The sequence below is a fragment of the Lynx rufus genome, unplaced genomic scaffold (genome assembly GCF_022079265.1).
Source record: "Lynx rufus isolate CCGP_SWC_20201006 ecotype Redwood Valley unplaced genomic scaffold, mLynRuf1.p SCAF_12, whole genome shotgun sequence".
Taxonomy (NCBI): Eukaryota; Metazoa; Chordata; class Mammalia; order Carnivora; family Felidae; genus Lynx; species Lynx rufus.
This window is the reverse complement of record NW_025814826.1, coordinates 17,433,823-17,505,911: the sequence shown is the minus strand read 5'-3', so window position 1 is coordinate 17,505,911 and position 72,089 is coordinate 17,433,823.

Genomic DNA, 72,089 nt, shown 5'->3' with positions numbered 1-72,089 from the left:
AAAGTCTTGCCTTTTAGAACTACTCTTGGTTCCTGGAAATTCCAGGGTCCCTCTTCTATCATCTCTAGAAGCCAAATTATGTAAAATGTGATAATCAGCATTAATGATAGCCATTGTGTTACTCAACTTATCTCCAGAACTTGCCCAAAGCCTTGTCAAAATTGGAGGACAATTTGGGTCATAGCTGTGCAATCCTTCTTCTCCAGAAATGGCTGGATTCTGAGGCTGGAGTAGGGTGAGCCTACCTAAAACTACGAAGGACATTAGTACCAAAGAAGTGAACGAGAAAAAATTGGGCAGAGATGTTAAGGTCCAAGAAATCAGAAGTGGTGCCCACACATTATGAAAGTCAAGTCGTTAGTAGTAAGTCAGGTCACTGAAGTTAGCAATATGGGTCCCCAAAGGGTTCACTTCCTAGGATTCACAGTTATACATTCCTTTATGATTCCACCATGGTATAGCCTGTGGGTGGGTTGGCCTTCAATAAAGGGCCAGCAACACATAGTCAATGATGCCCTACAATGTTTCACTTGTAGCCACACAGCCAGATCTCTTACTATGCACTGAGAAAGAGCACAGAAACACTGGCTCTCCCTAGGCTTGAGGAGAGCCCCTACAGTCAGGAGGGATGCTCCCTGTTCCTTATTCCTCCTGTAACCTCTTTGGACTGGTGACCTCTCCAACATATCTGGGGATATTATAATAAAGATAAAAGCCCCTCTTTATTCTTTTCTATATATTATCCATAAAGCGCATGTTCACACTAGTTCCCTGAACAATCTTAGGTACCTTAAACTCAGTGTATATATACTGAATTCTTCTCCTCTTTCCCAATTTTCTGAAGGAAAGAAGAGTCTATTTTTAATGAGATTTTGAGGCATGCTCACTGTTGGGATACCATTGTATTTTCACTCCCATGTACTGGACAGATAGCAAAGAAGAATAGAGAGATAACCTAGGGACTTATTTGTGTGAATTTGCCAAATAAATCACAAATTATAGATAAAAGTTCAGACTTGAATTTGTTGTGTACTGAAAAGATAGGATCAGATTTTACATCACAATTCCTGCTATTATAGCCATTCACCTCAGATTTCCTCTTCTTCTGCTTAGGCTGCTATTCTGAGATCAGGTGGAAGTTCATTATAGGAACTGTTAACTTGTCCTTTGGATTAAAGATAAAGAAACACGAAACAAAAAAATCATTAGTCACACTTTCTAAAGTGTGCTTTTCCAAAAGTGGCCAATAGACAGTCATGGGATTTATTTTTTTGGTTCCCAAACCAAGTCTCTAATTTCTAAGTTCACTGGTTAGAAGAAGAGATCTTCACTGAATGTTAAGAGTAACCTGCCATGGCAAAGAAGATCATGACAATTCAAAGTGTTCTTTATAGAAATAATGGCAATGCTTCTCTGCCAGCATAGTGACTGAGGTACAACACAAGTCCACACACATATGGGGGCTAACTCACAGTGTGTCTTTTGTGAGAGAGTCTGAGGCCATGAGGTTTTTGCATGGGTGCCTCAAACCCCAGAGCCCCAAGTGATCTTATAACCTCTTCCTTCATGTTTGTTTCCTGTAGCAGCTCAGAAAAGCAGAGAATAGATAAACAAATAATTCTGCTGACTTCCCCTTCCATAACCAGTGTGCTCTTTGCTTTCATTTCAAATATTTTTTGAAAAGAACGCTATTCTGCACCAATCAATTCGAGGTAAAATTTTATTTTAAATGTAGAACTTACCATTTATCAAAACAGTCCTTAAGTCATTCTGGCCTCATGTCAATCAGGGGTATAAGACAATGTAAAATACTGCACAGTTTCAATACTGCAGAGCATATAAACAAAGGACAGACTTTGGCATTAGTATTGAGATGCTTCTTTCTTGTTCAGTTTCTATAAAATCCTTATTTCCAAAAATCATCTGGATTTTCTTCTTATGACTCCTTTCTATACCCCAAATTTCAATAGGGACTCTGTCACTATTAAAATAAATCAGTTAAAAATACATTTCTACCTCAAAAATTCATTCTTTTTACTATGTTTCTATCAATACTTTTGAGAAGAAGTCAGTAAGCATAATGACATAGACCCCATTGTATAGTAATTTGAGCCCTGAGAACTTGAGAGATAAATGAGGCAGGTGAAAGCACATGAGTATATGTGACCTACACTTGGCCACACGCCTAAATTTCTTCTAGAGGACCTTTATTATTATTTCAATTTTTTAAAATGTTTATTTATAAGAGAGAGAGAGAGTGAGCAGGGAAGAGGCAGAGAGAAAGGGAGACACAGAATCTGAAGCAGGCTCCAGGCTCTGAGCTGTCAGTACAGAGCCTGACAAAGGTCTTGAATTCATGAACCGTGAGATCATGACCTGATATGAAGTCAGACGCTTAATGGACCGAGCCACCCAGGTGTTCCTCTAGAGGACTTTTATTTGGTTAGATGTGAGGGACTAGATCCTGATTATAATGCAAACACCTTAACTTATTCTCTTAGCTCAATCTCTACCCTATAGTGTAACTAAATACCTAAAAAACCCCTGAACTCAGCTTTTGGGAGAAGACCAAAAGTAAAGTATGTTGGGTTCAGTTGAGAAAGAATGAGTAGACTGTGCCAGGAGGAGAAGTGGTAGGAACTGTGAGGCCAGAGATATGTGACTTCACATTCATCACAATTTTGACTATAACTGGCCTGAAATAAGGAATTTCCCAGGAAACTGCCAGTTCAGGGAAGGCTCAGAGCTCTCTTAGCAATTACACAGGGCTCTCTGGGGTGAGTAAAGCCCAGGATGGTCCTTCAGGACATTCATAGCTACATTGAGTCTCCTTATGCAGACAAAGCAGCATTATTTACTAAGGTTCTGATTTCTCTTCCCATTGCCAAAGAAGATGTTGGGAGTAGGTCATTGTCATTTCTTCCCTTTAAGCCATGAAAAAAAGTGAACTGTCTTGACTGCCTGAGACAGGTTTTTGGAGAAAGGGATACTTAAAGAGAGAAGTTTGAGGTATAGAAATTCAGAATATTCAGGCTGCCTTGGGTGTGGATTCTTGTCACTACAGTCCTATCACTGCCATGGCAATAGGAATAAAATCATTTTCCAATACACAGGGGGCTTTCTACTTTCACTAGATATAAAGTAATTTTTATTACATTATTATCATTTTAATAGGTACTAATCAGCTGGTAAACATACGGGCAAAGCTTATACCAACACCTGTTCTCTGCTGGTATGGAGATCTCTTTTCAGTGTTCCACATAAATAGGCTTAGTTCATTAAATACTAAATACTGTATTAATAATTGACTTCCTTGGAAACAAATTGGCCCCAATGCTGTGTATTCTGTTTTAATTTTCCTTGTAGACACACAAAAAACATAGAAAGCTTCTTGTACAGGGTATTTTAACCAAGTAATCACAATTATTACTGAAAACAACAGTTCTAACGCTTTTTTGCTGGTTTCCAGGGACTTGTGAAAAATTCCCTTTTTTTTCCCTTTTGCAAGACTATTCATTTCATTTAGCTTTTAAAGGGTTTTTCTATACTGTCTCAATTGTAGGATCTCGCTTTCTGAAGCCAAAACACAACCTGCTTAAAAAAAAAAAAAAGCAAATAAGAAGAAATCAGAACTACTTAGCTCAATTTACTAAATTGATGTCTGCAATTTGGATTCAACATAATTTTAAAAATAACTTTTAGCTTTTCATATCATATATATTTAATCTGTGAAAAATAAGGATAAAACAAGGAAACCAAAACAGAGAAATAAGGTCAAATGAGGCATGTAAAATAGGGTAACCTTACTTTTTAGTTAGCAAGTCACTGTGAATATGTTCTACCTGTGCTCCCATTGGGAGGCCTAATATAATATTAATAATGCCAATTATAATGATCACTTATTTAGTGACTTCTACATGATACACACTATGCCAACTACATTGTTTAAATGAAAAAAAAACCCTGTAAGGTAGCTATTATTATCTCCATTTTTAATATAAGTACACCAACGTTCAGTGGACTTAAATTCTTTAAACTACTGAGTGCTGAGGTCAGAATTTAACCTAGGGCTTAATTACAATTTTTTCCCTACTCTTCCATGTTGTTTTTGCAAAACAAGATTTCAAATCCAGACACATAACACCAAAATTGGGGTTCTTTCCATCTGGCATCACCATCTTATCAAGGAGTAATGGTGTATTGACAGGAAAGAACACATTTGTTAAGACTGACATTGAAGTTCATTGCCAATGATAGATTAAGGTATTAAGAAATAAACACTGTATCTATAAGATACCTGATTTTCACAGGTCTAGTAAATTAATCAAAAAAGCTTTGCAGGTTTTGGATAGGTCAAAATGTACCCAACATCTTAAAACTACATGAAATGTGTAAATCCTATATGTCATTTTTTCTAGCAGCACTGTTGATCTTAGTGGCTGGTTCACTATCTAGTTGGATATGGATAATTTACTTAACATCACAAAATGAGTAGAGAAGTTCAACTCAAAAACTAGGGTTCTTGATTCTTAAGACCAAGTGGTACTACACTACCACTAATCTTCTCTATCAACTAGTTGGTCTTTCATATCTTAAGAACAAATGACATATAATTAATGCTCTAGAGATACAAAAACCAATCTCTACCTTTTAGGATACATGGGGTTTTTTTATGTTTATTTTTTAGAGAGAGAGGGAGAGAGAGAGAGAGAGAGAGAGAGAGAGAAAGAGACCATGAGCAGGGGAGGGTCAGAGAGAGAGGAAGACACAGAATCGGAAACAGGTTCCAGTCTACAAGCTGTCAGCACAGAACCCAACACGGGGCTCGAATTCATGAACTGTGAGATCATGACCAGAGCTGAAATTGGACACTTAACTGACTGAGCCACCCAGGTGCCCCTAGGGTACATGTTTTAAAGGATGTATGTATCATAGGATTATGTTTTTGAACACTGAAGATACTAAATAATAATGATATGTTTCTGTTTTCTCATTTTACTCACATAGGAACACTGGTGGTGCTGTGGGAGGGTGAGGAGGCCAGTGAGTTACATAGAAAGTTAGATCTTTCTTATTAGATAGGTAGCATTCTAGCCACATGACCTACATTACGTCAGTCCCTACCTCATTTCCCAAGCCTCTGCCTCCAATGAGAATGTGCAGCTCTGTCCATGTCAAGAGGCAGTCATGATGTACAGAGAATCATATTCAAATAACCTGAGTTCTCCACAGTAGGGTAGAGAGAAGCCACCAAATCACGGTATCCCAGTGCTGACCAGTCATCTTTTCACTGCCTTTTTAGTCCATTTACCGCCACCCACAGAAACCCAATAGTGAGGCTTTCAGCTTTGGTTTCACTTGTGTTTGAACATCTCAGGCCTTGTCCTTGTGCATTCATTGAGTATGCTACTCTATGGATGAATACAGATGGCGACTGCTCCCTCATGATTCTTATCCATAGGCCACACTTCCTTTTTGTGACCTTGCTACCAATTCTACAAACTACAATGCTACTTGGTGCCTGCATTACTACTAAACTTGTCTTATCCTTGGATGCTTTCTTTTGCCACTTAGTAGACCCTCCATAGTCATCTACCAAACCTGTTCAATTCCAGGGAGCTTCATTCACTGTCTATATCTGTCCAAGCATGCCTCAACGGCACATCATGTCTCAGGCTCAAGAAAGAAAAGTAATGCTATCCTTCTCACTCTATGATCCTTAAGCATCTATGCCACCGGTATGAGCCACCATTGCAGTTATTATTTTTTTAAATACAATTTTTTTCTTTTCTATTAGTTTCAGTTTTCCCTGATATATTTGTCAAAATGAAATGACCCAGTTAAAATATCTGAAGAGAAACTCTACATTTTCAGCCTGATACAACAGCTCAGTTCTCTAGTTACACTTCCTTGGAAGAAACTTGCATCCAAGCACTGAATGTGAAATAGTACCCGCCCAAGAGAATCATAATGGGTTGAGGCTGCCAATTCATAGCTACTGATAAGAAGATGTGAGCAAGATATTGCCCCTCTAGGCTAGAGCTCAATGAGCAAAATAATTTTCTTCTATGTCTTCAAAGAACTTGTGTGGCTGGCAATATTCTATTCATTTAATTAACTTTTCAGTTATTTCTCAGGGGTAGTAGAGATGAAGATCTTGAGTTTTCTTGTAAGATTTGAGTAAGTCCTGACAAATACATTTAAACAGTTAAGAAGAAAAAGAACATAACTTCACTATTTCATAACTTTAATTCTCAGCTCACTATTTGTCTCATCAAATCAAATTCACAGCTGTTTGATGACCACCCACTATGTACAAAGCATTGTGTTAAATGCTGAGAACAACCTGAGGAGCAAAGTGATGCCAACTGCAATACAGTGTACCAAAAAGAAAGCCAACTTCAAACCAGAATCATGATACAACTTAATATGATATGCTTGTGTTTTCTCAATTGGAATGCAAACTCTTGAGGGAAGAACTTCTATCTTCTATTTTTGAAACCTTGCTATCTCAAGTGCCAAGCATGATACTGTATATACACTAGAGAATGTTAGTGAAATGAAATAGCGGCTCCATTGAGAATCAGCTGAAGACTTCACTGTTTTGCACTGGAGCACAGTGTGCACACCTAAGATACCTGCTGGAAATGCCAATCTGTCCGTGGCTTGGAATTTTGACACTAAATTGAGTTCTGATATTTGTTGAAGCCTTTTAACAATTAGTTTACTTAGTTTTCTTAGGAACAAGGACCCTTGGGACTTCTTGCTCTTGTTTTTATTATGTGATCAGAGTCATACTATTTCCTAAGAAATTTTTTTTCTAGTTTTCTAACATTTGCTCCTGTGGTATGCTTGTTTAGTGTTTTGGGTGTTGTTTATCTATAAGACAATAATCTGTAGGAGAAGATTAGCAGATACCCGAAAAGTCTGTTCTTGAGTCATCCTTAGGGCCTGAGGATTTCAGAAGTTTTCCTCAGATCAGAGACCACTGGGCAAACTTTGCTGTGGGTCATCATCTCAAAACCCCTTTGAGCTTTTCCCTCAGTCTTATCTTTGTGTCCCTGAGAACTGCTTTTATAGTTTCATGTGACTAGACAGGTTTTGTCCAGCCCCTGATCAGTGATGACAGGACTCTGGTCAAATCTGGAGGTAGAGTTTCCATTACATGATCTTTTGAACCATTACATTTCTGATGGGTCCTCTCAATCTAAAACTCTGCTTTCAGATCAAACACCTGCTAGCTCCATATTTTCTCACAGTGATGCTAACTGGTAGGCTTCTATCTCTAAGGGACACTATAGCACTGGGGATAATTTTGAATTTCAGGGGCCATTTGGGGGGGGTTGACAGAAGAAAGATTATTAAATTGAAATTTGCTTAGAACAAAAAGCAAAGACACCTTAATGAGGAAGTTGTTTTATTTGTCTGAAAGATTACTTTGTTTAACAGAGGAGACATACCCTTCTCAGTATTTTTTTTTTTATTTCTGGGAAAAATAAATGCTGACTTTTGAATTGTAAGTGTTGATAAAATTGTCAAAAGTCCAAACTATGTCTAAATCAGCTATATGACACTCTCTTTTGTGTGTTTGTATGTCAGGTTGTTTTCGACATTTAAACTTTCTTCCTTCTTCTTACAGAGAAAGCATACTTACTTTTGTATATTAATCATCTATCTTGCAACTTTGCTATAATTGCTGGTGAGTTCCAGGAGTTTTTGCTGTTGTTAATTCTTTTGGGTTTTTTTTCTACATAGATAATCATGTCATATAAGTATTTTTACAGCAATAATTTCATATTTTTATGAAGCTGACCCCCTCTTACTTATTTTCTATGCCTCTTCCCCTTTTTTGTCTTCTCTCAGGAAACATTAAAGATGAACTTATTTTGAAAAATCATTTAGGTGTCCACCCAATATTTAGTCCAGATAAATATTCTAAAATGTCCAAAGGAAAGTAAAAATTATTTTTAGGCTGTGTTTCTCTTTGTGTTATGTTTTGTGTTTCCCTTTATGTGTATTCATATAGTAGCCTTTGTAACTATAGATATAAGATAAGAAGGGAGGGGCGCCTGGGTGGCGCAGTCGGTTAAGCGTCCGACTTCAGCCAGGTCACGATCTCACGGTCCGTGAGTTCGAGCCCCGCGTCGGGCTCTGGGCTGACAGCTCAGAGCCTGGAGCCCGTTTCCGATTCTGTGTCTCCCTCTCTCTCTGCCCCTCCCCCGTTCATGCTCTGTCTCTCTCTGTCCCAAAAATAAATAAACGTTGAAAAAAAAAAAAGATAAGAAGGGAAAGCTTTAGTTTTAAGATAAAATATGTCTTTTAGCATAATTCAAAGACTTAAAAAAACTAGTTTACTGTAGAGGCATGATGTCATTACAGTAAATTTCTCATGATTTAACCTTTTTAAATATCCTACATTAGTTTGGTGAATTAAGTAGAGTGTCACTGTTTCCATAACTTGTTCAACATTTAAAATTATATGTATAAAATTATATTTAACTAGATAGAAAGATAATGATGGATAAATTTCTATTGAAGTTAAGTCAATGTACAGTGTTATATTAGTTTTAGGTGTACAATATAATGATTCAGTGATTCTATACATTACTTGGTGCTTATTATAATAAGTGTATTTTTTTTAAGTTAACTTATTTATTTTGAGAGAGAGAGAGAGAGAGAGAGAGAGAGACAGCATAAGCAGGGCAGGAGCAGAGGGAGAGAGAGAATCCCAAACAGGCACGGGACTCGATCCCATGGACCATGATCATGACCCGAACCAAAATCAAGAATCAGATGCTTAACCGACTGAGCCACCCAGGCACTCCATCATCACAATAAATGTATTTTTAATCCCCTTTAACTATTCCACCCATTCTGTCACCTTCCTCCTCTCTGGCAACCACAAGTTTGTTCTCTGTATTTAAGAGTCTCAGATTTTTGCTTGTTTGACCATCTTTTTTTTCCTTCATTTGTTTGTTTTGTTTCTTAAATTCCACAATGAGTAAAATTATATTGCATGTGTCTTTCTCTATCTGACTTATTTCACTTAACATTATACCTCTAGGTTCATCCATGTTGTTGCAAATGGCAAAATATAATTATTTTTTATGGCTAAATAACATTCCAGTGTGTGTGTGTATACACATACATATATACACATGTATATATCTTCCTTATCCATTCATCTATTGATGGACACTAGGTTGCTTTTTAAAGATTCAATTTTATGAAATTCTTGCATCCTACAAACTATTATTTAATGTGTTAACTGAAATCAGTAATTTCTAGATACTTAACTGAATTTAAGAGCTTAGTCAAATGATTAAATTAATTAATAAATAATCTTTGGAAGCTTGCACAACTTCTAAATAAGCAACAGATACAAACACTGGTTAGCTGAACCTAAATTTAATTTACTCTTACTTCTTAAAATGGCAATAGATTAATAAAATATACAAATGATTTTGAATGACATTATATATGTTTAGTTTTTCCTCCTTAAATAAGTATTCATGTGAAAAAATAACAAAGAAAATTCAAGATTTTCCTGTTCTCTGATTTTCTCTTGTGTCTAGAGAGAAAAAAAATGATTACTTTTTTTAACTAAATGGTTGCTTTGATTAAAGATAAAAATCTATATACATGGTTACTTGAAGTGGGTATAATAGTTATAGAAGTATAGAAATATGTACATAAAGTTATGGATTTTGTTTTTTTACTTTCAAATGTTACATGATACATTTGTTTATATTATACTACAGATTACATTGAATAATATACTAAACTTCCAAGGCCCAGAGTCCTGTCATTAGCTTTGATGGTACTAAGATCAAGCCTCTCTAGGAACCACAAGTTATCTTTTAGGCTAATAACAGGTTATCTTATTATTTTAAGAATTATTTGCAATTGTAGATTCTACCCTACTTCAGGCTGATATGACTAATAAATGCAATAGACTTATATAATACCTAAGGTACTGTCACCAAAGGTATTAGATACATTTCTAAAACATCCACCTAAGTAGTCTCTGCATAATCTGAAATCTACAGATTTCATCTTTTGAAAAAGTCACCAGAGAAGAACTGTCCTTGAACCTAAACGAAAAAGAAATTAGCATGTACTGTTAACAACTCATGCAACAGTGAAACTCCAATGTGTTGGTCATCAGGGTAATGTTTACCAACTTAAAGAAACATTACTTCTTTCTTACTATTGGACATCCATTCCATAAGGGGATCTTAAACAGAGAATTCTCTATAATGACAACTACATAAGTAGACAACTTTTACCAAAACTTTGGAACGAGGTAGTGATTGCAAATGTAGATAGCTTCCATGCAAAATAATGAAATAAAATTAATTCTCTGATTCTTCAGCACTGTTTTTCCTCTATCACTAGTGTTGCCTATTAGTATACTTTGACATCATTTATTAACTAACTGAGAAATTTCTCAAAAATATCTTCCTTATCTTTGTCCCACTACTTTTAATTTCCTATGTTCTTTTGCCACTTAAATCATAACCAAACTCTCTGGCATGTTTTTCTAAATTAATAGCTACTGTTCATTTGACAAAATACAGCATTCTTTCTTGATAAAAACCCTCAAGAGAGTAGGGATAGAAAGATCATACCTCAAGATCATAAAGACCATATATGAAAGACCCACCGCTAATATCATCCTCAATGGGGAAAACTGAGAGTTTTCCTCCTAAGATCAGGAACACGACAAGGATGTCCACTCTCACTACTGTTATTCAACATAATGTTGGGAAGTCCTAGCCTCAGCAATCAGACAACACAAATAAAAATCAGCGAATTCAGCAAAGAGGAAGTCAAACTTTCACTCTTCTCAGACAACATGATACTTGATGTGGAAGACCCAGAAGACTCCACCAAAAAACTTCTAGAACTAATACATGAATTCATCAAAATCTCAGGATATAAAATCAGTGTACAGAAAGCGGTTGCATTTCTATACACTAATAATGAAACAGCAGAAAGAGAAATCAAGGAATTTATCCCATTTACAATTGCACCAAAAACCCATGAAATACCTGGGAATAAATCTAGCCAAAGAGGTGAAAAATCTATACAATGAGAACTATAGAAAGCTTATGAAAGGAATTGAAGAAGACACAAAGAAATGGAAAAACATTCCATGCTCATGACTTGGAAGAACAAATATTGTTAAAATATTGATACTACCTAAAGCAATCGACATATTCAATGCAATCCCTATCAAAATAGGATATCAAAATGTTTGTTCTAGCATCCTTCACAGAGCTAGAACAAAGAACCCTAAAATTTTTATGGAACCAGAAAATATCATGAATAGCCAAAGCAATCCTGAAAAAGTAAACCAAGCTGGAGGCGTCATAATTCTGGACTTCAAGCTATATTACAAAGCTGTAATCATCAAGATGGTATGGTACTGGGAGAAGCACAGACACATAGATCAATGGAACAGAATAGAGAATGCAGAAATGGACTCACAAACATATGGCCAACTAATCTTTGACAAAGCAGGAAAGAATATCCAATGGAAAAACACAGTCTCTTCAGCAAATGGTCCAGTTGGGGAAACTGGACAGCAACATGCAGAAGAATGAACCTGGACCACTTTCTTACACCATCCAAAAAAATAAACTCAAAAGACCTAAACATAAGACAGGAAACCATCAAAATCCTAGAGGAGAAAACAGGTACCCACCTCTTTCACTTCAGCTGCGGAAGCTTCTTACTTGACATGTCTTCAGAGGCAAGGGAAACAAAAGCAAAAATGAACTACTGGGACCTCATCAAAATACAAAGCTTCTGCACAGTGAAGAAAACAATCAGCAAAACTAAAAAGCAACCAAAAAAATGGGAGAAGATATTTGCAAATGACATATCAGATAAAGAGTTAGTATTCAAAATCTCTAAAGAACTTGTCAAACTCAACACCCAAAAAACAAATAATCCAGTGAAGAAATGGGCAAAAGACATGAATAAACACTTTTCCAAAGAAGACATCCAGGTGGCTAATAGATACATGAAAAAGTGCTCAACATCACTCATCATTAGGGAAATACAAATCAAAACCACAATGAGATACCACCTCACACCTGTCAGAATGGCTAAAGTTAACAAATCAGGCAACAACAGATGTTGATGAGGTTGTAAATAGGAACGCTTTTGCACTGCTGGTGGAAATGCAAACTGGTTCAGTCACTCTGGAAAACAGTATGGAGGTTCCTCAAAAAATTAAAAATAGAACTACCCTACGACCCAGCAATTACACTACTAGGTATTTATCCAAAGGATACAGGTGTGCTGATTCGAAGGGGCACATGTACCCCAATGTTTATAGCAGCACTATCAGCAATGGCCAATTATGGAAAAAGCCCAAATGTCCATCAACTGATGAATGCATAAAGAAGATGTGTTATATATATATATATACATATATGTATATACGTATATATGTATATATACGTATATATATGTATATATGTATGTATATATACATATACATACATATATACATACATATATGTATATACATACATGTGTACATACATACATACATGTATGTATATACATAAATATACATATATATACATATATATATGGTGTATATATATATATGGTGTGTGTGTATATATATATATATGTATATATATGGAATATTACATGGCAATCAAAAAGAATGAAATCTTGCCATTTGCCACAACATGGGTGGAACTAGAGTATATTCTGCTAAGCAAAATAAGTCAGTCAGAGAAAGACAAATATCATATGATTTCACTCTTTTGTGGAATTTAAAGTACTAAACAGATGAATATAAGGGAAGGGAAGCCCAAATAAGATAAAAACAGAGAGGGAGACAAACCATAAGAGACTCTTAAATACAGAGGACAAACTGAGGGTTGCTGGCGGGGTGTTGGGTGAGGGGAAGGACTAAAGGTATGAGGGGTAATAAGGAGGACACTTGTTGGGATGAGCACTGGGTGTTATATGTAAGTGATTAATCATTAAATTGTATTCCTGAAATTTTATTACACTATATGTTAAATAACCTGGATTTAAATTTAAAAAATAAATAGGGGAACCTGGGGGGCTCAGTCAGTTGAGCATTCAATCTCAGGTTATGATCTCAGGCTCAGGTTATGATCAGGTTATGATCTCACAGCTCATGAATTTGTCAGCTGTGCTGACAGCTCAGAGCCTGGAGCCTGCTTTGGATTCTGTGTCTCCCTCTTGCTCTGCCCCTAACCCACTCACATTCTGTCTCCATCTCTCTAAAAAAATAAATAAACATTAAAAAAAATTTTTTTTAATAATAAAAGGAATGAAAAAATAGCTACTGTTCTAATTTGGCTTATTGTCAACAAAATTAATAATTATTAGTTGGGGCGCCTGGGTGGCGCAGTCAGTTAAGCGTCCGACTTCAGCCAGGTCACGATCTTGCGGTCCGTGAGTTCGAGCCCCGCGTCGGGCTCTGGGCTGATGGCTCAGAGCCTGGAGCCTGTTTCCGATTCTGTGTCTCCCTCTCTCTCTGCCCCTCCCCCGTTCATGCTCTGTCTCTCTCTGTCCCAAAAATAAATAAACGTTGAGGGGCGCCTGGGTGGCGCAGTCGGTTAAGCGTCCGACTTCAGCCAGGTCACGATCTTGCGGTCCGTGAGTTCGAGCCCCGCGTCGGGCTCTGGGCTGATGGCTCAGAGCCTGGAGCCTGTTTCCGATTCTGTGTCTCCCTCTCTCTCTGCCCCTCCCCCGTTCATGCTCTGTCTCTCTCTGTCCCAAAAATAAATAAATGTTGAAAAAAAAAAATTTTAAAAAAAATAAATAAATAAATAAACGTTGAAAAAAAAACTTTAAAAAAAATAAATAAATAAAAAATAAAAAAAATAATTATTAGTTAATTATTAAACAGTTTAGAAAATAGATTCTCTTTTACCACCCCCTCCCAATACTTAAGTGTACCTCACATCATTTAATTCTAACCTTTTAGTGTTATAAATATTGAACCTTAACCTTATGTCAACTAAAGGCTCCTATTGAAGTTATTTTTTTTTTTAATGTTTACTTATTTATTTTGAGAGGGAGAGAGATGGAATGTGAGCAGGGGAAGGGCAGAGAGAGAGGGAGACAGAGACTCCCAAGCAGGCTCTGTGCTGACAGTGCAGACGTGAGGCTCAAACTCACAAATGGTGAGATCATGACTTAAGCCAAAATCAAGAGTTCAACAGACTGAGCCACCCGGGCATCCTGAAGTTATTAAAATCCTATCAGCAAAATCTAGCCCATCAGAAATGAAGATTAATATTAGGACTATCCTTAGTATAATAGTTTACCTGTTCTCTTCAGAGACACTCCAGCCTGCTTTAAAGGTATATTTAACTCCACTTGAGAAAGCTTACATGCTTGAGAAAAACAAATGGCTCATTGCTGTTATCCTAAACATTATCCTTACTTTCAATAGTAAGGATAGTACTATTCAATATAGTCCATGCCCCAGTAGGACATTACTTCTGATATGAATATCAAACTTATGCATTTGCTATACACTGACTTATTCTATGCACTCATTCTAATTATTAGCTACCTTGTGAATTATAATTATCCCACAGAAAGAAAATAATATGACTGTAATATATAGTCTAAAACTTGTCTCTGATTTTGGCAAACATCTTAAATGACATTAATCTGCCCTGGAAACTCAACTGTTTTAAATTTATTACCCAGCATTGTCACAGACAACTCACAGCCATTGGTTTTATTTTAGCTAGCTAAGGAAAAGGAATCCTAATGTAAATACATCTTTGCTGAACTTTATGTTACAAGGCAAGTAAAACAACTATGACTAAGAAAAAAACAACACACACAGTTGGATTCTGGTACATGTTTTCTTAGGTTTTACAATTTTTATACTCCTGGCTTCAAGACTTGTTAGAAGGACTAGTAATCATTTTCCTGTGGTAACTGTTACAGTGAGCTGATGGATCTTATTCAGAATCTTAAGTGCTACAGCATAGCTATTTTTAAATAGGTTGACTCGGGGCGCCTGGGTGGCGCAGTCGGTTAAGCGTCCGACTTCAGCCAGGTCACGATCTCGCGGTCCGTGAGTTCGAGCCCCGCGTCGGGCTCTGGGCTGATGGCTCGGAGCCTGGAGCCTGTTTCTGATTCTGTGTCTCCCTCTCTCTCTGACCCTCCCCCGTTCATGCTCTGTCTCTCTCTGTCCCAAAAATAAATAAAACGTTGAAAAAAAAATTTAAAAAAAAAAAAATAAAAAAATAAATAGGTTGACTCAATAACTCATCCTTCAAGAAAAGGAAAAGAATGGATTAACCCTTGTACAACAATTGACTCTGTTCTCTGGATACCCTTCTGATCTTGATCAGCAAAATCCTGGCAATGAAGAAAATGTGAATATCATGGATTAATATCCCATGGTCTGTCTTTGTCTTCTCTTGGTCAAATAGAAGGACTGAAGAAGAAAATCAGGACCTGCCAGCTAAAAACTGTCCTGGCATTATCAGGCTGTGGTGTTGCTAGGGGCTGTCCTGGTGTTCACAGCCAGGTATTACTGTTCTCCAGCTAAACATAAAAATGTTTGCAGAACACCAATATCAAATAATGTCACTTATCTGACCGCGACCAAGATCGAGACAAAAGCAAGAGCACACCATAATCCTATCCAAACACAAACAAAACATGAACATTATTAAGCCACAACAATTATGAAGCACCCCTATCATGGCTAATATATGTGACTACTGATTCTTTGGCAATTACAGGTTTAACTCCTATATTTTCTTATTTCTAGTTTAGACTTTTTGAGACTGCCAATCCTTCCACTTAAGTCAGCATCAAATCCAAAAACAAAACTTTGCTTCCCTAAATACTCCCTAAAAGCACCCAATATGAACTCAGATACTATATATAATCAGACCTTTCTAACATTGTAACATGCCCCATGGTTAATATTCTTCCTCTTTGGAACCCAACTTCAACAATAAGTGTGTTCTTTATGATCTTTGGTTGGAGGCCATTGACGGTCGATCAATAAAATAAAATTCCTGATTTAAGAAGAGTATAATCCCATGTGGAAACAGGTAACTATTTGTCAGTATTATTTTGTGAAGTGGTAGGTAATTAATATGTTAAAAAGTAGTGTCATTACAGAGAAGAAAGCATATCTTGTTTCATTGCTGGAGTAGGTGCTGTAAGAGTTACATAAAGAAGAAAGCATTTGAGGTGAACTTTGAAGGATGAAGAGAATGAAAGCAACAGAATGAAAGATAATGCTTGTAAAAAGGGAGAAACATATTGATAGATGGGAATGGCATGAGCAGTGATATTACAGTGTGAAACTTATTTTTTTCAGTGACAGCAAATAGGTGCAATGAAGTGGAACCTGGAACAGGAAACAATGGAATTCAGACTCTAGCATGTATATTGTGGAAGAAACTAAAGGAACTAAGCAAAACAGTACGCTTTAAGGAAACAATCACACTACACTTTAAGGAAACAACTCTGGTGAGAGAGTGAGAGAATAGAGTTGCCTAGGGTAGAGACTGATGACAGTTATAAAACCATTGCAAGTGTCCTAAACTCAAGCAGACAGTAGGAAGAGAGCTGAGGGGACAGATTCAAGATGAAATATTTTGAACTGCAGTACCGCTGCATTCAGTGACCAATAAGATATGTGGATTGAAGATCCAGAGAGAACCTAAAGATGATTCTAGCATGAAGTAGAGGAAAGATATAAATCCTATTTGGACTTGTTAAGATTGCTGCACATTGGAACATTCCTATGGGAATAGAAAAAGCCTTTGGGAAACATAAATTTGGAATTCAGAAAAGAAGTCTAGTCTAGAGAAAGATACGACAGTCAGAAATGAAAACGTGTCTTCTCATGAAGACGGAGTAAAATGAGTAGAAGGTTGAGGACTGAAATCTAGAATTCTGGAAATTCCCATTAGTTCAGGGGGAGTTGGGATGAGATATAATGTACAGAGAAACCAGGTGAGAGCAAGGAGATAAAAGGATACTTAAAATATCAAATGAATAAGCACACAGTAAATTTTCTGAATTAATAATGGGTTATAATTTACAATTGTAATTTTCCTCTCAAAATATCCCTTATTTCTCTACTTTTGGTATATTTTGGTATATAGAGGTAAAATTTTCCTCTACCGTGATTTTTCTGCTACAAATGGTTAATCTAAAAATCTTGCCATGATTGATGTCAGACTCAGACTTCCCTCTCTGAGAAACACTGGAAAAGCAAATATATTCAATCCTATTTATATTTCTTAAATTACTTTGCCTGCATTGTACTGCCTGAGTAGTCAAGAGGCCTCAGAATATGTGATATACATAAACAAAGAAACAGGAAATAGTTAATGGCTGCTTCTGCAGCAGCTCAGTAAATTAGAATAATCAAATGCATCTTGGAGTAAACTCATGTGCACATAGCTGTAAACAGTAATCTCCATTCTTTTAAAAGCACAAATCATTTATTACAACAATTCATAATCATTCTCATTTCAAGGTCTAGATGAGAATAAGTCATAATGAGAGAAATTTGTATTTTCTAATTAAAGTTGATTCTTTAAAGCAGAGAAATGAAATAGCGAATTACTACAAAGGGGAGAAAGTCTATAGTCAATTAATTGAAGAAAAAGAAAGAGAACTTAAATCATGTCCAAATCAAATAGAGATAAAAAGTTTCAGTCATCCACAAAGCATATACCCTTTTTCCCAGAATCCCACATAATTTTGTATAATAGAGGTAAGACAGTACCGTGAGTTGCTGTGGAAAAAGAATTCGGTGGGTTGGCCATGCTTTGAAAAGGCCTCCATTTTGGGTGTGTGCCAGGTTTCCCTGAGCACCCAGTGCACACAATTACTGCATTTGCATGTGTAAATTGGGTAATGGCGTGCCTAACTATCAGATTTGTATGTGAAAATGCCATCAGCATATGCAGCATTGGTTGTGTGCCCACTAAAAAAAGAACTTTTAATGGGGTTGCATTAGTTGGGGTGTAGAATTTTCTAAGAACTTGAGACAAGGTTCTACATCCCTGGATCCACGATAGATGCCCCTATAGATAACTGGTACCCTGAGAATTACTTTGTTGTTGTATGTCCTTTCAAATTCTCTCTTCCCTTTTTGGGGAGGAAATTCATCAGAGGACCATTTGACCAACTCTAATTAGCACAGAGCAAAATTGTACCCAAGTTACTCTTGGCAGTGCCTATCTGAGCCAAATGAACAGACTGTGGCACAACCAATCCATTCATCTTGGCCATCTATGCAAAATTGACTAGGTTTTCTTTTTCCTCCCCAAGACGCAATATTCCTCAATCAACCTTTTTTGTCACATCGTTTTGCTTTTCTGAAGACTTCAGTGTTCTCAATTGCATCATAGAAGGAATAGACGAAACTATTTTCCATCCATTTCTGAAAATGGTAAGATTCGGAATGATAATGATAATTCTTTCACCCTGCCTCAGTGGATTTCTTCCTTTTAGAGGTTTCCATGCTTATTTATTAGTACTCTAGATTGTAAACCTAAGTCTGTCTGAGAATTTGCCCAAGAAACATAGTGATCATATTTCCTGAATCAGAAATTGGTACACATAGTATGGGGATAATGCAACTGAATATTTCAAACTGGAATTTGCTAAAAAAAATATCTGAGAGGTTTGGCTGTTATAGCTAAAAGTTGCCTAATTCTGGGTAGTTCTCTTCTCTGATACCCTTTACTTTGTCTTCCCTCCTGCCTCCAGCAAAAAAAACAAAACAAAACAAAACAAAACAAAACAACAACAAAAAAAACACCTCAATCTAAAACAACTGTTACTAGAATTCTGCTTTCTGCTGTCTAAAGTGACAGTTTGTGCAGAAATTGCTCATCCCAACTCAGGGTTTAATCTCTTGATATGATCTTTCGTCAAATTGCTAAAACAAACAGATTTCGAATTACTCCGTCTTCTTTTTGCCTATTCATCTTGCCAGCAGTTTACTCAAAGTTTCTTCTGAGAAACAATTTAATAAGGAATACCTGGAAAACTAGTGAGAAATGCAGATCCCATACGTCATTCCAGACCTATGAAATGGAATTTGGAGGAGTAGGGCCTGGGAACCTATAATTTAGCAAGTTCCTCCAGTGATTTTGCAGACTCAAGTGTGCATGTTGTACAGTTTACAGTTCTTGGTTTTGTTATTTGCTTTCTTCCATTTAGTTGTGAAGGTTCTCAGTATTGAGTTGCACTCTATCAAAGGCATGCATGGCATACCCCCCCTCCCTCTTTAATTCAGATAGGATCATTATACTGGTTTGTAGCTATGAGAATGAAATCTTAGCAAGAAAATATAACATGAATATTCAAAATAAATGTCATAACATAAAACTTGCTTCTGTCCAGGGAGATCACTGCCTTATTCAATCTGTCTGCTTTGCCTACAGATATTTTCGAGACATGGCAACCTGAAAGACTCAAGATCATCTCTACTTAAGGTTTGCCATATAATGGGCATCTCTCAAGTAGTTATCCCTGCCCCAAGAATGTATGCAGTAGGTGATAAGAACAGACTGATTTATGATCACTCAATATCGGAAAGGTGTAGCATTCCATTTCACAAATAGTATTCTGCTAGATTAGAAAATATCATAAACACGTTGGAGAGCCCTCAGCCCAGAAACCATAAACCACTGTATTTTTCCCCCCACATTTTAATTTAGCTATCTGTTTTGGATTACATAAATAAAAATGAGCCTGTATTTTCTTTATAAAATAAATCAGTCTCTCTACATGGGAATCACTAGTTAGACTGAACATTAGGGCACACATAAAATTGTGTCCTTAAAAGACACAAAAACATTTCTCAATGAGAAAGAAGCTGCTCACGGTGACCTTCATGTTGAACAGTGGGGGGTCAGCACTGGCACTAAATCATTGTGATTCACAGATGAGATCAACATATTCATATTTGTTTGCCAAATGTGTATTTTAATTTAAGCTTTCTCTGATTGATGCGTGTAATTTATGCTACCCAGAACTAAGGCGTCATATTTTTCTTTTTTCCTAACTAACAGGGGGAGACTTTCTTGGAAACAGATAAAGGAAAGAGTCCAGTAATTTGTAGCAATGTGACTACAGCCACACATGTCCTAGAATTAATGTTCTTCATTAGGGTGAGTAGGATCAGCTGTATGTATACATCAGGTTTTTAATTAACTCAGTCCCCACAACAGGATTCATGATTCAAACTGTTAGCATTTTTTTTCCTTAAATCACAAAATAAAAAAATTGGGTGGCACATCTTTTTCACACGCAAAAAAAAAAAGGAGGGGGAAATGAAAGGCTCTTTGTATAATACTGAGAGTGCTCAGAAGATCTTTATAATCCTGTGTTAATCACATAAAGAAGAGCTTGGCATTGAATGATTCCAAAGAGATGCTGAAAATTCAACCATTGTGACAGTTTTCTCTCTGTATAATTGATATGATTTCAGTTCATTTGTATTGATGTCTTTAAATTAACATTTGGAATTTATTCGATATTTTTAACTACCTTGTTCTTGCACAACTGACCTGGTGATATTTTAATAAAACACTACCAATTTAAGGAAACTTCAATGAGGCAACATGAGGAGCTTAAGCGAGGGGTGAGGGGAGAAACTTTTTATAGCAGCTTCGTTCTCTGAGATCATATTAACATAAATTTGACAGTTAATCTCCATATTGCAAAAAGGCTGCCCAGACTTATTTAATTAAACTTAGAACAAATATGTTTCTTTATTTGCCAGGTACAGCTTTTATCTTAAAATATCCACTTCCAATTATGATGCAAGCCTACGGTGTAGGGCAGGAGCACGGGGCAGTGGGTGGTGAGACTAGTGTCGATGGAGGGATATGCAGCTAAAGAGAGAGCTGGCTGCTGAGGCAGCACCCCTGGTCCCCATGATCCTGAAGAAATTCCGTGAAAGGTGCTGATGATTCGTAAAAGTTATTTCTTTGCCTTTGGCTTTAAAGGATAGAATTAAATTTGGTAGAGATATTTTTTCTCAAATGCATTTAAAATCTATTCTCGGGGCTCCTGGGTGGCTCCATCGGTTAAGCATCCGACTTTGGCTCAGGTCATGATATCACGGTTCGTGGGTTCGAGCCTCATATCAGGCTCTGTGCTGACAGCTCAGAACCTGGAGCCTGCTTCGGATTCTGTGTCTCCCTCTCTCTCTGCCCCTCTCCCACTCATGCTCTGTCTCTCTCTGTCTCTCAAAAATAAATAAGTGTTAAAAAAATTTAAATCTGTTCTTTAATAAATATTTGAATAAGCATCCAAACTATCCAAAGAACTATGTCAAAGAATGTATGTGAAAAGAACTCTGGAGGAACCCTTGACATCAGAAGCACTGAATTTATACTTTGTATCTGTTTCATTCTGAATTGCAAATAATTTAACCTTTCTGAACCTTGGGCTCCCCGACTGCTAAGGGAATCTCATTTTTTTGGTGAGGGTGGAAATATGATTCATTCATTCACTAAATACTTACGAGATACCTCTTTATTCCAGTCCCTCTGATAGGCAATAGGGAACAAAGTAATGTCCCTGCCTTCATGGGGCTTACATTCTAATGGAGAAAACAGGAGTAGATGAAGGGAGTCTGTCAGGTTGACACCACAGATTAAGAGGATAAAGGGTGGTGGCAGTGGGAAGGTGATATGCACCTGGAGCTGGACAGAGGTCTCCCCAAGAAAGTGACATTTGGGCAGACTAGAATGAAATGAGAAAGCAAAGCCTGAGAATTATGGGAGAAGAGAGTTCCAGGTAGAGGGAGCAGTGGACTCAAATTCCTGCTTTTACTTAATGAAGTAATAGCCAGGCCAGGAGAGGGGGAGGCTTGAATGCGAGGAAATGAAAAACACCAGACTGGGCTCTGGGTTGACTTTCTCACCATTTAAAACCACCAACCCTCTTAGAATTCACGGGAGCCTGAAGGCTTTTGTGTGACTCTGGGATGGAATGCCACTGAAGGCCTGATGGTGGGGAAGTGACAAAATCTGGGTTTCATTTTACAAACATTACTCTGGCTGCTATGTGCAGCACAGACTGTCACAAGGCAGGGGGAATAAGAAAGATGGAAGAGATGGTTGCTGTTTTCTAGGCAAGATATTAAAGTGGCAAGGATCGTGGTAGTAAGGACAGAGGAGAGGGGCGCCTTGATGGCTCAGTCAGTTAAGCGTTGAACTTCAGCTCAGGTCGTGATCTCACGGTTTGTGAGCTTGAGCCCCGTGTTGGGCTCTGTGCTGACAGCTCAGAGCTGGAGACTGCTTCGGATTCTGTGTCTCCCTCTCTCTCTGTGCCCCTCCCCTGCTTGCACTGTGTCTCCCTGTCTCTCTCAAAAATAAATAAACGTTAAAAAAAAAGGATGGAGGAGATAAAAGGTGTCAGATGCAGGAGATATTTGGAAAGTAGAACTGACAGGATGTGCTGAAGTATTGGATCCTGTTTCTCTTGAACAAACTAAACAAATAAAGAATATATTTAGTTAAGGTCACTGTATGACAAAATAAACCAATAAAAAAACCAAATAGTTTCAGAAAAGCAGCAAACAAGCAAGCCTTCTCAAGAGAGGCAACAGCATGGCTGGATATCACACAGGACTTATCACAATGCCACCTTGGGATAAAGGTGTAGAAATCCTCCGCTTTTGTTAAAGTACAATGAAATATTTGAGAAGTCCCTACAGGGATTTACTTACACACACACACACACACACACACAAGCACACGATGTGGGACTCTGAACAACAACAACAAAAAAGCAGCCATCTAAAAACAGAGGCAATGTCATGAAATAAACATGATGGTAGACTACTCTTCTCTACTACTCAGGTAGAAATAAGAAGTCAGACCAACTGAGTGGAGTTTTCACACCAACAGAGGATAATCTTCCCTGTTATAAATTACAAAAGGACAAGACTGTGTGTTTTTCTTCTTTATATCATCAGGACCTACTTCACGCTAGATGGTCATTTAATATTTATTGGAATGAACACAAATGAAAGGTATAAGGGCTTTTTAGGAATAGCTTATAACAACTTCCAAATATGTAGCCTCTATGAGCAAGATTTGGGGTCATTGTGAGACTTGAGGAAATTGCCATTTACCAGCCACAGTTACAAAATGTTTTACTCTTCTCAACAGAACATCCTTCTGTCATATTATAGTCTGGATGCTTGCACAATTTGGAACTATTTCCAATCAACTTGGATGCCTAGTTTCCATGTCTCTCATTGTGGCCAAAAGCCAACTGCAAGTGACACTTGCCCACAGAGTAACTTGAAACCTCCATGCAACAAACATCTCTAGCACATGGTTTCCATTATAATAATCCTGGGCATCTGTCAACAGTGAAGAGCAGGAGATTGTAACCGCTGGAGAGATGATAGACTAGAAAGATTTACTAAAGGAAGGGGAACATCTTCCCTTAATGACACGAGGGGAGTAGTCCTGAACTTGACCGCCACACATGTGTATCTCTGGCTAACTGACCAGTCTTCCAACTGGAATCAGACTGCTGAGTTGTAGGTTTTCTGCTCCTTGTTACCCATACTGCACATCCCAACCTCTGATGTTCTTCTATATTGGCTTTCAAGCTTCCAGGAGCACTTCAGCTTCTCCATCACAAAGTGGAATGGCTGAGTAATTTCTTGAGAACTTCAGAGACTCAGAAAAACTGATGAGGCACCTGGGTGGCTCAGCTGGTTAAACATCTGACTCTTGGTTTTGGCTCAGGTCATGATCTCACTGTCTGTGAGTTCGAATCCCTGCTTGGGATTCTCTCTGCCTTTCTCTCTGCCTTTCCCCTCCACCTCTCTCTCTCTAAAAATTAATAAATAATCTGAAAAACCTGAAAGGAATAAAGAGAGAGCATTCTCTGCCTTTCCTTGAACAGTATTTAGTCACTGTGTCTTGAAAATACAGAAGGGCAGAATATAAAAAACAGGAATAAATAATCTTTCCCTTTAGAATAACATCCAAAATAATACATTTATTTGTTTCTCATTGATTGGTGAAATATGAAATAAAAATAATATGATACTTTGGGCAAGCAATATCTTTCACTTCTTTAACATAAAGCACTTTACCTTTGATAAAGTAATTTTACATGCATTTATTTGATAAAGGTGGATTGGATAGGAATTGCTTCTGAAATTTTATAGATATAAAATATGCTTGTCCAGGCTAAGTGACATATCCCCAAATGCATAGTATGTAATGAGCCAGGATCTGATGTGAGCACTCATACTTGAGTATGCACAGAAATTTTGCAAGACTTTGTAACATCTATTTACAATAATTTTTTACCGTATCAGTCAAGATTCTAGGTAGACCAAATCAGTTTTGGTTGATTTAAGCAGAAATCCAATTTATTAAAATGTCCTTGCATAGTTTTTGGAATTGCCAATAGGACTGAGAAATGGTCCAATGTATGTGCTAAAAATCTTTGATAAGACTTCTGTCATATGCATTAGTAGTCACACTACCTGGTCATTAAATGTCCACTTAAGGAATGCTTCGTTCACAGAAATATTTAACTATTACTCATGGGCTAACAGCCCAGCATAACCTATATTTTCTCTTCCTTCATTCAGTAGTACTTAGTAAACCTACATGTAGAAGAACTCAGTGATGAACCTACATGTAGAAGAACGTACATGTAGAAGAACTAACTCCTGCACATCAGTCTATAAAAAGCAGAAAATTAGGTACCATGAGATTTGGCTTTGAGCCCCAGAGCAACACCTATAGCCCATGTGACTTCAATTCTCAGATTCCTTACCTTTCCTATTTACCTCAAAGAGTGATTGTTCATTCATTCACGAAGTGTTTATTGAGGGGCTGATATTACTGTGAAAGTGATTTGCAGACTATAAAGTTCAGTGACAATTGTTACCACATAGTTTTAATTATCTCCTGGCACTTATTTATAACTGCCTCATATTTCTGGTCTTTCCTCCTGAACTGCAAGGGTTTTTTTTTTTCACCATAGTTCATTTCCTTTTTAATAAAGAGAGTGCTAGCCTATAATAAGCTCAAACTATGCTACACACCAAAACCCCAAGTTGATCCACACAAAGTGCAGCTCTGACCTTGATCATCAGCTGCAAAGAGCCATCTAACTCCTCCACTGCTCCCTGTCACATCCGAATCCCTTAAACCATCATTTAGGACCCGTCGTTGTCTGACCTTAACTTACTTGTCTTTTTCTCCTTGCTCTTCAACAAATTTCAACTTTTTCTGACCAAATGAACTTAAAACCCCTCACTCCTGCAAATGTCCCATGTTTTCCTGCCAGTAAGTTTGTCCTGCTCCTGCTGTTTCTTTCCTGTAGAAACACCCATCCTATTGAATCTCTACATTTCAAAGCCCAGCTCAAGTGGTAACTCCTAAATTAATCTAAGTAGGCACAAAATGTCTTTGTCTTTTTAACAAACAGCAATTTTTACTATTATGAACTCATTATTCATTGGTTTCTCAGTCATGTCAAGGAGATGACTATTCTAGGAAGTTGTGTCTCCTGGGTCAGGATGCAGGTGTCCAGGAAAAACTCATGGATGAAGAAAAGCAGAGGTTATTAATACCTGAGTATTCTATAGAGTTTTATTTCTTAAAGCTTGTTGTATTTCTTCTTATGACAACTTTTTGATGTATCATTACTTAAATTTCATATACAGAAAAGTTAAAAGTCAGGCTGTAATAAAATCAGGTAGTAATGATAGAAACAGGGTTACAAACCAAGTTCCTTGGATGTGAACTTTGTACCGTTCATATTCAGATTTTGTCTACATTTCTTCCTAGAAGTTGAAAAAAACTTACGAAATAGTAATAATTGCACATAAATTAATATCCACAGTTGATCTGGTTTGCAAATAACTATATTTCTCCAACATTTCTTTCCTTTCTGACATGGCATGGTATGTATTCTAGCTAATCAGTTTCAAACTGTACTTTGCTAAAGGCAGTGACTCTGAGAAGCAGGTCACATTTTTAAAATAAAAGGTGCTTTCCAAACAACAAGAGTAAAATATTTTGTTACACAAATGGCAGATAATTTAAGTCCTTGCTATATGGGCAAGAGTGAAATGGGGGAGGATAATAGAACATTTAGTAGGTTTTTGTGGAGATTTTACTTTTGAATTGTTAAGAAGAGGATTATATTCTTGTTCTGGTCACCAGGGGAGAAATAATCATTGATATTTATGACTTATATAATAAAACAAAATGCTATAGTAAATCTACCCAACACCTAAAGACTGTTCCTTGAAGCCCTTTTTTGCAACTGAAAACTGGGCTACATATTTGCTTTGTTTAAGAAAGTTAGGGACTCCATTTTTATCCATCAAAACAGATACTATCAACACAAGTATGCGAAAGGATTATCATTGTGGAAGTACGATTTCATATATGTTTCTATTCACCAATAGCAGGAGAATGTTGTCAAATATTTCTGAGAAAGCTCACACAGTCTCCGTAGGTTGATTAGATGAGCTTTCGTACATTGGAAACCTGACTACTTTCCAACAACTTGATTTCACAAATGGAAAAACAGCATCTGTTTTCCTGCAGCTTCACATATGGCGATCATTGTTGCTAAGACAAGCTGAAGCAGGTAGTCCGTGTGACAGTGCCCCTCTGGAGTGCTGCAGTCTCCCGGGACCAAGATAACACTGGTCTGCTGTGAGGGGCTGTGGCTCCCCAGGCAGTGGAAAGTGCATATTTAATCAACATACGCAAAACATCGGTATGAACAGCAAATTACAGAAAAAAATGATCAAATGCAATATTTAGAACCTCTCTGTTTGTATTTGCAGTAGCTAATTTGAATAGGTGTACTTCATGCCACCCTCTCCTAGTTTGTGTACTTAAAAGAAAATCAGGCAGTGGCTTGCAGAAAGGGGTTGAAATGATTGTATATATGCAGGAAGGGGGAAAGGAGGTAGTACTTGTTATGAGAAAAATAAGACTTTGTCACAGTAGCCAGCAGCAAAGAATGAAGAAAGAGAATCAATGTTGGACAGAGATGAGAAATATTTTCTGCACATAAAAAGACTAGACGCCTATAATTTCATTAAGGGGGTCTCTGTCTCTCTAGATGCTTGGATTATGTTTTAAAACCTTCAATGTATATAATGTAAATAAGATTCCCTAATCAGTGGCCCATTTGGGAGATTAAAGTCATGTAACTGAACCATAAAACTCTTTTTTCCAGGATCAATGTTTGTGTTTTGAAGGTCAAGAGATTGGCAGCAGCAGAAATTAAATTCCAGAATACATCCACCAGCCAGGTATATTGCAAGCAGATGCTCTTTTTCTGAAATTGCCATGCCACTGGCCTTACCCTGATTTGGAAGGACAACTCAATCAATTACAGAAAGAAAAGACTTCAGTGATTCTGGAGCAGTCTTGGGCTTCTCCTAAATATCACTGTCATTAAACAAACTGTTGTTTATCAGGGGCTACTTCTGCAGCAGATCTCTTATCACCAGCTCATAACAGATTGAACACTTTCAAATTTTCCAGCTCTAATCTTTATTATTAAATAATTTTTTCTGAGATCAACTTTATTCTGAAAAAAAATCCAGCAAGGTATGAGTTTGGATGATTTTGCAATGTTAAATAGTAAACCCCTTTTGATGTGTGAAAGTCAGGAAGATACAGAGCAAAGGTAGAAACTGAAGGCATTTGGAAGACACATATGAGGTTAAAGGCCAAAAGGAGCATATGGGTGAAAAGATGTCAGAAAGAACAGACTCAAGGTCACAGATCGTTAGCAGAAATTGCAAAATTAGATTCCCACATGCAAACCAAAAGGAAGGGCACCTGTCTGGAGCTGTTTTATAACTTGTAATTTAGAAACTTATACATCTTAGGACTTGCACCCCTGAAGTACACAATCTAAAAAGTAGTATTGGTTGTTGGATTTAATGTAATTCTATGACCAACAGCGTGGCCATGGAATCAGACCATTCATAAAAGGCAATGTTCAATGATTACCACCCATGGACCTTCTACACATGTTTGTATGTTGTGAGAGAAGTCTCCAAGCCTGGCCAACTCTCTTCTCAGGTCACCTGAGCCTCTTCTCCTGGGAATCATCCCTTCATCAGTTTGGCCTCTTCATGCTAATGGTCTATGTTACCCAGACGTTACCCTCACTTTCTCATGCTTGACCCAGGTGATTTGCCATTATTGGGTTTGGCCAAAGCTTATTTTAGCCTTTTCTGTTCTCCTAGCCAGTCTGAGTTCTGACAGAAAAAAAATTGGGAGGTAATATATGTAGATTCTGTTTTCAACTCAGTACCTAACTCGAAATGTAAACTTGGGAAGTCAATTTCTTTTTCTTTCCTTTTTTTTTTTTTAATATTTATTTATCTATGGGAGAGCACAAGCAGAGGAGGGGCAGAGAGAAGGGGACAGAGGATCCAAAGTGGGCCTTATGCTGACAGGCTGACAGCAGCAAGCTGGCGCAGGGCTTGAACTCATGAACCTCGAGATCATGACCTAAGCCAAAGTCAGATGCTCAACTGACTGAGCCACCCAGGTGCCCTGGGAAGTCAATTTCTTAATCTCTCTTGGCTTCACTCTTTTCAAGTGTACAATGAGGATATTCAGCTTGAGCAGTGACATTCCTCAGAGACCCAGGGAAAGAATGGCTCCCATGTATTCCTTGGCCAGATTTAGCTGAGTAACATTTTGGACTTCTGTATAAAATTTCGCTTGAGAAAAGGCTTGGTCACTAAAAGAGTTTGCAAGCTTCTTAACTAGAAGGTCACCAAATTCCATTTTATTTTATTTTTTAAAAATTTTATTTAATTTATTTTTTTAAATTTATATCCAAGTTAGCATATAGTGCAACAGTGATTTCAGGAGTAGATTCTTTAATGCCCCTTACCAATTTAGCCCATCACCAAATTCCATTTTAGATGCAACAATTTAGCCATTTATCCAATCATTTATTCTCATAATCAAACTTCATTTGAAAATTGATAATGCAGCATTATGCAACATTGCCTGACAAAAATGTTTGGAATCAAGGTTGCTTGTAAACAACTTGAGAACAGATAATGTACATTTTATTACCCTGCATATATATTTTTGTCATGAGATAAACTGTGCTGCAGACACTTACTACAATTCAATAAACACTTATGGAGTGTTTGTTCTACACCAACACCTTTTTGTTTCTGGGAATGCAAAGACAAATTAGGCATTCTTTTACAGATCCAGTGGTTGAATGTTGGCAGGATGAAGAAATTAATATAACAAAAAAAAGAGGGAAACTCCAGAGGAAATTTTAGCAAAGTTCATATAAAATATAGATTGGCAACCCATTTAATAGTATAATGTATTTTATTATTTATCTGTTTCAATGGAAATTAAAACCTTAATGTGACTGACTCTACTAATTTTATGGAAAATTTTCCCTTATTGGTCTTTTCAAACTTAGTAAAAGTCCCAGGTATTTTATTCCACCCTGCAAAAGAATAACCTTCACAGCTAAGACTGTGAAGTAGTACCTGACCCTAACTACTCACAAAATTCATGGGTAAGTTAGAAAGAGTTTTTGATACTTACAGTCTTCTTCAGGCTGCTGAACTACATCCCTGTTGTTCCCCTTGAACTCAGCCTTGAAGCAGCCTCTGAACACCTCTCCGTCCAATGTTTGGTGGCCCATTCTGGTAGCTATCAATTGCATTACTAAGTGTATGCCAAAGGAAAGCATATAAGTTGCATTAAGTCCTGAAAGTCTACCTGTTTTTCAGCCAAAGGACTCCCAGAAACAGTATCATGTACTGATATAAGAGCGTAGCCTTGGAAGCCAAATTATGCTCCAAATTCTAGTTCTTCTCCAGTTTCCTAATCTGAGAAGTGGAGATAACAATAGTACCTAAATGATAGGTTGTTTGAAGATATAATAGATGTAAAATAATTAGAATGTACTGAAGAGAGCGCTATAAGAGCAGACAGTAGTATTATTATCAAATAATTTTTAAAAGCTCAGTAAGCTCAATAAAAGCCATGATGTCTACATGGAAGATTATTCGTATCTGACTTAGGAAACCCAATGAAACAATTCTGGGGTCCTCTGGATGAAAAGTGATCTTTCCAAAGTTGAGAAAAAGCAAGAGCTTGGGAGTCAATAAGCTTGAATATTGGCCCCACTTCTATCACACTCAAGAGTCACCAGAGATGCTACGAAATGCAGATTTCAAGGCTCTATCTCAAGCCTCAAGAGTCAGAATCTCTGGTGGTGGAGCCCAGGAGGTTCATACTGACAGCAGTGCTTATGCACATTTAGCCACCCAGGATTTATGTACCCACTCTGCCATTTACCTGCTTCTGGCCTGTAACCTTAATCCTGTTCCTTGATCTCCTTAAAATCTGTTTCCTCACCTATAAAATGGGGCTAATCACTCACAAACACTGTAGTAATTAAATGAGACATGGAAAATTCTCAATGAATCTGGGCACAGAGAAATGTCTGATATATGATAAGTATTAGCTTCTTTAAGCTTTATCCTTGTATTGAATTAAAATCATCAGGAAGCATAGAAAACATATTTGGACAGTACTAATGTATGCATTGAATTCCATAGAGAAGTGATTGTCCAGATAACTTTTTTTGCTGACCCATGAGTGTTTCACGTGGTGAGGTTAGAGGAGTGCGGGGAGGACCCCAATCCTTCTGTAACAAGGAAAGGGCACAGTAACTGGTGTTGATGCCCTTTGTTGGATTAAAAAAAAGGTGAAGTACCACTGTCTTAAATGTACTTGCATGATATTTTTTTCAGACAGTTTCACTCAATTTTTGACCCTCAATTTATTCTTTGTTTATATTTTTCATTCTTAGGAAACTCGGTGCCCAGGCATAGTAACACAGTCATCCCAGATCCCTGGTTCATTTCTCTTTCTCCTTTTTCTAAGGTTTCTTAATCTTAATTGAAATTTAAGATTTTGGACTGTTTTATTTCATATTTATTCAAGGAATTTAAATCACATAAATTCCTTTTATATAAGAATGAATTAAATAGATATGAAAGTCATAAAATGTATAGAAAAATATATTTATGCTTCCTATTTTGGAAAATTGAAATGAGAGTAAGAAAAGTCAAAACACTGATGGAAATAAATTTAGGTCAGAGCCCAACAGTCAAAGAGAAATGAAGTTTGTAATTTAACAATCAGGGAAAAATGAATACATCAGAACAAAAAGCTTTTTGTTAACAGAATACAAAAACCAAATAGAAGAAAAGGCAATGACTAATCAGACCAAGCTTTACTTGTAAATATGACTTTACCTAAATATTGCCAAATATACAAATAAAAATAGAAAAATCTAGTTAATGATTTCTAATTACTCTTTTGTAAGTGATGCCAAATGTATATTAACAAATAGCTGAGTGATTGACTGAATGTTTTGGTTTTCATCTGTATGTTTGGTGTCATGTAGATAAATACTCAATCTAAAGACTATCATATTAGCAAATTGAAAAGCAAAGCAGCAACTCACTGAAGAAATGGTGAAGGGCTTTTAATCTTTGTTTTACAGATAAATACCATGGGGAAACTTCCAAGTCAAGACCCCAGTATGCACCTGTTGACATCATTTTTAACTCTTGGTTGGGCTTTTCCCGCACTGATGAATCTTCTTTGAATATTTGGTATTCCTATTTCACTGCTACTTAAAATATACTATTACCGTGTATATTTGTTAATCAAATAAATTCCAAATGCAGATTGAATAATCAGCCATTTATGTAGAAGCTTGCATAGAAGGATTCTGTAAAAATGGAGTTTCTTTTTTAGTGAAGCATAAATAGTAAAATAACTATAATTTACTGACAAGGACTGTAAAAAAGACAACATTTATATATATAAATGAATGTACAAAGAATGGCTGGTCCCACATTAATGTTCCAAGCTTAACATACATATGCATGAATATTAGGGCTGGCAACCCTATATTTGAAGGAGTGAGGTTTTCTTTTAGGGGAAAAAAGGGAAGTTCTGGAAAAAAATAGTAAAATTCCTTTCTTATCCTTCCCTTATGTCTATCTCTCCCTTTTCTCATCCTTTCTACCACAAAGCATGCTACATGCACAATACAAGAATGTCAGGTGTGTTACCAGTGGCAGAGGATGACAGGTCTCCTCATCACTTCTCAGTGCTTGCTGTCATGTGCACTTTTTTTTTTTTTTTGGTACCAGTATATTAAGGATCAACATATGCATTTGTGTGTGAATTTTTCCCCATCAATTAAACCAGATGAAATGGGAAATTTTATAGTGTACTTGAATATTGTTCTGGAGAAAAAGAGTATTCAGACACTTTACTGGCACAGAACTCCAAAACTAAAGAGAGTTTGTATGCATTAGACAACAATATGCAAAGAGTCAATTACCAAACCTCTGTGCCAATGGATGATGCAGACTATCACAAACTGTGGATGATCTAACAGCCATTTGTGCTTGGCATTGATATGCTTTTGTGATTTAGTTTTGCCAGACATTTTTCCTTTAGTTTAGGCAAAAATGAAAATGCACCATTTCTTGAGCATACAGGAATGATGCATATGAATAACAGGTTGAAGGAGGATGATTTAAAGCATATAATCTGGTCAGTGTTAAAGTAAAGCATTTAATCTTTGACATAGGGAAGATAAGGATGCCAGTAGTTATTAGACGTCTAAGTTATAGCACACATTTTAAATTTGATATTTAAGAAAATCCACAAGATAACCCTAGGTAATATTAACCTATTTTGTACGTGAGAAAAATGATTCTCAGAAAGGTCAGTTAATTTACTTCTGCTACTTTTCAGGCATTTTGTCAACGAGGTATTTTCTTTTGTTTTTGGATTATTGTATTGCTTAGCTATCAGGTGTTGAGCTCTATGCCTATATGTTCTATACCCCTTTGTTTTTCCAGTCCAAAATTGTCTCAGAGTGGGCCCTATGAAACCCCAAGGTGGGCTCCAAGGAGCAGAATTGAAAAACACTATACCAGGCCTTTCTGCTTCTCTAATAAAAGTATTTCTACCACTACTCCTAAAATTTGTTTTCAAGGTTTAATTTTTTAGAGTAGTTTTAGGTTTAGCACAAAATTGAGAAAGAGAGAGAGAGAGAGAGAGAGAGAGAGAGAGATTTCCCACATATCCCTTGTCCCCAGACAAGCATTATCAACATCATTCTCCAGAATGGTGCATTTTTTACTAAGGATGAAGCTACACATCATAATCACCTAGAGTCCGTTCATTCTTGGTGTTGTATATTCCACAGGCTGGGACAAATGCATAAGGACATGTATACACCATTATAACATCATACAGAGTATTTATGCCCTAAAAATGCTTTGTGATTTGCTTATTCATCTTTACCCTCCATTTCTCCCTGGCAACCACTGATCTTTTTTTATTATTTCCATAGTTTTCTCTTTTCCAGAATGTCATATAACTGTTATCATCCAGTATGTAGCATTTTCAGATTGGCTTCTTTTACTTAGTAATATGCATTTAAGATTCCTGCATGTCTTTTTATGCTTGACAGCTCATTTCTTTTTAGTGCTGAATAATATCCATTATCTGGATGTACCACAGTTTATTTATTCATTCACTAACTGAGGGACATCTTGGTTGCCTCCAAGTTTTGGCAATTATAAATAAAGCTGCTATAAACATCCTCGTGCAGCTTTTTGTGTGGACATAAGTTTTCAACTCCTTTGAGTAAATACCAAGGAGCACCATTGCTAAACATGGTAAGAGTTGTTTAGTTTTGTAAGAAACCACCAAATTGTGTTCCAAATTGGCTGCATCCTGTTTTTCTTATTTCCACCAGCAGTGTATGAGAATTCCTATTCTTCCACATCCTTGCCAGCATTTGGTGTTGTCAGTGTTCTGGATTTTGGCCATTAAAAAGGTGGTTAGTGGTATCTTATTGTTTTAATTTGCAATTCCCAGCTACCAGTAAGTACTCTGTATATTTATTTGTCTGATATATAAAATAATACACAATATAAATAATTTTACTCTCATTTTATGTGATTCTCTTGTAAAATATGTAATAATTATAATAATCATTGATAAAAATACTAACGAATCTTTACTGATCATACTCCAGAAACGAATCTTATGATTTACTTACTTCTTAATTCTCACATTATATATGAGAACTTGAGGTACAAAAGAACTGTCTAAGCTTAGAGTTTACATTTTGAACATGATTTGTTTTACTCAATTTATAAATTTTGTATTTTAAAAAGAGAATTTAGCCTGTTTATATTTTTTATAGTAGTAGGCAACTTTGGCTTTATTTTTGTTACAAAATATTTTGTCACTAATATTTTTTACTTTCACTTTTTGTTCTTTGTGTGTGTGTGTTGTGTGTACTAGTGCATGCACGTGTGCTTGCCTTTTATTGCTTTTCTGGTCTGTTTTTTGCTAAATTAATTTTTCCAGATATTTGTTTGAGTTGGTTTGATTATGTTTTCTTTGATCTTTTCTTATACTTTGTAAGAAATAAATTGTCTTGAATTAAACTAGATTCACCTTTTGACAATTAAAAATACATTTACACTTATATTTTAAAAATAAATGTCAATGTAAAGAGAATACTTTCCCTATCAATTTACCCCACCACTTTTATCTGCTTCTAATTTCTTGTAGATTTAATCTGAGACTTGTTAAAGCCAGAAATTAGTCACTTATAAAATTTTTAAAAACATTTATTTATTTTTGAGAGACAGAGAAAGACAGAATGTGAGTGGGGAGGGGCAAAGGTCGGGGCAGAGGGAGATATAGAATCCAAAGCAAGCTTCAGGCTCTGAGCTGTCAGCACAGAGGGGCTTAAACCCACAAACCTTGAGATCAGGACCTGAGCCAAAGTTGGATGCTTAACTGACTGAGCCACCCAGGACCCTCAGTAATTATTCATTTTTTTAAAAGTCACATATTGTATCTCTTAAGTATAGATTTAACATTTGAATTAAGTTTTAAGTTATATTTACAATAATTATTAATACAACCTGCTTAACTTTTTTTTACATTCAATTTTGAGGCTTTTTTATTTGACATGATGCCCCCATTTTTCTTATTTAATTTTTATTAATATTTGGGTAAGTTAGAGGATACCTTCACATAATATTTTTCAGAAGAGTACATGGATGTTTATTTTCTGAATTCATGTACACCTGATAAAATCTTTGTTGCTATATGTTTATTTAATTTTTGAAGTTGATTTTTACCAACCAACACTCTATAAATATCTATTGATTTCTTCCCACTCATATGTTGGTGAGTTTTTGAGACTAACCTGATTTGTTTTATAGATAAGTCGATTTTACTGCATGAGTAAAGAATAGTTAGAGAATATTTTTACTTTCCTTGCAATTCAAAACATGTCACTTCTAATTAATTTTACCTGTTTTCATGATTTGGACATTTAATGTGCATACTCTTGTCAGGAATGTGCATATTTCTTCTCAGGAAATTCTTAGTATTATGCCACAATTACTGATACTTCTCAGGAAACTTCTAGTATTACTTCTCAGGAAACTTCTAGTATTACTTCTCAGGAAACTTCTAGTATTATGCCACAATTACTGATACTTAGTTCATTACTTCTCAGGAAACTTCTAGTATTACTTCTCAGGAAACTTCTAGTATTATGCCACAATTACTGATACTTAGTTCATTTTTTCTTCTTCAAAAACACTATTTTATATTGAATCTCCAAAGTATATCAGAAATTGTTCCATCATTTTTATTTTTTTGCTTTTACTCTTAGTTCTGAGGAAGCTTTTCAGGTCTATCCTCCATATTACTGGGTCTATTTTCTGCACTGATAATTCTGTTCTTTATTGGCACCAATGATGATTCTGCAAGTCTTCAAATTAATTATTACTTAAAAATGAATTTATACAATTTGTATTTGAATTTAGCAATATGTTATAGTTTACATACAGAAAATTTATACATTTTAAGTTATTTTTAAAAATTTTGCAAGCCCTGATTAATCTCAGCTTGTAGCTAATTAGCTAATTTCCTTTGAAGCTCAGCTCATTGACTTCTTAGGTCTACATTTACTTATTTATTATTAGATAATGTATTGCAGTACAGGTAGGAATTAAGAAAATGGATTCAAGTGAACTCAGTTAAATTAATGCAAATGACAGAAGAAGCTAGAGTTAAATGCTATTGTGACCACACAGTCTTTACATGACAACTGAAGAATCTTTTGTATTCTGGCTACTGGTAAAGTTAATTGAAGAGGAGAGAAAAATGGCATCAGAAGTTTTTAAAGAACTGTACAATAACACAAATCAAAAAGTAAAAACCTAGATCATGCCTTGGCAATAGAAAATTGGTGTGGGTATGCCCAATATCTCATAAATAATCTAGAAAAACTCTACAGAGATGGAAACCTAAAGTTAGCCTGATGGGTCACCATGCAGTCAGAACTTGAAAATTAATGTAAATATGACATCACTTGTATCATAGGTTGGCAGGACCTAAGGTTTTAGGGGTTATATCAGTAATCCTGATACTATAACCCATTCTACTGAATTATTTCAAATACTCTTACTTACTATGATTCTTTCTTTAGCCACTCTAACATAAAAATTCCAAACTTCCGTCTCTCTCCATGGAGATCAGCTAAACCTGAATTGGGCTTTAGACACTGAGTTGTGAATTGCTGCCTCTATCATATCCACTAGTCCCACAGCTGGGACTAGTTTAGAAAATGTCCATTTTCAGTTCATTCTCTTTCCTATAGTTATTGCTCTTCTTTGTGGGAAACTGGACAACTTTGTAAAGTAAACTTCAAGTTTTTTGTCTTTCTCTCATTTATCTCCTTTTTGGAGTAAATATTTCGGTATCTGAGCTGGGAGTTAAAACAATTGGGAAACACTCATAGCCTCTGAAAATTATTGGCACTCTCTCTCTCTCTTTTATGACATACTTGCTCCTGTTTAGACTCTTCTGATACTAGGAAGCAAGGAAATGAATCACTACTCCAGAACTTTCATGGCTACAGTGCCCCCTTGTGCAACTTGATAAGGGCCAGGATGGCAGAGATCCAAGAGGGGAAAAAAAAGGCTAAAATAGGATTACTTTAGGGGTTTTGTTTCCAAATATATAGAGGAGCCAAAATGCATTTTCACACACAGCAGGTTTTTTTTTTCTTTCATTGCCTATGTAAAGGAAAACACTTTGTTTTTAAAAAGGGGAAATCCACCTCTGAAATTATGGAACACTGACACAGCATCATTCATCTTGGCAAAAGTTGACTGAGCAGATGATGTAGATCCACTTAACTTGGACTCAATCAAAGGTTTTGCTATTTTCATTTCACAGGCCAGATGTAGCTCATCATCGGTTGGAACCAATTCCAGAAGAGGTGTTAGAGTCTGTTGGTCCAAGAGAAAGTCTGATCCAGGCACCAAAAAGAGCCATGAGGAAAACGGATACTATCTCCACTGATCTCCCAACAATTTAGTTAGTCCAATATTCAGTTCAGATTAAGCAGTGGGATAACCTGTAAGTGATGCTATTTTAGTTAACTTATAAATTTTTAAATCCCCAGTCATTGTGAAATCATCTCCCATGTCCTATTCCTCTGAATACATTGCCATATCTGAATGGATAGGAAAGTGAATAATTAATAATATACACACTTGGGTTTCCAATAAATAGAAAAAGCTAGAAACCAATTACATGCTAGAAATGTGTTTAATTGGGCTACCTGAGTTATCTGTGTTGACTTCAATCTGACTACCAAATGCTTTATAATTTGTTACTACAGCTACTACATTTCAAATGAAAACAAATACTCAGCTTATTGAACAGAATTCAGTGGTTCAATATTATCTGGCTGAAATAAATTTTAAAAGAAGTTTGGAATCTTTATAGTAATCTTAGTATACATTACAATAGACATTTCTCAATCCCTTAAGATAACAGTGGGCACTCAAATTTTAATTTCTCCATACATCCTTCAAAAATCACGCAGATCAAAAGAGCAAAGAGGACCAACCACAATTCGTGCCTGCAGCACAACTAGAAAACAGTACAGTAAACTTCAGTTTCTATACATATGGGGAAATTTTCAGAAATCAGAAAGTCCAGCTTGGAATATAACATTATATCAAAGATAAGAGAGTCCAGTATATTAATAGCAATAGTGCAATGCAGACAATGTTATCTAAAGATCATCTAGAAGGAAAGTCTTCTATTATGAGTGGAGAAATAACACTCCCCTCCTTCCCTCAAAATGTGAGGTATTGTGAATACTGTCTACTGGAGTTATGGGTTAAATTTTGTACCCTCCCCCGCCCCCCGCCAAAAGATGTGGAAGTCTTGACTTCTACTACCTATGAATATGATTTTATTTGGAAATAGGGTCTTTGTAGATTATTAAGTTAAGATGTCATTAGATTGGACCCTAATCCAATCTAATTGGGTTATAATAAGGGGAAATTGGGATGAGAAAAGCATAAACGGAGAATACCATGTGAAGATTAGGGCTATGTTGTCACAAGCCAAGTAACTATCAGAAACTAGGAAAAAGACCTGGAACAGATCTTTCCCTAGTGCCTCCAGAGGTAGTGTGTCCCTGCTGATTTCTAGCCTCCATAAGTGTGAGAAAGTAGATTTCTGTTGTTTCAGCCACTCAGTTTGTGGTACTTTGCTATGGCAACTATATAGCAAACTGATAACTGGAAAATTAAGGAGAAAGTTTTTGAAAGTGTGCAAGAGCAGAGATGGCTGTGCTTCTTGGATGGAGGAGGACAACTTGGAAAGAAGAGGAATCTTTTGGAGATTTAGGGGACAAAGTGTAATAAATAAGTAAAACACAGCCTATAGGGTCCTATGGAAACAAAAGACTATTACAACATGGGAAGACACACAAACCCATTACCAAGAGGTGCTTTTTGTTAGAGAGTAAACTCTGTACTAAATTCAACAAAAGAAGACATTCGGAATTATGAAGTTGAGTAAGTTATCCAAACTTCTCACTTATATTTCTGGTGGAACACGATACAGCTTAAATGAGTAGAAAATAACAATTAGCATCCATATGAATCTACTATAAGAAGAAATCAGAAAGTTAGAATCAAAATCTTTCAGTTTAAGAAAATGGTCCTCAATAATAAAAGCCATGAGGTTCAGGAAAACATAACACTCCAAAATGAATTAAATACTATTAAACAAAATGTTTGGATATAAAAGATCATAGATCATAAATTTAAAACTCTGACAATAAATAGACAAAAAAGAAAAATATGAAATGAAAGTTTACTAAACTTAGGAAGAAAAATAAGCAAATGAAGGCAAATCATTTCATGAATGAAGATTAATTTGAAATCACAAGCAGAATGAACTCACCAAAAGTATAATAAAAAACACTTACAGTAGGAATAAAAATAGCCAAAAAAATGAAAACAAAATAAGAAAGAGGTAAAATGGCCAGAAAGAAAATGATTAGATAAAAGAGCTAGGCAACAAAAATTCCACATATTAATCTGTGTTATTTCTGGAATCTCTAAAGAAGAAAAAACAATGAACTAAAACCAAAATATAAAACTATAATCTACACACAAAAACTTTCCCCAAAATAAAAAGGGTCTGAATACATGCATGCACTCACACCCATACACACACACACACACACACACACACACACACACACAATTGCTGATATAACTTCTAAGGTATATTTCGATAATTTAATGTCTAGCGTGACCAAAAGAAAGACAAAGAAATATAGCAAAAAACTCACGATAGAAGATAACCATTAATACTAAAAACTTACCACTCAACAAAAGAAAGTAGGAACAAAGGAATAAAAAACAAATGGGACAAATAGAAAATAAGTACCGGGGAGCCTGGGTGGCTCAGTGGGTTAAACGTCTGACTTTGGCTCAGGTCATGTTCTCGCAGTTTGTGAGTTCAAGCCCCACGTCAGGCTCTGTGCTGACAGCTCGGAGCCTAGAACCTGCTTCGGATTCTGTGTCTCCTTCTCTCTCCGTACCCCCCACCCCCTGCTCATGCTCTCTCTCTGTCTCTCAAAAAATGAATAAACGTTAAAAAAATTTAGAAAATAAGTACCAAATGGTAGACTTAAGCCCAATATATTGAAAATAATATTAAATGTAAATGGATGAAATGGCCTAGTTAAAAGACAGAGATGGTAAAATAACAAATTAATATCATCTTATATATTATTTAAAAGAGCTACACTTTAAATATGAAAACAGAATATAAAAGGGCAGAAGAATATATACTGTGCAAACTTAAACATAACAAAGGTAGCATGACTGAGAACAGTATGGAGATTCCTCAAAAAACCGAAAATAGCACTACTGTACAATCCAGCAATTTCACTATTAGGTATTTACCCAAAGGATACAAAAGTACAGATTCGAAGGGATACATGCACCTCAATGTTTATAGCAGCATTATCAACAATAGCCAAACTATGGAGAGAGCCCAGATGTCTATTGACTGATGAATGGATAAAGAAGATGTGGTATACACACACACACACACACACACACTGGAATATTACTCAGCCATCAAAATGAATGAAATCTTGCCTTCTGCAAAGATGTGGATGGAGCTAGAAAGTATTATGCTAAGTGAAATAAGTCAGTCAGAGAAAGACAAATACCATATGATTTCACTCATATGTGGAATTTAAGCAACAAAACAGATGAACATATGAGAAGTCAGGGATAAAAGTAGAAGAGAGAGAAATAAACCACCAGAGACTCTTAATGATAGAGAACAAACTGAGGGTTGATGGAGGGAGGTTGGTGAGAGATAGGCTAGATGGGTGATGGGTATTAAGGAAGGGCATTTGTTGTGATGAGGACTGGGTGTTGTGTGTAAGTTATGCATCACTGAATTCTACTTCTGAATCTAATATGGTACTGTATATTAACTAGCTAAAATTTAAATAATAATAAAAAACTAAGAAATTTATAAAAGGTAATATGGCTATGATAATATCAAGAAAAATGGACTTTAGATGAAGAATATCATAAGAGATAAGGAGGAAAATAACATAATAATAACAGAACACAATTTATACAGAAGGCAAACAGTCCAAAGCATGGATACCACTAATACAGAGTTTCAAAATACATTTAAGCAAAAATTGAAAACTAATTTGAGAAACAAAATTAATAACCATAATTTGATATTTTAGTACTCTTTTCAGTAGTTGATAGAACAAGTAACCCCCCCAAAAAAATTAGTAAAGGATATGGAAAATCTGAATAGCCCCAACAACTGCCTTGAACTAACTGGCATTTAGAGCATAATCTACCCAACAATACCTAATACACATTTGTTACAAAATTACATGCAAAATAATAAAAAAATGGATCATATGTTGGGCCGTAAAATGAGTTTCACTAAATAGCAAAGGATTAAATTCCACACATTATCTTCTCTAGCAGTATTAAATTATAAGTCACTAACAATACTAAAAAATATGATCAAATATTTGAAAATTAAATACTATACCGCAAAATATAGAGCATATGAGAAACTAAAATTATTCTGAACTAAATGCTAGTGAAAGCACAACATGTCAAAATTTGTGAAGATAAAGTAGTACCTAGCAAAATATCAGAGAACAAGTGGGCATCACACCTACTAACTGTTCTCAAAGTCATGAAGAAGGACAGTTATCATAACCTCTGGATTCAGGTTGTTTATGTACCTGATCAAATGGAAACTTGTCAGTCTGTGGACTCTCAGTTTTTTAATACTGCTAATTGAAAATATTTACTCAAGCTAACAGACATTGGGTGGTCAGAAAAAAAAGACAACCTTGGTTCCTACTGTGCTACTTAGGGGTTTTTATTGATTTAGCTGCTTGCCACAAACCCCAGACTGGTCTGTTCTCTTGTTCATACACTATCTAGTTCTATTCATCATTTCCATCATTCTCCCTTTTTCTATCCTGCAGCCTACAGCTTTTAAGCCTCAGAGGGAAGAATAGTCTTGCTCTTATTCATAAGACTTTCCCACAAAATCTTAAAGACTTTTCAGGGATAGACTACTTTAATTCTACCTGTTGTTATACCACTTTACTGAAACATAAGAGACTGCTGCCTGTATTGGCTTGGGGAGTGACAAGAAATAACAAAGGAAATGTCAAACCAGGTTTGTAACTCAGTATTGTCTACGTTAGACATCATGGTTTTAAATATTGCATTAGTCAAGATAGGATAGGATATGCTGAAGTAATAAACAGCTACTAAATATCAGGGCCTTCACCCAGCAAGAGTTTATTTCTCACTCAATCTGCTATAGATTGGGCAATCACTCCGTGAACAAACACATTTCAATTTGGGGCTCTGTTACTTCAAAACATGTACTCTAAGTTTATCCTACAAGAGGCAAAATAAACTGAAGAATATGCAGGAGTTTTCCACTAGCTCAGCTCAGAAATATTATAGATCATTTCTGCTCACATTTCCTTGGCCAGAAATAGTCACATGGACTTCATTATTTGAAAGGGACTGGGAAGTATAGAAACCTATATGCTTTCTATATACAGAAAGAAAGAAAGAGATACAGATGCTGGGGGAATGTCAGCTATGTTTATCACAACCACTAATAACTTACTTGCTGAACAAAAGAGTAACAAACAATGTAGGGCATGTTCCTAAGAGGAACGATTGAATGAGTTAAGATGAAATAAAACTAATTCTATAAATCTCTTCCTGAAAATTAGAGGAAGGAACCCTTCCTATTTCATTATATGAATTAGTATTATCCTGGTATAAAAACCAAAGACAATACACAAAAAGAAAACTACAGACAAATATCTCTTGTGAATATGGACAGGAAAAAAACCTTAACAAAATATTAACAAATAGAATTCACCAGTACATATATTTTAACAATATACCATGACCAAGTGGAGTTTATTCCAGGTATGTAATGCTGGTTCAACATTATAATGATTTTTTTAATCTATCATATTTATTAACAGCTAAAAAAGAAATATATCCATTATACAGAAAAAGCATTTGGCAACATTTTACCCCAATTCTTAATAAAAAGCCCCAGAAAATATAAATTAAGGAGAACTTCCTCAATTTGATAAAGAGTATCTATTAAAAAACTGTAGATATTATTATTCTGAATCTAAATTTGCAGGTGACATAATTGTCTACAAAGGAAATCCTGAGAATTTATCCAAACACTCTAGAACTAATAAGCAAGCACAGTAAGGTCATGAGATATAAAACAAACATACAAAAATCTATTATATTTCTATATGCCAGCATTGAACACTTGGACCAAAAATTTAAAATACAATACCTTCATCAGTGTGGTACACACACACACACATACACATATACCCACAATGGAATATTATTCATCCATAAAAAAGAATGAAATATTTTTTATTCATTGCCATGTGCAGTGATCTGGATAGAGCTAGACAGCATTATGCTAAGCAAAATAAGTCACTCAGAGAGACAAATAAGATATGATTTCACTCATATGTGGAATTTAAGGAACAAAACAAATGATCACAGGGAGAAAAACAGAGAGAGGGAAACCAAGAAACAGATTTTAAACTATAGAGAATAAACTGATGGTTACCAGAGGGGAGGTAAGTGGGGAGATAATAGGTGATGGGGATTAAGGAGTGCACTTGTGATGAGCACTGGTTATTTATTTATTTATTTATTTTGAGACAGAACAAGTGAGTGGGCAAGGGGCAGAAAGAGAGGGAGAAAGAGAACTGAAATGGGAAATGAACACTCAGATCCATGATGCTCCCCCAAATCCCAAATAGGCTGCATCAGGAGGTTGTCACCAAAACTCATTAAAATTAAAAGTCAAGAACAAAAAATTGGGAAGGTGGCAAGAGAAAAGCAACTCATCATATATAAGGAAATCCCCAGAAGACTATAGGCAGATTTTTCAGCAGAAACTTCGCAGGCTAAAACAGAGTGAGAAAATGTAGTCAAAGTGCTGAAGGAAAAAAATACCAACTAAGAATACTATCCCTGGAAAAGTGTACTTTCATAAATTAAGAAGTAATAAACACGCACACAGATGAGGGAGTTCATCACCACACGACCTGCCTTATAAAAAATGCTAAAAAGGCTTCCTTAAGTTAAAACAAAAAGACACTAGCACCATGAAACTTATAAAAGTATAAAACTCACTTGTAAATATACAGACAAATACAGAACACTCTATTGTAAAGGTGGTAAATAAATCACCTTTAACTCTGGTATAAAAGATAAAAGATAGAGGTGTTAAAAATATAACTACTATAGTTTGTTAACGGATATGCAGAATAAAAATATGAAAATTGTTACATCAATAATACACAATGCAGGGAGGGGAGAAATAAAAGGGCAGAGCTTTGTTTGAAATCAAATTTAAATGGATATCAACTTAAAATAGACTGTTATAACTACAAGATGTTTTATGTAAGCCTTTTGGTAAACATAAAGAAAAATCCTGCGGTAGATATACAAAAGATAAAAAAATCAGGACATACCACTATAAAAAAAAATATCAAATCACAAAGGAAGACAACAAGGGATAAAGGAAGGAACAAAAACTACAAAATAGCCAGAAAACAATGAATAACAGCCTAATAGTAAGTCCTTACCTACCAATCATTACTTTAAATGTAAATAGATTACTTTCTCTAATCAAAAGGCATAAAATTGCTGAACAGATAAAAATATCAGGACCCAACTATATGCTGCTTATAAGAAATTCACTTTGGATTTAAGAACACACATAGATGGGGATCCCTGGGTGGTTCAGTCAGTTAAGCGTCTGACTTCAGTTCAGGTCATGATCTCGCAGTTCATGAGTTCAAGCCCCACACTGTTAGTGTGGAGCCTGGTTTGGATTCTCTCTCTCTCTCTCTCTCTCTCTCTCTCTCTCTCTCTCTCCCTCTCTCTCTCTCTCTCTCTCTACTGCTCCACCACTCTCGCATGCATGCTCTGTTAAAAATAAATAAATAAACTTTAAAAAAAGAATACATGTAGACTGAAATTGAAGGGATGTGAAAAGATTTCCATGCAAATGGTAGCCAAACAGAGAATAGGGGGGCTAAACTTATATCAGAAAAAAATAGACCAGGTCAAAAACTGTAATAAGAGACAAATAAAGTAATTGTATAATGACAAATAGATCATCTCATCAGGAGGACACAGCAATTGTAAATATATACATACTCAACATTGGATAACCTAAATATATTAATCAAATGCTAACAGATCTGAAGGGAGAAACAGACACCACTGCAGTAATAGTAGGAGAATTCAAAGTCCTACTTTCAACAATGGATAGAAGATATAGGCAAAAAAATCAATAAAGAAACAGAGGACTTGAAGAACACTACAGATTAAATGCACCTAACATAAACTTCATAAAAAAAAAAAAAAAAAAAAAAATAAATGCACCTAACAGACATTAGAGAACATTCCACCCAACAGTAGTACTATACACATTTCTAAAGCACATACAGAATATCTCTAGGATAGCTTGTATGTTAGGTAACAAAACAAGTCTTAATAACTTTAAGAAATTTGAAATCATATCAAGTATCTTTTATAACCACAATAGCATAAAAGTAGATATCAATAACAGGAGGAAAACTGAAAAATTCGCAACTACGTGAACATTAAACAACACTGAAAAATGCATGGGTTAAAGAAGAAATCAAAAGAGAAATAAAAAAATATCTTGAGACAAATAAATATTGAAACACGACATACCAAAACTTATGGGATGCCATAATCATGGTTCTAAAAGAAAGTTTTCTAGTGAAAAACATCTACATTAAGAAAAAACATCTCAAATAAATAACATAACTTTACACCTCAAAGAATTAGGAAAAAAAACAACCTGAGCCCAAACTTAGCAGAAGAAAGGAAATAAGAAAGGGTTTAGAGAAGAAATTAATGAAATAGAGACTTAAATAATAGAAATGATCAACAAAGCTAAGAGTCAGTTTTTAAAAACATAAAATTTGCAAATCTTCAGCTAGACTAAGAAAAAAAAGAGAAGAGTCAAATATATTAAATTAGAAATAGAAAAGGAGATATTACAAATGATACTGTATAAATGGAAAAGATCATAGGTGACTACTATGAACAATTATATGCCAACTGGATAACCTGGAAGAAGTGGATAAATTCCTAGAAACATACAATCTACCAAGACTGAATCATAAACAAGTAGAAAATCTTAAAAAACCTCCCAGCAAATTAAAGCCTAGGACCTCATAGTTCTATAGGTGAATTCTACCAAACATTCAGAGGAAAATTAATACCAGTCTTCTCAAACTAATCCCAAAAATTGAAGAGGAAAAACTTCCAAACTCATTTTATATGGCCAATTATATATATATATATATATATATATATACACACACACACACACACACACATATATATATATACACATATGTATAAATGTGTATATGTACTATATATTTATATATTTAAATATATAATTTAAATAAGTTATATATAATCTAAATAATAGTTCCATATAGGAAACTCTAGGGGAGGAGTTAAGACGGCAGAAGAATTTGTCCCTTAAACACAGATAAATATCAAATCATTTTGAACACCCAAGAAATCAGTCTGAGGGCTGAGAGAGCAACAATGCAAAACAAGAGGTGAAAAAACCTCCATATCATGTAAGGTAGGAGCTACAGAGTTGATTTGGGGGAGAGAAGAGTTGGGTGCTGCAATGAAGAGGGAGCCCTGACCATGAAGAGATGAGAGAGAGAGAAATAAAGAAAGAAATAGAGAAAGAGTGAAAGTGCATATGGGGAATTACAAAAGAAAAACTCTTTCCTAAAACCAGTGGCTGGGAAATGGAGAGGGGCTGTATACTGCCAGTTTTTATAAACAAATGTCCATGTCATCACTAGGGTTGTGCCTCATGGGCTTGGTAGTGTTCCAGTGGGGAAGAAGGGTGGAGACCTGGGAGCAGGCAGCATGGTCTGATGTTCCCCTGGGTCACAGTTCCGCTGCTTGGAGTACATTTGGCACAGGTGGAATAAATGGCCTCTTGGGGGACAAAAGACTGGGAGAGGGGTGCCACTGAGCTGTCCCATTCACCAATAGGAACAGGGAAACTGGCTGAAAACTTTCTGCTGCACTTTAATAGTGCTCCTCTGACAGTGAGAAGCCTGCTTGGGATTTTCTCTCTCCCTCTCTCTCTGCCCCTTCCCCACTTGCTCAGGCACTCTTAAAATAAATAATAAAGAAACATTTAAAAAAGTGCTAGAAAAAGAAAACCCAGAAATGGACCCACAACTATATTGTTAACTCATCTTTGACAAACAAAAAAGAATATCCAATGGAAAAAAGACAGTCTCTTCAACAAATGGTGCTGGGAAAACTGGACAGCAACATGCAAGAGAATGAAATTGAACCACTTTCTTACACCATATACAAAAATAAATTCAAAATGGATGAAATAACTAAATATGGGATAGAAACCATCAAAATCCTAGAGGAGGATACAGACAGCAACTTCCTGTACCTTGGTTGTAGCAACTTCTTAATGACATGTTGCTGGAGGCAAGGGAAATAAAAATAAAAATGAACTACTGAGACTTCATCAAGATAAAAAGCTTCTGCATCGCAAAGGAAACGATCAACAAAACTAAAAGGCAGCCTACAAATGGGAGAAGATATTTGCAAATGACATACCAGATAAAGGGTTAGTATCCAAAATCTATAAAAAATTTATCAAACTCAACCCCCAAAAACCAAATAATCCAATGAAGAAATGGGCAAGACATGAATAGACATTTTTCCAAAGAAGACATCCAGATGACTAACAGACACATGAAAAAAAAAAACAAAAACTCAACCTCACTCATTATCAGGGAAACACAAAGGAAAACCATGATGAGATACCACCTCATACCTGTCAGAATGGCTAAAATTAACAACACAAGAAACAAGTGTTGGAAAGGGTGCAGAGGAAGGGGAACACTTTTGCACTGCTGGTAGAAATGCAAACTGGTACAGCCACTCTGGAAAACAGGATGGAGGTTCATCAAAAAGTCAAAAATAGAACTACCTACCATCAAGTAATTGCACTATTAGGTATTTACACAAAGAATGCAAAAATATAGATTCAAAGGTGTACATGTACCCCGATGTTTATAGCAGGATTATCAACAATAGCCAAACTATAGAAACAATAGCCAAATTATTCATCAACTGATGAATGGATAAAGAAGATATGGTATATATATACAGTGGAATATTAGTCAACCACCAAAAAGAATGAAATCTTGTCATTTGCAATAATGTGATAGAGGTAGAGTATATTATGCTAAGTCAGTAAGAGAAGAAAAAATATCACATGATTTAACTCATATGTGGAATTTAAGAAACAAAATGATGAACATATGGGAAGGGGGAAAAAAGAGAGAGAGGGAAACAAACCACAAGAGACTCTTAATGCTACAGAACAAACTGAGTGTTGATGGAAGGAGGTGGGTGGGGGAAGTGGGCTAAATAGGTGATAAGTATTAAGGAGGACACTTGTGTTGAGCACTGGGTGTTTTATGTAAGTGGTGAATCACTAAACTCTACTCCAGAAATCAATATTATACTATACGTTAACTAACTAGAAATTCAATAAAATTTGAAACTCTAAAAAAATAAAAACACTAATAGTTCCTAATTTTGGGCATTTTTCAGGGATTCTTTATGTAAGGTTATGGTTTACCCTTTTTTTAAATAAAGTATTTTTATTTTTATTTTAAAATATTTGTTTATTTAGAGAGAGAGAGAGAGAGAGCATGAGCCAGGGGTTGGGGGTAGGAGTAGTGAGAGAGGAAGAGAGAGAATCCCAAGCAGGCTCTGCACTGTCAGCACAGAGCCTAACATGGAGCTTGATCTTATGAATCTGACAGTGCAGAGCCTGCTTGGGATTCTCTCTCCCTCTCTTTCTGCCCCTCCCCTGCTTGTGTGCATGCTCTCTCTCTCAAAATAAATAAATGAACCTAAAAAAAGAAACAGGGAAGTTTGTGTTCAGTTGAAATAAATTACAAAATTACAAAATAGACATTTTATTTTTGAGTAAGACATGAGGTTCAAAGAATTTGTTTCTTGACCAAATCTTTAAAGTCAGAAGTTCTGAGCCAGCATCATAAAAAGTGATTATAATGAAAATTAATTAATGCCATACACTAAATTAATCGAATAAAGGACAAAATGCACATGATTATCTCAATAGGCACAGAAAAATAATTTGAAAAAATAATTCAACATCCCTCCATGATAATAACATTAAGCAAACTATAAATGGAAGGGAAGTCATCAACTTAATAAAGATTATGTAGGAAAAACCCACAACTAACAACACACTCATGGTTAAAGACTGACGCTTTCTCCCTAAGGAGAAAAGGATCAAGAAAAGGAAAGGGTAGCACCTTCAGGGTTCTTATTCAATATTGTACTGGAGATTGTAGATGGGACAATTAAGCAAGGAAAAGAAACAAAAGTCATTGGGACTGGAAAAGAAGTAAAACTAACCCAAACAATGAATTAAATTTGAAATTGGTTCATATTTCCCTGAAAACTGTATTACTATCCAATTCTGTACCTCCTAAAACTAATAAAAGCAAGGGTCTTCCCACAAAAAAAATTACTGGCAAAACCAACTTCCTGTATTTAATGAACACAGGTTCACTACTTGGGTCATCCAGGAGTTTCAGTTAATGAATTTACCTTTGAATGAGGATAACACTCCTGGATAAGAAAATAGGGAATCAATAGAGCTTGAAGAAAATTGTGTGCATGATCTAGCTGAGAACAATAATCTACGAGAAAATTGAGAAGAACTTTCTAGTCAAGATGGTGTTGTACTCAATAATAAGAAGACAGACAATAAAAGAATAGGCCAAAAATTTAGACACTTCAAGAAGATATATGGTGTCATATAAGCATCTGAAAAGATTTGCAACATCATTAATTATTAGGAAATTAGATATCATTTAATACACACTAGAAAAGCTATAATACTGTTACATACAGTAACAAATGTTGATGAGAATGTAGAGAAACAGAAACTCTCATACATTGCTGGTGTTAATGTAAAATGGCACAGCCATTTTGGAAAGCAGACTAAAGTTCCTTAAAATGACCTGTACACTTTGCATAGGACACAGCAATTCCATTCATAGGTATCTACTCAGAATAAAAACATTTGGTTCACACAAAATGCTTATATATAAGAACATCCATTACAGCATTATTTATAATAGCCAAAAACTGAAAATAACATAAACATCCATCAACTAGTGAGTGGATAAACAAAATGCAATATATCCATTACAATAGAATCCACAATAAAAAGAAACAAACTCGATACATGCAAAAAAAATTATTAATGTCAAAGTATTATGCCAAATGAAAAAAAGGACCCCCAAACTGCATTTTAATTATTTTATTAATATGACACTTCTTAAAAAGCTAAAATTTTGAGATGGAAATTGGATCATTAGTTACTTGGTTTGGGGGTGAGGGAAATAGGAGCACAGATTAATGGAACTGGGCATGAGAAAACTTTTGGGGGTGATGGAAATGTCCTAAAACCAGATTGTGGTGATAATTACACAGTGGTATACATTTATCAAAACTCATCAACTGCACACTTAAAATGAGTAAATTTTATGGCATATAAATTACATCAATAAAACTGTTAAAAATTTTTAATGGCATTTTAAATTCATATCTTAAATCCTCAAAATCCACCATATAAATATCTATCAATAGCAGATAAACATAACTTTTTAAAAATCATTGCTCTTAAAATAACAAAATTTTGTAGACCAGGAATAAAACAGCTACAGGAAACAGCAAATAGGACTGAAACTGGGGAGTGGGGAAGTCTGGGTTGTAGACCAGACCTTCTATTTTCTATTGAGTAAAATAGTAAACTACATGAGACAGGGAACTGAAGCCATGCCTACTGCTCAAAATCAGGAAGGAGGGTGTGGGGAAATAGGTTCTACTTAACATAAATGGGTTAGAAAAAAAGCTTAGAGCAGAAAGCCACCACCATGGAGTGAAAGTGCCCAAGATTAGCTAGCGAAATATTGTAATGGGATCACAAGTTACTTGTTATATCACCTGCAGGAAATTACTTTCCATCTGACACCAATATACTACTGTACTTTGATTACAAACACCACTTGCCCCCCAGGTCCTTTGCTTCTTACACGAGTTAATGATTACTGTCTGATTGTTTTCTCCACGTCCATGTGTGTAAGATCTTGTTTTCATCACGTTCACCATGTGAGTAATATTTTGTGAGTTCAATAAATACAGAGACAAAAACCCCTATTTGAGGCTCTTGTCTCCTCCTGGACATTAGCCTCTCTCATATTCAATTCTGCATCCACTCTCTTGCTGGGCAAGAGAGAACTCCAGACTCATAGTCTGTGACAGTAGGGTGAAGTTTTCCTGCTTTTAAGCAGAGGTCAATATTGGGAAGAGGAGCATGTATCAGGGAGCTGCTACTGACTACTACCTAGGGCTATTATTTATATATGAAGCTTTATTCTTTGACAACCTTGACACCAGCAAATAGGCCATGTATTCACTAATATGTTGATTGGATGGATCATGATTATATGCAATACTGACACAAGGTAGAAGCCCTGAGCAGCCATGATAAGATCTATTTATGAAGTGAAACCTTAGAAGCCAAGTGGGCATTACCACAAAACCTCTGGAAAAAGAAAAGTTCACTGGGGAAGAAAGGGAATCAAAATTGCCAACTCAAGAAGAATCTCCAAATAATTATTTGTCCTAAAAGTCATGCTTAAAAAGGTAGCCTAACCAAATGTGACCTTGGAAGAATACACCACAAATAAAAATAATAACAGTATGTGTATAAAAAAAACTTTCAAATGCATAGAATTTTAAAAAGTTATAATAGGGTCAGTAATCATTTAAAAAATTAAGAGTTAGAAAACCAAAATTTATATAAATAAAACAAATAAGTAGATATGGAATAGAGCCAATTAAACTTTTTGAAATAAAAAAATCAATAAATGCGATAAACTTTTATTGGGAACAGTTGAAGAGAGATAATATTAAGAAATTCACCCATAATACAATATAGGGAGAAAAATGAGATTAAAAATGTAATAGACTGGTTAAATACATGTAGAATAAACTCCAGAAGATACAACATATATTCCCCTGGGATTTCTAGGCAAAGACAGTGGAGAAAATGACAGAAAAAAGTAGTATGCAAAATGACAGCACACTTTGTAGTGAACAAAGATAACTGTTATTAAATCTCCTATTTGGCATTACACCAAAGCTTTGGAGCTTTGGTAGAATAAGTAGAATAAGACAAGAAAATGTGGGCAAAATGGGAAACTTTTTTGAAAAATATAACATTTTCTGACTCAAGAAAAAAGGCCAGAATAATTTTATAACCATTAAAAAATTGAATTTGTGGTTAAACTTTCACTAAAAAAATACACTGACTCCAATAGTTCCATGAATGTTTTCCACTAAATGTTCAAGGAATACACAAATATATCTCATTTTATGAGAATACTATAAAAAATACATTATGGGTTCCATTTTTATGAAATTCGATCACAGTCAAAACCAAGTGACCAAAGGCAGAACAGTGATTGCTGAGAGCTACAAATGAAGAATATGCCAGAAATGAGTGCATAGGGGAAATTTCTAGGCTTATGGAAATGTTCTAAAATTGTTATCTAAGAGCGTATTTTGATGTAGTTTGCTGTCTGCATGTTGTATTTTATTATATAAAATACTATTTAGATGTACTTTCAGAATAGCAATGTGAGGAGCTCCATGGATCCTCTCTGTAGCAAAATAACTATAACTGGTACAAACTATATTAAACACACACACACACACACACACACACACACACACACACTAATTTAGTCTCTAGAAATTATCCTAAGCGTATATAGCAAATGGAGATAAAGTTATTTAAGAAAAAGTACTGAATCTCAATAAGAGCAGTGAGAGTTTATGGCACGAGCCATGACCTTCCCTTCTTCCCAACTCTTACAACTCAAAATGATGTAATATCTACTCCTCACTAATGTGGCCAAGAAGATAGGGTTATGTTCTGTTGCAGTTCCCAGACCAGCACAGTAATTTCTCCCCAGGAGGGGTAGGCCAACAGTATTTCTCATTCCTCAGACTCCATCTTGCAGAAACTGTAAAGTAGACAAGCATGGTTGAAATGTCTGGGGCTTTCTTCTCCACCTGGTCCCCATTTGTAGGACAGAAGCTCTACTCTAGGTTTGGCAGAAGAATACTGGTCCTTGATAGCACCTGTCCCGGCTTACTCATTGGGCTTAGGCTCAATGCCAGGAAAGTCAAGCAGAGAAGCCAAGGGGCCACTACTGCAACTCAGTACAACACTTGTACGGCAGAGGTATCTGTCTTCACCATCAGACTCAGAGACAAAGAGAAAATCTTGAAAGGCCAAGAGAACACTTAATCATGTACAAGAAAACCTCAATAAGATCAAGAGCTGAACAATGGAGGACTGAGGCAGTAGCAAGACAAGTTCAAAGTGCTGAAAGAAAAAGTCCTGTTAATTAAGAATTACATATTCAGCAAAACTAATTTGGAAAAGAAGAAAAAATAAAGACATTACCAAATAAACAAAAACTGAGATGTTTCATTGTTAGCAGACTCACCTTACAGGATATACAAAAGGAAGTTCTTTAGACTGACAACAAGTTATAGCAGACAGCAATTCCAATTCACATAAAACAGAAAATAAAAAGCATAGAAAACAAAGAGCACTAGCAAAGATAATTACATAATTATAAGAAGGTATAAATGCATATTTCTACTCCTTTCTTCTCTTGAATGATTTAAAATAAATTACATAAGACAATATATAATATACAATGCATGTAATTATATTTACTGTTGGAACTATAACACATAGAAAAGTAATATATGTTAAAATATATTATAGCCCCACAAGGGAAGTGGGTGGAGCAAAGCAGGCTTGAACTAAGGAAGCTATATTATTGGTAATTTAAATCCATAGACACAAATAAAAAAAAACAAAAACAAAAACTGGTAAATAAGAAAGTTAATCTTATTTTGTTTTTATTTTTTAAACTATATTTTTATTGCTTTTGTTAAACAATATTTGCAACAATTATTAAAATTCATTAAAAGCATATGTTCTAGGGACCATTCCATTTTGTGGTCCAAAATGACTAAGCATTTTGTGCCTATTTCTCAGTCTTCAGACTATCTATTTGACTTAGGTACCACCACTCTTCACATTTCACAAATAAGAAATTGAAGCCCAAATGGGACTGGCTACCTGCCTGTAGTAAGAAAATTAATTTTAAAAACTGTAAATATATACTTGCTCTTCTTTCTTTTTTCAGGTTCTTTAAAAAATATAACAATATTTAAAATAATAATTGTAACAATATTCTATTCTATTCTATTCTATTCTACTGGGTTTATAACACACAGGCATAATATGTATAACAATAATAGTACAAAGAAGGTAAGGAGGGTAGAGAGCTAAGTAAGAGTAACATTTCTATGTCTTATTGGGAGATAAGTTATTATAAACTTGAAGTAAATTCTAGTAAGTTAAGATGCAAGTTATTGTAAGTTATTGTGTGTTAAGAAAAATGTAAAAAGATATAATAAATAATCTTTAAAGAAATCTTTAAAACATTTACTTAATGTAAAATAAAATAATAAAGTAGGAAGAGAAGACCAAAAGAAATTAAAAAAGAATGAAACAAAAAAAATAAAATGGCAGATAAAAATCCAACAATATCAATGACAACATTAAATGTGAATGAATTAAGCAATATAATCAAAAGGTATAAATTGTTATACTGAACTTTAAAAAGCAAGATCCAGCCATACACTGTCTACAAGAAATATATTTAAAATTTTTTTAATGTTTATGCATTTTGGAAAGAGAGGAAGACAGAGCACAAGTGGGGGAGGGGCAGAGAGAGAGGGAGACACAGAATCTGAAGCAGGCTCCAGGCTCTGAGCTGTCAGCACAGAGCCTGACGCAGGACTCAGATCCACAGATGGCAAGATCATGATCGGAGCCGCAGTCGGACACTTAACCGACTGAGCCACCCAGGCGCCCCTACAAGAAATACATTTTAGATGCAAATATACAAATAGGTTTGAAAGGATGGAAAAAGATGTGAACAACAACACAAGAGAGCTACATTGACAATAGTAATATAAAAAATCTTTAATAAAAATGTTACAAGAGCTCAAGACATACACTGTGTAATGATAAAAGTGTGCATTCATCAAGAAGATATAACAATATAAACAGATGCACCTAAAAACAGCCTCAAATACATGAGGCAAAATATAATACAATAAAGGGAGAAACAGATATTTCAACAATAATAGAAATTCAATACTGCATTCTTGATAATAAGTAAGACAACTAGGTATAGCACCAATACCAATCTAGAAGACTTGAACAACATTATAAATCAACTACATCTAACAAACTTGTATAGAGTACCTTATCTAACAATAGCAGAATACACATTCTTCTGAATCTTCTCAAATGCACATATAACATTATCCAGAATAGAACATATGATAGGGATAAAATATATCTCATTAAATTTAAAATGATTGAAAGCATACAAAGTATTTTCTCTTACCATGATAGAATAAAATTAGAAATCTAAAACAGAAGGAATTTACTTCCAATTTCTGGGCCAGCACGTAAGGAGCTTGAAAGTTGTCAGTGCATCTTAGCAACAAGTAAAAAAGCTGAACAAACTGAAAATCAACAACCTTTCTTAGATATTAGAATTATCAGACTGGGAATTTAAAATAACTATGATTCATATGCTAAGGGCTCTAATGGAAATAGTACACAAATTACAAAAGAAAAATATTGGCCAATGTAAGTAGAGAAATGGAAATTCTAATAATAGACCAAAAAGGAATGTTAGAGTAAAAAAACAATACAATAATAAAAATGAAGAATACTTTTGGTGGGCTCACTAATAGACTGGACATGGCTGAGAAAAGAACAGTGAACTTGAGAACATGTCAATAGAAAGTCTTACAACTGAAAAGCAAAGAGGAAAAAAGACTTATAAAAAATGGAACCAAAAAAATGGAACAAAACATATAATAGCTGTGGGACAATTACAGAAGATGTAACCTAGGCATAGTAGGAATACCAGAAAGAAACGAAAGAACTATTTGAAGCCATAATTGAGAATATCCCAAAATTAATGTCAGCCTTTAAACCACAGGTGTAGGAAGTTCAGGGAGCACTTTATCCAAGCAGGATAAAGTCTAAAAAAAATCTATACCTAGGCATATCCTGTAAAATTGCAGAAAATAAGAGATAAAAAGTCTTGAAAGTAACCAGAATATTTAAACACACACACACACACACACACACACACACACACACACAACCAACAACACAAAAAAACAAGCAGCTTACCTATGGAAGAATAAGAATTGGATGTCTCCTCAGAAAACATGCATGCAGGAAGAGGGAAGAGTGTTGAGTGAAATATTTAAAGTGTTGAAAGAAAAAAAACACTAAAATTTTATTTTTTTTTATTTTTTATATATATATGAAATTTATTGACAAATTGGTTTCCATACAACACTCAGTGCTCATCCCAAAAGGTGCCCTGCTCAATACCCATCACCCACCCTCCCCTCCCTCCCACCCCCCATCAACCCTCAGTTTGTTCTCAGTTTTTAACAGTCTCTTATGCTTTGGCTCTCTCCCACTCTAACCTCTTTTTTTTTTTTTCCTTCCCCTCCCCCATGGGTTCCTGTTGAGTTTCTCAGGATCCACATAAGAGTGAAACCATATGGTATCTGTCTTTCTCTGTATGGCTTATTTCACTTAGCATTACACTCTCCAGTTCCATCCACGTTGCTACAAAAGGCCATATTTCATTTTTTCTCATTTCTACGTAGTATTCCATTGTGTATATAAACCACAATTTCTTTATCCATTCATCAGTTGATGGACATTTAGGCTCTTTCCATAATTTGGCTATTGTTGAGAGTGCTGCTATGAACATTGGGGTACAAGTGCCCCTATGCATCAGTACTCCTGTATCCCTTGGGTAAATTCCTAGCAGTGCTATTGCTGGGTCATAGGGTAGGTTTATTTTTAATTTTCTGAGGAACCTCCACACTGCTTTCCAGAGCGGCTGCACCAATTTGCATTCCCACCAAAACAAATAACCCAGTGAAGAAATGGGCAGAAAACATGAATAGACACTTCTCTAAAGAAGACATCCAGATGGCAAACAGGCACATGAAAAGATGTTCAGCGTCGCTCCTTATCAGGGAAATACAAATCAAAACCACACTCAGGTATCACCTCATGCCAGTCAGAGTGGCCAAAATGAACAAATCAGGAGACTAAAATTTTATATCCTACAAAATTATCCTTCAAAAGTGTAGGAGAAAGAAAGACTTCTCAAACAAAACTTGAAGGAATTTGTTGTCAGTAGACTTGGCTTGCAAGAAATATTAAATGACGTTTGCCAGAGAGAAGAAAAATTATATTTCAGAAACTCAGATATGCTTTAAAATAAGGAAAAGAATTATGAAGGAATAAGTGAAGATAAAGTAAGAACTTCTATTTTTATTATTTTAATGGTCTGAGAATTAATAGTTTGTTCAAAATTATGAAGCAATAATATTCTATAATAAAATATGTTGCTATATTTTATATAAGCTATACAATATACTATATTATACAATGATAATGGCTTATGAATCATTAAAATGGATGACAGCAATGATGTAAGGGGTGGGAGGGAGAAATTAGGAACACTTTGTTATTATAATGACATTTATACTACCAGTGAAATGTTATAGTGACATTTAAAACTAGAATTGAATTAGTAATACATATATATAGCAAACTATAGAGGAACTACTTAAAAAAGTTTAAAAAAAGCATAATATGCTAAGCAAGGGAGAAATAGAATCATTTCACATGCTCATTTAAAACAGAAAAAAGGCAGAAAAAAACTGAAAGACAATATCAGGAACAAAGAACAAGGGCAACAAATAAAAAAATGGGTAACAAATATGTTAGACATTAATGCTACTATATAAAAAAATCATTCTAAATATCAATTATCTAAATCCACCAACAAAAGAGTAGAGATTGTCAGAGTGGATAAAAAAACAAAAGACCCAACCATATGTTTGTTTAAAAGAAACTTTCTTTAAGTATAAAGACATATAGATTAAAAAAGAAAGGACTAGAGAAAGGTAAGCCATGTTAACACTAATCAAAAGAAAGCTGGAGTAGTTATAATAATCCACACATCCATTGACTATAAACTATAGAATAATCATATAATCACATCCATAAATGCAAAAAAAATTTTTGACCAAATCAACACGCATTCATGATAAAAAAAATTCTCAGCAAAATAGGGAAAGAAGGAAACAATAACACTGTTTGCAGATAACATGATTATCTATACAGAACATCCAAAAGAATTTGGAAAAATGAAAAAGCCCTAGGACTAAGGAACTATAACAAAGTTGTAGGATACAAAGTTAATATACAAAAGTCAAATACTTTCTTACATATCAGCAATAAATAAGTGAAATTAAAATGTAAAAAAAAGAGTAAAATATTATTTACATTAGTACTCCAAAAATGAAATACTCAAGTGTAAATCTAACAAAATATGTACAAGATTTAGATTAGGAAAAGTATAAAACTCTGATGAAAGTCATCAAAGAACTAAGTAAGTGAAGAAATATTCCATGTTCATGGATAGGAAGATTCAACATTGTCAAAATACCAGTTCTTCCCAATTTGATCTATGAATTCAACACAATCCCAATAAAAATCTCAGTACGTTATTTTGTGGACATTGAAAACTGATCCTAAAGTCTACATAGGTGACAAAAGACTCAACATAACCAACACAATATTGAAGGAGAAGGACAAAGTTGGAGGAATAACATGACCCAACTTTAAGACTTCCTATAAAACTCCAATAATCAGTGTGGAATTAGTGAAAGAAGAGACAAATAGATCAATGGAACAGAATAGAGAGCTCAGAAATAGACCCACACAAATATAGTTAACTGGTCTTTGACAAATGAGCAAAGGCAATACAATGGAGAAGATAGTCTTTTTTAAAAATGGTGCTGGTACAACTGGATATCCACAAGGGTAAAAAAAAAAATGAATTTAGACAAAGACTTTATTCCTTTCACAAAAACTAACTCAAAGTGGATTACATACCTAAACACAAAAATCATAAAACTCCTGGAAGATAATATAGGACAAAATCTAGAGGGTCCTGGGTTTGGTTATGGCATTTTAAATAAAGCACCAAAGGCACAATCCATGAAAAAATAATCAGCAAGTTGGACTTCATTAAAAAACCAATGAACAAAAATATCTGTTTTGTAAAAGGCATTGTCAAGAGAATGAGAAGACAGACCACAAACTTGGAGAAAATATTTGCAAAAGACATAACTGATAAAGGGCTGGTATTCAAAATATACAAAGAATGCTTTAAACTCAGCAATATCTAAATGAACACATGATTTAAAAATGGGCTAAAGATCTGATCAGACACCTCATCAAAAAAGATATACAGATGGCAAACACACATATGAAAGGATGTTCCACATGATATGTCATCAGAAAATTACAAGTTAAAACAATAAAAAGTCATTAGAGAGGTAATTAGAATATCTTTAAAATGGCTAACGTCCAAAACACTGACTCACCAAATGCTGGTGACGATGTGGAGCAACAGGAATTCCCATTCTTTTATAGTGGGAATGCAAAATAGTATAGTCACTTTGGAAAACAGTTTGACAGCTTCTTACAAAACTAAACAAACCATATGATCCAGCAATCATGCTTCTTGGTACTTACCCAAATGAGTTGAAAAGTTATGTCCACACAAAAACCTGCACATGGATGTTTATAACAGCTTTGATAGTGATTGCCAAAATTTGCAAGCAGTCAGATGTCCTTCAATAGGTAGATGGATAAATGGATGGTACATCCATACAATGAAATATTATTCACTGCTAAAAAGAAATGAGTTATCCAAACATGAAAATATGTGGAGGAAGTTTAAATGCTTCTTACTAAGTGAAAGAAACCAATCAGAAAAGGCTACATACTGTATGACATTCTGGAAAAGTTACAGTATGGAGACTATAAAGAGATAAGTGGTTGTCAGAGCTTATGGGAGAGCGAGGGATGAATAGACAGAGCAAAGAATATTTTTAAAGCAGTGAAATTATTCTGTATGATACCATAATGGTGGATACATGTCATTATACATTTGTCAAAACCCATAGCATATACAACACCAACAGTAAACCTTGATACTAAAACTAAACAAAGACATCACAAGAAAAGTAAGGACAGTATTCTTAAAGGATATGGATGCAAAAAAAAGAAACCTCAACAAATGCTAGCACACTGAATCGAGCAACATATATAAAAAAATCACACACTATGGCCAACCAGAAGTGCAATTTTGGTTTAATATACAATAATCCATTAATGTGATATGCCACATTTATAAAATGAAGGGGAAAACTCCACATTATCATCTCAATAGATACAGAAAAAGCTTTGACAACATCTAATACTCTTTCGTTTTGAAAACACTCAATAAACTAGGAATATAAAGAAATATCCTCAACTTGATAAACAGCATCTCTGAGAAATGCATAGCTAACACCATACTTAGTAATGAAAGACTGAAAGCTTTCTACCTAAGATCAGGAACAAGACAAGTATGCTCACTCTCACTACTTCTATTCACTATTATACTGAAGGTTCTACCCAGGGCAATTGGAAAAGAAGAAGTAAGGATCATCCAGATTGGAAAGAAAGACTTAAACTATTTTTATTTGAATATGATATGACATTGTATATAGAAAGTCTTAAGGAACCCACTGAAAATTATTAGAACAAATAAATGACTTTGCAAAGTAGTAGGATACAAGATCAATATATAAAAATTCATTGTATTCCTATACACTAGGAGAAAATTATCTGAATATGATTATTAAGAAAAATTTTATGTATAATAGCATCACAATGAATAATACTTAGGAATAATTTTAATTAAAAAGTAAAAAACTTACACTCTGAAAACTACAAAACATTACTGAAATAAATCAAAGAAGATTTAAGTAAATGGAAAGATATCTCATGTTCATGGATTGAAATGCCTGGTATTTTTTTAGATGGCAGTATTTCCCAAATAAATCTACAGACTCTCTTATCACACACATTCCTTGTCAAAATCCCATCTGATTCTTTATAGATTAATAAACTGATCCTAAAATTCATCTGAAATTATAAGGGATCCCAAATAGCCAAAACACTCTTGAAAAAAAATAAAGTTGGACTCATAATTCCTGATTTCATAACCTGCCACAAACCTTCCATAATCAAAACAGTGTGGTGCTAGCATAAATATAGGCATGTAGACCAATGGAGTAGATTTGAGAATCCAGAAATAAACCTATAAATCTATGTTTCGTTTATTGTCAACAAGGGCAAGGGTGATAAGACCATTCAGAAAGGGAAAGAATAGTCTCTTCAACAATGCTGGTGGGTCAACTGGATAGCCACATGCAAAAGAATGAATTTGGACTCTCATATCACACCGTATAACAAAATTAACTCAAAATGAATCAAATACCTAAATAAAAGAGGTAAAAGCATAAAATCCTTGGAAAAACATAGGAGTAAAATTTGTGACCTTGGATTTGGTAAATGATGAAAGAAAAATAGATATATTGGACTTATTAAAATTTAAAACTTTTGTGCAAAGGACACAAACAAGACAGTGAAAGAAAAATTTACAAAGTAGGAGAGAACATTTGTGAATTATGTATCTGATAAGAGTCTAATATTCAGAATACATAAGGAGCTCCTACACTGCAAGAGAAAAAAGTCAAAAACCCACTTAACAAATGGGCAATAGAGTTGAGTAAACATGTCTCCAAAGAAGATATACAAAAGTCCAGCAAGTGCATGAAAAGATATCCAACATCTTTAGTTATCACAAAAATGCAAATCAAAACCACAAGGAGATACCACTTCACAACCAGTAGAATGTCTCTAATGTTCTAAAAGTGTTTTTTAAAATTACAAGTGTTAGCAAGTATACGAAGAAATTGGGCCCCTTGCACATTGCTGCTGGGGGTATAAAATGGTACAGCCACCATGGTAAACAGTTTGGCAGTACCATAAAAATGTTAAACATAGAATTACCACATGACCTGGTAATTTCCCCTTCTAGTTATATACCAAAGAGAAAGGAAAACATACATCCAGACAAAACTTGCATATAAATATTCGTATCAGCATTATCCATAATCATCAAAAAGTGGAAATAATTTAATGTACATAAATTGAATACAATAAAATATTATCCAGCCATGAAGAGAAATGAAATACTAACATATGTTACAACATAGATAAACCTCAAAAACAATATTGTAAGTGAAAAAAGCCATATGCAAAAGCTCGCTTATTATACAATTACCTTTATATAAATATACAGAATTGGTAAATCCACAGAGATAGAAAGCAGGTTAGTAGTTGCCAGGGACTTGAAGGGGAGTGGGGAATGACTGCTTAAAAGGTAGTGAGTTTCCTTTGGTGCTATTAAAAATGTTTTGACACAGAAGTAATGACTACACAACATTTCAAATGTACTCAATGCCACTGAATACTTTTAAATATTTACTGTTATGCGATTTTCACCTTAGTTTTGGCTAAAAAGGGGGAAAATGTTTCATGGACCTAAATGTAAGAGGTAAAAGTATAAAACTTTTAGAGAAAAACATAGGAGCAAATCCTTAGGCAGTTGGATTAGGAAAAGTATTCTTAGATAAAACACCAAAATCGTAAGTGACAAGGGAAACGTTTGATCAACTGGACTTCTCAAAAAGTTAACAGTTTGTGCTGCTAAAATATTATCAAGAAAATGAAAAGACAACTGACAGAATAAGAAATAATATTTACAAATATTATATATGATGTCTTTTATCCAGAACATAAAAGACCCTTTCAATTAAATAAATAAAATCATCAAATTTTAAAATGGGTAAACGATTTGATACACAATTCTCCCAAAAGATGCACAAATAGCTAAAAAGCCAATAAAAACGTGCTTAACGTTATTAGTCATTAGAGAAATGCAAATCAAAACCACAATAAGATACTAAATTCACACCCATAAGGAGGACTATAATGAAAAAGAAAAAAATAATGAGTGTTGAGAATATAGAGAAATTGGAACCTTCATTCATTGCTGGGGGAATTTGCAAATAGTCTGGCACTTCCTCAAATGGTTAAACATAAAGTTCCCATATGATCCAGAAATATATGCTTGAAAAATAAAGACACATGTCTACACAAAAACTGGTGCATTAATGTTCATAGCAGCATTGTTCATAATAGCCAAAGAGTAGAAACAACTGAAATGTCTTTCAACTGATGAATGGGTAAATAAAACGAGGTATATCCATACAATGAAATTCTATTTAGCAATTTTAAAAATAAAGTACTGATACATGCTATAGGATGGAACCTTGGAAAGATTCTAAGAGAAAGAAGCCAGTCATAACCCAAACAAAGTGTATGAATTTACTTATGTGAAATGTTCCAAATAAGCAAATCTACAAAGAGAGAGAGTAGATTCATGGCTGCCTAGGTCTGAGAAAGTACGAGAGCGTGGAATGTCTGGAAGGAATGGAAGCTTAAGGGCATAAGGTTTCTTTTGGAGATGGTGAAACTGTCCTAAAATTAGCTTGCAGTGATTGTTGTACAACTATATGAGTACACTGAAATCCATTGAACTGTGTACTTCAAATGGGTAAATTATATGGCATGTGAATTATATCTTAATATAGCTTTTATTTTTTAGACTCTTATCATTTAATTATGTTGCTTTCTGATAATTCTAGTTTAATCCAAGAATAAAATTTAGAGGCTTTACAGCAGTAGTTCTCAACTGGGGTTAATTTTGCTCCCAGAGTACATTTAACAATGTCTGGAGACATTTTTGTTTGTCACAAATTGGAGGACAGGAGATTCTACTGGCTTCTAGTGGGTAGAGGACAATGATGCTTCTTAAAACCCTGCAATGCACAGGACAGTCTCTTATAAGAAAGAATTATCTGGCCCCAAATGTCAACTGTCCTGAGGTTGAGAAATCCAGACCTAGAGAAATGAAAGGGAAATATATCATTGACATCATTCCCTATTACCATTAATTCTGACAAGTAGCTTATACAAAAAGCAAAAATATTAGCTCATGTATGTAGAGGGTGTAGGGACTACTGGGTGCCCATGTGGTAACCATGGCCTAGGGGCCTGGTTGCCCTGTAGGAAATAGTACAAAAAAGTACAATATTATAGTCTAGAAAGAATTACCTTCTAGAGTAGTTGGTAGGCCTTAAATGTTAATAAGGCCCCTCTACCAGTCTAATAGTTTCAAAATCAGTGAGCCCATAGCTCTGGGTTTCTCTTAACCTGGCAGATTCCTTTTTTTTAATAGGTAAGTCCTCAGGAAGAAGTGGGAGGCATCAGAGGTCTGAATCCATTTATTTATTTGTGTCTTTATCACATATGTTAATTGCACTTCTTGTTTGCCGACTTGATGACAAATCACAGTGAGCGCATCTGAAAATAAACAAATAAATAAACGTTTCTAACTCAAAAGAATGTTACAAATACTAAATAAAATATGTAGCTAAAGAACCTGGAAACTGCCAGTGATTCAAAAAAATGCTAGCTACTTTTACTGTTAAAAAATATCATTTGAAATTTTAGCATAAAAATAAAAGACGTCTGGGGAAAGTTCTAACAAAGATGTATAAGATATTTATGGAAAAGTTATAAACTTTATTGAAAAGCATTAAGAAGACTTAGATCTAGAGAGAGATCTAGCTCATGAGTAGGAATATTTGATATTTAAGTCAATTATTCTCAAGTAATCTATACATTTACTCCAACTCCAATCAAAATCCCAGTAGGAAACTTTTTGGAACTTGACAATCAGATGCCAATATTTATATGGAAGAGCAAAGAATGAAGAACAACCAAGAACATTTTGAGGGAGGATATAGCAAAAGGATTACATTCCCTGAGATATCACAAAGCTATAATAATCAAAACAGTATGGTATTGGCTTAGGAACAGGTAAACAACCTGATTTAGCTTGAGTTCCTTGGGCAGCAGTATCACAGGCAAATGATTAGTTTAACTGCTTGTGAAGGAGGGTAACCCAAAAAAAGCAGCAGTGACTGAAAAGGGAGAGAAGCAAGGAAAGAGAGAGTCACTGCAAGATGCGTTGCTGAACTGATTACTCGAGGAAAGTGCAAATTTGCAGAACTGTCTTTGAAGAGGCTGAATGAACTATTGTGTCTCAAGATAATCTCTTCAGAGGAGGAGGAAGAATTTATCCTGAGGTCCCAGTCTTACTGACCAATGTCCCACAGGGCATAAATTGCACTCCCAGATTGTGAAAAGTTGGGGAAATCCAATGGCATTTCAGGTTACGGCATCAAAAAGGAAGCCCCAGAGGTGACAGATGTGCAGTGTGGGCAAGAAATGAGGTGCTATTAGGTTTGCCTGAATGAAGCTGTTCAGAGTCTTTGTAGAGCTAGTCACCCCAGCGGCAGCAGTAGATAAAAGTGAATAAAGTTTCCCAGGCAGATGAGAACATGAGGCTCTGGAGCGGCATAAATAGAGTGAGCATTTGTCTCAGCTTACCTGCCATGTCTCCGTTTATGTTCATCATTCTATTATGATTGTTAGTAGTCTCACTTTCACTCTCAGAAGTATCCTAGTGTGGATGATAAATTAGATGGTCACCATCCACATAAGAGAAATCTCATAGGTAGAGCTGACTAAACAGAGTTGAGGACACAGATACAGACCCAGGAATATATGGAAACTATGACAGAGGTAGTTTACAAATAAGATTAAAATAAAGTTCTAGTAGGGATGCCTGGTTGGCCCAGTTGGTTGAGAGCCCAATTTTGGCTCAGGTCATGATCTCAGAGTTTGAGTTCGAGCCCCACATCAGGCTCTACACTGACAACTCAGAGCCTGGAACCTGCTTCAGATTCTGTCTCCCTCTCCTTCTGCCCTCCCCACTCATTCTCTCTCTCTCTCTCTCTCTCTCTCTCTCTCTCTCTCTCTCTCAAAAATAAATAAATATTTTTTTAAAAAATTAAAAAAAATAAAGTTCAGGTAAAAGTGTCTATCCACGTTTGGATGGGGTGGGAAGGATTCCCTTCTCATACCATGTATAAAAGTAGTCGATGTGAAAAGGAAATCCATAATACTTTTCAAAGAAGATATAAGAAAATGTATATATTTTTTCTTTTTTTAGGACTCCCTTTCTAGAAACCCTCACCAACATTTTTATCTTTTTCCAAAATTAACCCCAGTTAATTGATTTTGTATACTGTGACCTTACTGAATTCATTTATCAGTTCTAGTAGTTTTTTGGTGGAGTCTTTAGGGTTTTCTATGTAGAGTATCCTGTCATCTGAAAACAGTGAAAGTTTTACTTCTTCCTTACCAATTAGGATGCATTTTATTTCTTTTTCTTGTGTGATTGCTGTGGCTAGGATTTCTAGTACTATGTTGAATAAAAGTGGTGAGAGTGAACATCTTTGACTTGTTCCTGATCTTAGAGGAAAAGCTGTTTTTCACCAATGATGTTAACTGTGGGTTTTTCACATAGGGCTAAACCTACTTTGTTGAGAGTTTTTAAAATCACAAGTGGAAGTTGTACTTTGTCAAATAATTTTCTACATCTATTGGAATGATAATGTGATTTTTATCCTTTCTCTTGTTGATGTGATATATCACACTGATGATTTACAAATATTGAACCACCCTTGAATCATGGGAATAAACCCACTTTATCATGGTGAAAGACTTTTTTAAATGTATTGTTGGATTTGGCTTGCTAATATTTGTTCTGGACTTTCATTTCTTGGGAGTTCTATGATTACTGTTTCAATTCTTTGCTGGCAATCAGTCTATTCAGATGATCTCTTTCTTCCTGATTCAGTTATGGGAGGTTTATATTTCTAGGAATTTATCCATTTCTTCTAGGTTTTCTGATTTGTTGATATATAATTTTTCATAATATTCTCTTATCATCCTTTGTAATTCTGTGGTGTTAGTTGTTATTTATCCTCTTCATTCCTGGTCCTCTGTCTTTATTTATTTTTAATAAATAAACAAGGTCCTCTGTCTTTATTTATTTTTAATGAGTCTGGCTAAAGTTTTATCAATTTTGTTGATCTTATCAAACAGCTAGCTCGTAGTTTCATTGATTTGTTGTTGGTTTTTTTAAGTTTATATTTTGTTTATTTCTCCTCTGATCTTTATTATTTCCGTCCTTCTACTGTTTTTGGGGTTTGTTTGTCCTTCTTCTAGCTCTTTTAGGTGTAAGTTTAGGTTGTTTGAGATTTTTCTTGCTTCTTGAGGTAGACCTGTATTGGTATAAACTTCCCTGTTAGAACAGCTTTTGCTGTATCCCAAAGATTTTGGATCATTGTGTTTTCATTTTCATTTGTCTCCATGTATTTTTGGATTTCCCCTTTGATTTCTTGGTTGGTCCATTCATTATTTAGTAACATGTTATTTAATCTTCATGTATTGGTATTCTTTCCAGATATTTTTCCTGTGGTTTATTTCTAGTTTCATAGTGTTGTGGTCAGAACATGGTATGGCTTCAATATTTTTGAATTTGTTGAGACTTGGCCTAATATGTGATATATCCTGGAGAATGTTCCATTTGCACTTGAAAAGAATATGTATTCTTCTATTTTAGTATGTAATGTTCTGAATATATCCATTAAATCTATCTGGTCCAATGTTAAATTCAAACCCATTGTTTCCTTGTTGATTTTTTTGTTGGATGATCTATCCATTGATGTAAATGGGGTGTTAAAATCCTCTACTATTATTGTATTACTTCCTTTATGTTTGTTATTAACTGCTTTATGTATTTGGGTGCTTTCATGTTGGGTGCATGAATATTTATAATTGATATATCTTCTTGTTGGATTGTTTCCTGTATATTCAGATAATGTCCTTCTTTGTCTCATGTTACAGTCTTTGTTTTAAAGTCTATTTTTTTTCCAATATAAGTATTACTACCCTAACTTTCTTTTTGCTTTCATATGCATGATAAATGCTTTTCCATCCCTTCACTTTCAATTTGCATTTGTCTTTAGGTCTGAAATGAGTCTGTTGTATGCAGCATATAGAGGGGTCTTGCCTTTTTATCTATTCTAGCACCCTATGTCTTTTGATTGGAAGGTCTATCCATTTATGTTCAAAGCAACTAGTGTATTTATTGGAAATGTACTTATTGCCATTGTGTTACTTGTTTTATGGTTGCTCTTGTCGTTATTTTCTGTTCCCCTTTTTCTCTTGCTCTCTTACAGTTTTCTGGTTTTCTTTAGTGATGTATTTGGATTCCTTTATCTGTTTTTTTTTTGCATATTTATTCCTGATTTAATCTACTGTTATCATTAGGGTCGTATATAATATCTTATGCATATAGTAGTCTACATTAAGTTGATGGTTGCTTAGGTTTGAACCCATTTTTTACTCCTCTCCCCCACCCTGTGTCTTATGTATATGGTGTCATGGTTTATATCCTTTTATTTTGTGAATCCCATGACTTTTTTTTAATAGATTTCCTTAATTTTACTTTTTTTGTCCTTCCTACTTTTCTTACTCCTGCTTACAGTCTTTCTTTTCCGCTCAAAGAGTCTCCGTTAACATTTCTCATAGGGATGGTTTAATAGTTATGAATTCCTTTAACTTTTGTTTGTCTGAGGAACTTTATCTCTCCTATTTTGAATGGCAGTCTTGCTGGATAGAGTGTTCTTTGTTGCAGGTTTTTTCCTTCTAGCACTTTGAATATATCTTGACACTCCCTTCTGGCCTGCAAAGTTTCTGCTCAAAAATCAGCTGATAGCTTTATGGGGTTTCCCTTCTATATAAGTGTTTTCTTTTCTATTGCTATGTGTCTTGGTGTGGACCTGTTGGGTGGATTCTATTGGGGGCTCTGTGCTTCCTGGATCTGGGTTTCTATTTTCTTCCCCACATTCAGGAACTTTTCAGCTATTATTTCTTCAAATAAATTTTCTGCCCCTTTTTCTCTCTCTTCTCCTTCTGGGATCCCTATAATGTGAATGTTATTATGCTTGATGGTGTCACTGTGTTCCCTTAGTCTATTTTCATTTTTTGTTATTCTTTCTTTCTAATCCTGTTCAGTTTGATTGCTTTCCATTATTTTGCCTTCCAGGTTGCTGATCCATTCTTCTGCTTCCTCTAGTCTACTATTTATTCCACCTAGTGTATTTTTTTAGTTTATTTATTTATTTATTTATTTATTTGAGATAGAGAGCAGGGAAAAGGCAGAAAGAGAGAGGGAGAGAGAGAATCCCAAGTTGATGAGGGGCTCAAACCCACAAACCATGAGATCATGACCTGAGCCGAAATCAAGAGTTGGGCACTTAACTGACTGAGCCACCCAGGCACTCCCCATCTAGTGTATTTTTTTCCACCTAGTGTATTTTTAATATCAGTTACTGAGTTCTTCATCTCTGATGGGTTCTTTTTTATGTTTTATATCTCTTTAGTAAGGATCTCCTTGAGGTTCTTCCACTCTTTTGTCAAGTCCAGTGAATATCTTTATGACCATTACTTTAAGTTCTCTATCAAGTATATCCATTTCTTTTAGCTCTATTCCTGTGATTTTTGTTCTGTTCTTTCATTTGGGACATATCCCTCTGTCTCCTAATTTTTTTCTAACTCTTTGTGTTTGTTTCTATGTATTAGGAAAGTCATCTAAGTCTCCTGCTCTTGAAAGTACTCGCCTTATGAAGAAAATTCCTATGGTGCCCTGTAGTTCAATATCCCTTGTTCACCAGAACCTGGCATCTGAAGAGGTGTCTTCTATGCGTGTTGTTTGTGCCCTACTGTTTTGTATAAGCCACTTTTACCTTCAATCCAGTCATCTCTAATGACTCTCTTTGCCTGTTGTAGACAGGGTTTGGTCCCTGTGTTGTTAGTGGGCAAGTCTGGGGCTGCCTTGGGCTTGAGCTGAGTCAGACCAGGCATTTGCCAAAGATGTGGTATCCCTGAACTTCAGGGCAATTTCCCTGTTTTGTCCCTTGAGAAGCTTTATTTAGTGCACGGGTCCTGTAGTCAGACCAGATGTCTGCCCCCTGCCCCCTCCTGGAGCCACAGTTGGACTGATATGTGTGGTTGCCTTCCCTCTCCCTGGGGCAGAATCACTTTGGAATGGTTCTGGTCCCTGTCAGGGTTGCTTGGATATCATCAGGCTTGTGGAACCTCTTTTGATGGGCTCTGGCCAATGGTGTATTGGAGGGGAGAGGCCTGCAGGGGATCACAGGACAGGGTATGGGATGTTAGCAAGGGTTGCGCAATTTTTCTGTGGGAGGAGACCTGGAACCAAGTCCTGGCTGGAAGACCCATGTTTGCAGGAGAGCCTAGGGTAGGCATGTGCTGTTAGCAAGTTTGGTAGCCAATACTGGCTCTGTATTGATTCCTGCAGGTGTCTATGTGTCTAGGTTGGGAGGTGGGGGAGGAAAATGCTACTTGCCAGATCTTTTTTTCTTGGAGAAGTCTCCCAAAGATCTGTGCCCCCACAGTGCATGCTGAGGTAAGTAAACAAATCTCCCTCCTTTATACCCCAAGATTTTTTCAAACTGCTGCTTCAATTCTGTGTCTCTGCAGGGTGTTTGTTGTGTTGCCTCTTTAAAAGCTGAGACTCTACTCTCCTGGCTCTCCCAAAGCCAGGCCTGCTGATTTTTAAAGTTCCAGGTGTTATGCTCCACTGATTGTAAGAACTCATGAAATTAGGTCCTTCTGTTTTTCAAAGCCAAGTGTTATGAGAATTCATCTTCCCCGTGTGGATTCCTTGTGTCTGGGGTGCATGGTGTGAGGGTCTATTTCTCTCCTTCTGTACACCTGCATCTCTCCCTCCAGAAGATAGTCCCAAGGGTCTATGTGGCTAACATTTCTGCACTTCCTGCCCTCTTCAGTGGACTTTTCTCTACATTTATCTGTAGAAAGTCTGTTCTGCCAGTCTTTGGGTTGTTTTTTGGGAACTGATGTGGGCGTTATCTAGTTGTATCTGTGGGATGAGGTGAGATTCGGGTCCTCCTACTCTGCTATTTTCCCTGGAAGTCTAATAAAGTTTAAATAAAGTTTATTTAACCCTGCCAAAGCTAGTAGGTTAATAAGTGCTGGACGTAATGATTGAAAACAAATCAGCCTAACTCCAGCCTTAGAGCTATGCTCCTTTCTTGAGAAAAACTGTACCCAAACTTTTAGTTACATACTCATACCAATATGAGAAAATAGATCATGTACTACAAATATTTATTATAAATTTTATCTGAAATACTCTAATGATATGTTATGTACATTTCAGATAATAAACAAAAAATCAAAGAAGGGTTATAAAAATAGAAATACAAGTTATACTAAACTTTCTCTGACTTCAGATTATTATTCTTGTTATCTGTCTGTATTTGTCTAATTCTAATTTATATTCCTTACTCTAGTGTAAAATATATTATTTTGCCTATAGCAGATACTCAATAAAGGTTGTGAATAAAATATTATGAAGTTTTACTCTATGCTGTTATACCATATACTCAGTGTTGTAACATACTGACATATTTGAATGCAAACGTGCTCAAAAGCAGCATCCTTGAATTGATTTTTAATATATCTGCTAGCTTTCAGCTGCTAAGGGTCAAGCTTCAGTCACCTTCCTCAGAGCATTAGTTAAAAGAGAGTTTGCTATATAGCATGAACAGCTGGTATCCCAAAAGGGACATTTTCAAGGAGAAGGAGGAAGATCCT